At 38.6% G+C, this 72,089-nt stretch overlaps 3 protein-coding genes across 5 annotated transcripts in view; 2 read left to right on the top strand and 1 right to left on the bottom strand.

Moving 5' to 3' along the window:
- The window catches only part of LOC113510051 (uncharacterized), a 9,843-nt gene extending 7,262 nt beyond the window's left edge, over nt 1-2,581 (top strand). For both annotated transcript variants that reach the window (XM_052901314.1, XM_031910685.2), the window contains exons 7-9: nt 547-694; nt 1,103-1,292; nt 2,406-2,581. In XM_052901314.1, coding sequence (XP_052757274.1) covers nt 547-694; nt 1,103-1,292; nt 2,406-2,528 — 461 coding nt within the window. In that variant the 3' untranslated portion in view covers nt 2,529-2,581. The remainder of the gene's footprint in view (nt 1-546; nt 695-1,102; nt 1,293-2,405) is intronic.
- A 13,819-nt stretch (nt 2,582-16,400) lies between these two features.
- LOC113510052 (uncharacterized) lies at nt 16,401-31,053 on the bottom strand. Its single transcript, XM_052901313.1, has 10 exons — nt 30,564-31,053; nt 27,539-27,654; nt 25,311-25,429; nt 24,705-24,871; nt 22,966-23,173; nt 21,458-21,588; nt 20,343-20,507; nt 18,204-18,293; nt 17,341-17,520; nt 16,401-16,669 (listed from the first exon to the last, which is right to left on the bottom strand). Exons 1-10 carry the CDS (start codon nt 30,969-30,971, stop codon nt 16,559-16,561), a joined length of 1,695 nt encoding a protein of 564 aa, XP_052757273.1. The 5' UTR covers nt 30,972-31,053; the 3' UTR covers nt 16,401-16,558.
- Nucleotides 31,054-31,812: 759 nt separating this feature from the next.
- LOC113510103 (eukaryotic peptide chain release factor subunit 1) lies at nt 31,813-68,429 on the top strand. 2 transcript variants are annotated; one of them, XM_026893520.3, is made up of 9 exons: nt 31,813-32,266; nt 41,818-41,993; nt 42,263-42,501; nt 43,331-43,561; nt 45,468-45,623; nt 45,940-46,040; nt 47,673-47,766; nt 48,349-48,496; nt 62,910-68,429. In XM_026893520.3, the coding sequence occupies exons 1-9, from the start codon at nt 32,184-32,186 to the stop codon at nt 62,993-62,995; spliced, it is 1,314 nt and encodes a 437-aa protein (XP_026749321.1). In that variant the 5' UTR covers nt 31,813-32,183; the 3' UTR covers nt 62,996-68,429. The 2 variants fall into 2 exon arrangements, with proteins under 2 accessions (XP_026749321.1, XP_026749322.1); XM_026893521.3 differs by lacking the exon at nt 62,910-68,429 and adding an exon at nt 49,088-49,262.
- The last annotated feature ends 3,660 nt before the right edge of the window (nt 68,430-72,089 follow it).

The raw sequence follows: 72,089 nt of genomic DNA, 5'->3' as shown, positions 1-72,089 counted from the left end.
ATGGCGGGGCACCAGTGACGGATGTTAGGTTTTTTTATGCAACTTAGAATGGCAAGCAAGCTGACAGCCCACTTGATGACGGGGGGGAGAGGGATTGTTAGTAATGCGAACTACCAGTCCCATTGCTAGCAATATACCCCGTCAGGTCGACCTCCACGTGGTCCCCCTGGAAACCATCTTGCTGAATTCCAGGTGTATTTATCACGATGGGCTAACTGACCTGCTTTTTCATCCTCACCTATCATCCCTCAATGGTACTTCACCAGTAAATACCGTTAGCACAGGTGGGATTACCATTCCATTATCATCCATTAAAAAAAAGCCCATCTGATGAAAAGTGGTACCCGTCGCCTGTAGACATGAGCAGTACCAGTGAGGTGAGGATGAAAAGGTAGATCGCTTAGTCCACTGTGGTGAATATACCTGGAATTTAGTATGATGGTTTCCATGGACCACTTGGAGGTCGACTTGACAGGGTATATTGCTAGCAATGGGACTGATAGTCCGCATTACTAACAATTCTTTCCCCCCTTCTTACCTTGATAGGTGCATTCGCCTTCACCGGTTTCTACCACCGCCACTCGGAGGCAACATACGTAGGTCCACACGGCGAACAGTTCCAGGCGAAGGACCCCAGCCAAGGGCTGTATTGCCATTCTGATGATAACTGGAGCGACGCGCAGTGCATATACAAGTATATCAATTAATTTTATACAATCATATCAACCAGAGGGAGACTTTGTACAAAATATATATATATATATATATATATATATATATATATATATATATATATATATATATATATATATCCTTTCAGACCCAAGATTTTTTTTAATTAAATATAGTTTCGTGTTTTGGAGCCAAGCCATCTTGCCGGCACGCACGAGACTACTGCACCACCTAACCGCTAAAACGATTTCTTATTGGCCGGTTTAGAATCTCACTATCATGTTATTTCAGCTTCGTGCGTAAAAATGAATTGCGCGCGGTTTTAGAATTTTTTAAAGTTACAACTCACGCCCGTATCGTTCAGGTCTGAAAGGGATATATGTATTAACAAATATATGATCATGTAATATTATATATAATGTATTTGCAGAATTAACCCCCGCGAGGAGTTCCCCGAGTCGGTGGAGTACGAGCCGAAGGTGTCGTACTGGTGCGGGCCCTACCGCTACTTCATACCCGCCACCACCGACGTGCGCTGCATCTTCTCCATCTTCTCTATGAACTTCATATTCCGTTTCGGCTACGACGGCGTCACATACAAGAGCTCGGATTTGTCGTTTGTAAGTATCGTAAAACTGAAACTGCGTAGAGATTTTTTTTTATACAACTTAGAATGGCAAACAAGCTGACGGCCCACCTGATGGAAAGTGGTAACCGTCGCCTGTAGACATGAGCAGCACCATGGACATAACAGAGTATACTGTTTCGCCAATGATAACCCCCATGCGTTGCCATTCCTGAGGAGTCAGGTGTTATTTCTCTGTACCGTGTAAATTCACGCCATATCCCACCCTTCAAACCGAAACACAGCCATGCAAACAGCTGCTTCACGGTTGAAACACGAATGGGACAGAGATACCCAAGCAATCGACTTTTGTACAAAGTCTCCTGGTAGTTATGGTCTCCCTCTAGTAGATATGTTGCATCTCTGTGCATTTTCTACCGTATTTATCACGGGGAGTGCTCTGAGGAATTGTTCGGATTGATACCTGCTCTGCTGATTTTCACCGCCGTACAACCCGCCACAAGTTAAAGTTCCATCCCAACCATCTGGACGAGTGGCGGCCTTCCAGCGTGCGTTTTTCAAGGCACTTTCTTCCACGCACAACCACTCTTTGGAATCAACTTCCAGTATTGCAGGTGATCATTGGCGGCGGTAGTTACTTACCATCAGGTAAGTCGTATGCTTATTTGCCCGTGTTGTAAAAAAAATACTACAATAAAATTCCTATGGGGCCAAACTATATCAATGTATATCCTTTCAGATATATAATGCCTACTTCTTGGACTTATATAGTTACTCATTTTAAACTTAAAAATGTAAGCCGTTAAAAATTAAAACTCTGTCCCGTTCGTGTTTCTACCGTGAAGCAGTTGTTTGCATGGCTGTGTTTCTGTTTGAAGGGTGGGATACGGCAGTGAATTTACTGGGTACAGTGGAATAACACATGAGTCCTTAGGAATGGCAACGCATGGGGGGTATCATGGGCGAAACAGTATACTCTGTTATGTCCATGGTACCGCTCATGTCTATAGGCAACGGTTGCCACTTCCCATCAGGTGGTCCGTCGACTTGTTTGCCATTCAAAGTTATATAAAAAATAAATTAAAATTCGAATCCGCGCCGAGCCCATCATACATAAAAAATAAATTAAAATTGAATCTACGCCTAGATGTACCAGAACGGGCAGGTGTTCTACACGGACGAGCCGTGGGCGGGCATGTCCTGCTGGAACTGGGCGTGCAAATGGCGCCACAACCAGAACCAGCGCGGGAACGAGTTCGTCGTCAACTGATTTATTAATATATGTTATGTTATAATAAATAATATTGTGTATTTTTAATTTTATTAACATTTTACAATTTAGTTTTAGTGGATGATTATGGATATATATGGTAATTTATTTGCATTACTTACAGAACACAAATAACAACAGATATAGGGGGGAAAGGGACGGAATCCCATTGCTAGCAATATACTCAACCAGGTCGACCTCCTAGCGGTTCTCCCTGGAAACTATCATGGTTAATTCCTGATGAATTCATCATGATGGGCTAACTGGCCTGTTTTCATTCTCATCGATCACCCTTCACTGGTACTCCGCCAGCGTATCCCGTTAGCGCAGGCGGGGTTACCATACCATTTTCACCCATAAAAAAAAACAGATATAGACGCATACTAGAAAAAAGAAATTAAAGAATACATACAAAAAAAAAACAATAGGAAAATATATAAAAGAAGTAACATAATTGTTCATTTCGTGCGTGGTGCCACAGTAACACAAAATGGTCACAACTCAGTTAAAAGAGTCAGTTTTGCCCTTAAAAGAGCAGAACGCTGATATTTTGCTGTGGTCAAAAAACAGCCGCGAGATTCCTTGACAATAATAAATAGAAATAAATAAATAAAATCAATTGTGGTATAGAAATCCTGCCCGTGCCATATGGCATCGAGCTTGCCACTTGTACAAAGTTTTATTGTGCAATAAAAAAAAAATATTCGGGACGCTCCTTTATCGCTGTTTTGGTATCAGTTAATGCATACTATAGTATTTATTAATTTATTTATTTATTTAGGTTCACCAACAATTGTTTCCACAAAATAATGTAAATATATATACAATTATGGAGCTTAGAACTAAGTGTAACAATTGTTTATAGCTGCAAACACAGCATATATTGATACATGTATAACAATAAGTACGGAGAAATATATATATATATATATATATATATATATATATATATATATATATATATATATATATATATATAGCTTACAACTATAATTAAATGCTTAACAACTAAAACTAAAACCATCATATCCGTAAGCAGATCCAGCAGCACGACTCATTTTATAATATTTATAGATATTTCGTACAAAAACAATTGGAGTATCAAAATTAATATCGACCTGGTCACTGCAGCTGTTTTCAATTTGACAGAACCTTACTATTGGAGTATTACTACCCGGAACAGTTCTAAATGGAGGTATTAGCGGAGTTATAGGTCCACGAGGTAATCTAGAAGGGAGTCGCAATTTTATAAGGCTTAGTAACTGAGGACAATGTAATTTATATGTTATAAGTTTACACATAAATATGGCGTCAGAGACTTTCCTGCGTTTTTCTAATGAGATCATCTTAAAGCACTGCAGCCTGGCCTTGTAGGATTAAATTTTTTTGCCAATGCCAAAATTATAATAGATATGATAATAGAATAGATAGTATAATACTAAAGATATTAGGTGATTAAATTAAAACATAATATAATTTAAAATGTATTTATTAACAATATTAAAATTGCATGTACAATATTTTACAATATAACAACCTTATCTACAACTATGCTAAATGCATTATTAGTATTGCATTGCACAATTTTATATATACATATAAATAAACAATGTTATTTAACAATCTTATGAAATAAACATTTGCATTGAATATGTCTAGTTTGTAGGATTTTCTGGCACTTTTTTTTTTTTTTGGTTTATCCTTAAACTGTATGAGCATGATTCCTTTGCCTTATTGGCAAAGGTACTATTATAATACAGCCATGTGTAATATCTCTTTATCTTCTCCATAACATTTCAATATAACATGCAGAACATTAACAACCAATATTGTTACACAAAATCCATTCATAATATCTTCGTATTATCTTTGTGCGTGTATTTATAAATATAAAAATAAAAAAAGTCATATTTGTGTATTAAATCTCGATAACAACATATTAAGGTGAAATCGAAACCATTGGCGGTATGTAAAACTATCATCTATTTATCTATCCATTTATGCTACAGAGCATAAAACAATTTTTTTTTATACAACTTAGAATGGCAAACAAACTGACGGTCCACCTGATAGAAAGTGGTAACCGTCGCATATAGACATGGGCAGTACCATGGACATAACAGAGTATACTGTTTCGCCCACAATACCCCCCATGCGTTGCCATTCCTGAGGACTCAGGAATTTTGTAAATATTTTACGAATCAAAAATTCCAAAAATGACATTTCAAGTCTCCCATACTGCTGGAGTTACAGCAGCCGAACGCGCCGTGTTATTATTGGAAGCAGATTTCGATTTTTACCCAAACATTAAATACTTTTTCTCCGGAATTAAACAAAATCTTTCTAATCATATAACCAGTGATACCTATTGACTTCCGCAAGATGAAACCTATTTTAGTAAAAAAGTATATAGTTTGACATTTACCTTAAATAGGTATGGCAAATGTTTTTTTGGATATAGCTTAACCGCCTTTGTTACTCTCATGTTATATGGCGTCAAAGATTCAAAATCCTAGTTTGCTTGACCTTTTCCGTCAAAAAAGAGAGACAAAACACAAGCGACCGAACAATCTCATTACACATTTAAAAGTAAGGAGGTATATATGTGTTCTATAGATTAGTCTTAAACTATTGCAGGTAAATCTCTGGAAATTATTAACAATATGTTTTAATACTTTTCATGTTAAACTATTTTAACTACAGGTTTAACTTACATGTAATCAGATCATGGCCGAGGCGCGCAGTAAGGCTCGCGTCTCAGTTGCTCATGACTAAAGATCACGAATTGATCCTGAAACTAGACGAGTTCGCTCAATCTAATTACACTCGATCTAATTACACATATAATGTGTGCTTACAAAACTTGTAACAATAACGCTATTGTTTCTAAAATGTGATATGACAAGATGAACTAGCCCTCTAGACAAGTGGCAAGCGAATTAATCGATAGATTCGACAGATAGAATTTAGATAGCAACACCGGATGTCTCATTCCAACTCACGCACTCACTAGCGATGTCAATTCCATCGACGAATTCGCTTGCCAACTTGTCTAGAGGGCCTGATAAATCATTTTATAAATGAATAAACTTAGACAAATATCAAAAATATGCAGTTGATATTATTATAAATTATGTTGTGCCGTGTGTTTTTATGCTATTAGTGGTTACGCCGCTTCGATTGTACCTGGGTTCATCTATTTTATTATGCTCTGTGGGCAAGTGACGCACCAAAAACGCCACAGGGCAGGGTGCAATTATCCCGCTTGCCGAGCGAACCCGTCGCGCGCGCGCATCGCAGTGAAAAATATACTATACAGTTTTGTGTTGGACAAATCAAACTTAACAACTATTCCGTGCCATATTCTGCCCATCGAAGCCACCCAAAACAGCAAAGAAGACGAGGAGCTGTATTGCGGTGGTTAGGTCATCCACACCAGCGCTGTACTCGTGAGTTGCAGCTATCGAAGATACGCATAACTTCCGCCTTTCGCCTTGTCCAATTAGTAAACCGTCTATTTGATAAAAGTGGTAACTGTCGCATACATATGCATATGATATGATAGTTTCGGCACCGGCCGTGTGCTTCAACAGTGAAAAGATAACGGCTAATATATCAATAGTAATAATTGGTAATACCTATGATTGTTTCCATCACGTATGATATAGAGGTATTATGTTGAATATACTGTAGTAAAATACTTTAAACATTGAAGCTATTTCAATAGTTATACATATATAATAATGTAGTTGTTAAGCAAACCAAACAATATCCCCGGCCTTAAAATTTTAGCTTGCTTTTTCTTAAAAAACAAGAAAAGGATCAATATTTCTAATCTCAGTTTACAAAATATTTGGGTAATTTTTAATACCTACAGATATATTGTACAGAAATGTAATATTTTCGACAAATCGATACAATTGAAAGTGAATTTGTTAAAAGAGTCACTTGGCGCCAAAATGGCTTAATCAATCGTCATGAAATCTAGTGCACACTTCAAATTTAGATTGGAGAAAGACATAGGCGTATGGGAAGCTGAGGGTTCGATCTAGTTTAATATACTTCTGACAAAAATCCTACCAAACGACATAACAAAAATGTAGCCAGCATTATAATATTCATATACTTTTAGTAAATTGTTAAAACACTACCTCCACCATTAATGGTCAATACTCACTGTACATGGTTGAGTTCGAATAAGCGGATTATTGAAGCAAGAATTTACAATAACATGTTTATAATTTAACACATTTTGGTAACGAAACTATCTATATTATTGAAAAAAAAAAAAACTTTAATAGTTTTGTTATGTCAAAGGGAGGGAAACTCAACATGATCACCGCAGCCCATTAACTCTAGCAACACCAGCAATCATGGATGTTTGCCGACTTTAAAGCTCCCTTTTAGAAGGTATTATGAATGAAATTTTAGTGTAATAAAAAAAAATTGAATTGTTTTGCGTGCGTGTGTATGTGTGAAACAGAGACAAACGAGCTACGGCCCACATGATGGTAAGTGCTTGCGTAATGTGGTCCTAACGACGTCAAAAATTAATGAAACAAACCTATTCCATGTTAGTGAGTATTACCCTTATTTTTATTTATTTGAGCTAGTAATTTGACATGTATATTTTTTTGAAGCGATTAATATATTTTAAATTTAAGCCAGACAAACATTCTCTATACTTAAACATGGAATGTAGATTTATCTTCGAGATCCAGGGACCGGTAAGGTATGAAATTATAAAAACTATTATGATATAAATGCAACTATTATTGTGAATAACTCTGCTCGAACTACTTAATAAACTTAGCAACTGTAAAATTAACTCAGTAACAGATGAAGAAAATGAAAGTTGGGGTAAAAACTCAGTCGGAACGGGTGGAGGTAAAAACTCAGTCTGACCAGATGAGGTTAAAAATCAGTTTGAATATTTGGAAATACAATTTTCGACTGATAATATATAAATAGGTACAGCTTGTACAGAGAAATAAGAGGCAAAACAACACTCCTTCAAATATTACCAAAAATGATTTTTCTCAGAAAATACCTCGTATTCAAAATCACTAAACACCGTTACAAATGTCAAATTACTTACTTAAATAAAAATAACACGACTCATATCTGATATTTTGTGCTTGGACGAATTATGTACGTACGTATGCTTACTAGGGGTAGGTAATATACAGCAGTATCTATATATTTTGATTACAATATGTATATACTGATCCAATAACAAAGTCTACCAGGAATAGATCTCAGCTCTCCTTTATGGGACTCGATGTCTCGCGTGATGTCGTCGGCGAGTCTCTTCAACCTCGCCTCGAAGGTGGGGCATCGTGTCGACTGCCAGTCCCTACACAATCAACGTTTTTGCGCTTGTTTCATTTTTGTAGCAGCCGAAATCCACTTGTGGGTCCTGCGTACAGATCCCAGCTGGTCCGTAATGCTCATAGCATGTTTCATAGAGACTGACAGGTCCCCACCAAGTTGCTCGATGTCAGCCGAGATTGTGACTGCCATCGTGGGCGTATTGTTCTGCATCGGCCCTGAATATTACCCAGTCGATACGGCGGCGCGGGGGCTGCGGCGCCGGGTGTGTCGGGGTCTCCGGAATGTATGGTATACGAGCAGATGGTCGGAATGGATGTCCTCGAAGAGGACTTCCTGCGTCGGTTGGCTGTCTAGATCCCTGTATAGTGCGAAGTCTAGGATATCGGGTGTGATTGACGTCTGGTAGGGATATTGAGTTGGAACCTCTGGTCCGTGGACGGTGATATTCTGTCTTTCAGCTATCCCTAATAGCGATCTTCCTTGTTGAGAATTTGTGTTAGACTTCCATGCCGTATGCTTGCAGTTCCAGTTATATTACGACATATCATCATAGATAACATTTTTTGTGTAACTTAAAATGGCAAACAAGCTGACGATCCACCTGATGGAAAGTGGTAACCGTCGACTATAGACATCAGCTGTACAATGGACAGAGTATACTGTTTCGCCCACGATACCCCGCATGCGTTGCCATTCCTGAGGACTCAGGTGTTACTTCTCTGTACCCAGTAAATTCACGCCATATCCTACCCTTCAAACCGAAACACAGCCATGCAAACACAGCTGCTTCACGGTAAAAACACGAATGGGACAGAGGTGGCCAAGCAAACGACTTTTGTACAAAGTGTACATGACTTTAAAAGAAAAAAAAAATGGAAAATAATTTGAAATTTTCCGTTAAGAATTACAACTGGTTTTCAATTCAGAATAATGGTCTGAATTCACTGTTTCAGTTTTTGCCAACCTGTCCCTTACACGCTGTATAATAGAGGTATGATTTTTTTTTATAAATATGTATTCGAGACATTCGAGTTTTCCCAAAGAGGGTTGACGGCAAGCAGGCAGCCGGTCGTTTTGGGGGATGTGCTAATATACCGGCGCATCCCCCGAGTGGTAGGGTGAGCCATCCACCCTATCTTGAGAGTGGAGACCTGCTCTTACCATCAGGGGGCGGGTCGCTGCCGTCGTAGATGTGGTGAGTGCGAAAGCGAACCCATGTCTCCGACATATGGCACCTCGAGGGTATATCGTCTGGTTTTTGGTGGGTACACCCCCACTTTACGGGGGGATTCCCACAGTACCCATTCACCTCCCACAAGGTGTATGGGTCTGCATAAAGCATTTTCCAGACGTTAAAAAAAAAAAGGCAGCCGGTCGTAAAACTATAAGCCAAATCTTTTTGTAATATGGATAAAAACATATTACGCCGACCACAAATAATAATTGGGATAAGGGTAGGAAGATGATGATATGTATTCGAGACACTTCGATCGTAAGCACAAAATAACAAATATGAATTTGCAAGCATCTCATATTAAACCTTATATACATAATTGCATTGCGTAGTTACAAAACCTAATTTACTTATTCGATTTTCTAATTTAATCATCGATATAGATTCGAATGAAGCGTTGCCTGAAGTGGTACTTTTTTATAGTTAGGAAGACAAACGAGCAGACGGTCCACCTAATCGAAAGCGGCTACCGTCGCCCTTGAACACTTGCAACACGAGAGGAGTTGCTTGCGTTGCCGTCCTTTTAAATGTTTGTAGGCACGTATCTTTAAAGCCTCATATTGTGAGGTCTTTTATTTATTTTTTTATTTATTTATTCATTAGTACAAATATGTGTACATGGCGGACTTAATGCTAAAAACATTCTCTGCCAGTCAACCATAGGGAAGTGTCAGAATACTCGAATGCGGTACTACTAATTATTGATATACATACATACTAAAGTTACATATATAAACGAATAAATATATATGGATAACAAATATACTTACACATATATGATATATACTATATTATACACGAAATTAAGAATAATATAAAGTACTTACTGCTCGGATAAAGATAAAAAGTGCGCGTGAACGCTTTTCTATGCGGTGTGATCTCGGAATATAATAGGCCATTCTTTCCTTGTGGGTGCCATAAGAGGCGACTAAGGCAATTAATGGTTGAGATGTGGGCCAGCAGCGTACTTTAAACATAACCAAAGCCTAATTGCGGTTGCGAACCCGTTTGCCAAGATTAGCAACTACTGGAAAAACTCGCTATATAAGAGGAGTTTCAGCAGTGGACAGTTAACGGTTGATATGAAGGTGATGTTGGTATTGTAAGGGGAATGCTGAAGATGGAAGACGTAATCGAATATAGTAGACATAGGCGTATTTAAAGGGGATCGGGTGGGATGAGATTTTTTTAAAAATAATAAAAGAAAAAATATACTACACTTGTTCAACATGATGCTTGCAGGCTCTTGCTGCATCTATTCGAATTTATATCGATAGATTTAATATTGGTTAATAAAATTACTATTTAGTAATCATACCTACTAAATACTAATACAAGAATCATTAATATTAACGAAATATCTCCAAATATCTGGGGGACTACCATGATATGAAATTCCGAATTTTCTGGCTCAATTTTGTGTTTTTGTTCGTACCGAAATCGACCCTGTAAATGTAGCCTAACATTTCATTTGTTATAAATTCTACCATAAAAGTAAAAAGGAACGATACTTTAGCATTTTTTTAATTTTTAAACGGTACGTATCATGTAATTTTAACGTCATATTTTTGTTTCGTTTCGATCCGAAATTTCGGAAAACATTTCATGGTAGACCCTCTGATGGTATCCATATCTTTACGATGATGTGGTCTTAGACACTATTATATATAAAAAAAAAATATATATTTTCAATCTAGATTCGAAAAAAAAAATCATCCGGTTAATATTAACAATTCTATATTAATATAACATAGATTAGTAAAGGCATCAATTATCTATATAATTATATTGGTTTAAGTATAAATGTGAAAAAAAAAAAACATTGCATTGGTCGCTTGATAATATATGAAAATATTTATAATAGCTATATTTTGTGTCAAATTCAAACTAAGGATGGGTAATATAATATACAGCAGTATCTATATATCGTAGTTACAATATATATATATATATATATATATATATATATATATATATATATATATATATATATATATATATATATATATTCTTTATTGCACTTGTAAGTTACATATAAAATAATATAATTATAAATATTGTGAGCAAGGGTGAACTCATCTCTGACAGAGATCTCTTCCAGTCAACCCAGTACAGTAAGAAAGCATTTCGTTAGCGGGCAGCTGAAGTGCTACAACTATTAATACATAAACAAATATACAGATATATATATATATATATATATATATATATGTATATATATATATATATATATATATATATATATATATATATATATATATATATATATATATATATATATATCTATACATATATTGGCCCAATAACACATATATTGGATATCTATCAGTATCCAATATATAATATTTAAAATAAATATCGCCTGTGGAACTCACTACCTTCTTCTATTCGGTGCGCTCAATCTCTCGCTAGCTTCAAAACCTAAGTCCTACTATCTCTCCTTTTAAGTGCTATTTTCCCATGTTCTCTCTTCGTTTTCCAGTTTCTCGATCTCTCCTGTTGTATGTGTACTATTAGGTACGAGAGTAAATTGAAAAGTTCTCGGTCTGACATAGAAATGGCGTTCTGATCAGCAAAAAAATTTTTTTCTTGCCTAGGTGCATGTGTCGTTAGTTCGTATGACAAGTTTAAACTTGTTCTCTCAAACAGTTGACTTACACGAATTTTTGCAGTAAACGTCGTGCATGGTTTCCGTTAAAACAGACTTGCACATGAAGGTGCGTGGGCGATGGGAAAACTGCGGTATTTGGAATACGAAATGCTCGGCCATCCCCCCTTATCTCCTGATTTCTCATATCTGGTATGGTACTCCCATACTCTGGTATTTTGTCAGGTCGAGAACTTTTCACCTTACCCTGGTATGTGCATGTTTATATATATATTTGTATATATGTATGTATATATGTCTGTACATATTAGTATCTGTATAATAGTGCGCCACCTACCCTTTGCCTTTTTTTCAATGTCCTTTACCCAAAGGTTGCCTGGAAGAGATTCCTTAGCGATAAGGCCGCCTTTTGTATCATTTCTCATTAAAATTAACTGTATGTACTATTTTATAAATGGTGAAATAAAGTGTAAAATAAATAAATAAAAGAACCGCTCATAAAGAATATAGATATCCGACCGATATTGTCGATATCGCAATGGATAGTCAACAATATCTAGAACCCAATATATAGATATCGAACATTACCCATCACTAAATCGGACTTAAATAAAATAAAAACATATATCGATTAAAACGTTATAAGAGTAAGATCATTTTGTTGCATTGAATTTTTAATACCGAAGTTATAAGCAGTGAGGTATAATTTGTTTAATACGTCCAATTTAGTATATAAAATTAATATAATATTAAACACGAAAATCGATTTTCGTAGAAAATTTGTAGTCATCTTTCTTTTTAAGATGTATTATTTATGCGATTAATGAGCAAACGTTGGTGCTGCCTCTGGTGAGCGATTTAGGAACTATAATAGATATTAAAATGAAGGAAAGTTTGTTAGAGAAATGGCATTTAACACTTTTAGGCGTGATTAACATTACAGTGATGTCCTGGATCCGCTGTTAAAATATTATTACAGAAGATACAATGTGAGTACACTATAATGTAGTCCCGGGACAAAGGGACAAGGTCACCTTATGACCTTGTACATTTATGGTTCTTTAAAGGTGACCTTGAGATCAAATTAATTGGTGTCAATACTTTTTGTATGCAACTTAGAATGGCAAACAAACTGATAGCCCACCTGATGGAAAGTTCTAACCGTTGCCTTTAGACATGAACAGTACCATGGACATAACAGAGTATACTGTGCCGCCTATGGTACTCCACATGCGTTGCCATTCCTGAACACCATGGCGTTCTGTATTAACATTGCAATTAGGCAATCATTCTTTGTTTAAATTTATCTTATCCAAAAAGTAAGACTTAGTTATTAAAAAAAAAAACAGTAAAAATAATTCAAAATCGACATATTTGTCTTTGGTATATAGATATTACTAAATAAATAGATATTAGTACCATCGTTATAACCACGACACGTTAGACAGTAATCCTCTTAACCGAATCTATTCTAAAATTTAACCATCAGTTCTAAACGTACCTATAACGTCATTGGGGTCGATTCTGAGGCGCCAACTCTCTAAAGCTATCTCTTATTTCAAAATTTCAATTAGATTTAACAGCATAAGGTTATCTTGAAATGATTGCTCTCAATTATAGCCGTGTGGTCCCGGCATAGGGGTGGCCACCCCTTCCTTTCCCGTAGGTGTCGTAAGAGACGACTAAGGGAGGGCGAAAGATCCTCCCTCTTAAATATCTCTTAAGCCTGACTGCGGTTGCCAATCCGCCTGCCAAGTGTGGCAACTGATATGATGATACGATGACTGCATTTATGCAACTGTGCCGTTGTGTTTGTAAATTGTCTCGCTTATTCCCTATATTGTATAATGCAAATAAAGTACATTCATTCACTTATTCACTCAAAATTTATAGAATGATTTGCCATGTGTAGTCCTGGTACAGAATTGGCCACCCCTTCTTTTCTCGTGAGTGTCGTAAGTAGCGACTAAGGGAACTTAAGGGTTGAGGGATGAACAGTGGCGTCCCTTAAAACATCTCCAAGACCTAACTGCGTTGCCAACCCATCTGCAAAGCGTAGCAACTACTAGCAATCCCCCCCTCCCCCCAATAGAGGGTAGCCTATGCTCATTGGAGGGATTGCTAGTAATGGGGATTAGTAGCTCCATTGCTAGCAATATACCTTGTCAGGTAGACCTCCTCGTGGTTCCCCCCGGAAAACATTGTGATTGATTTATTGTTAGATTCGTCACGGTGGGCTAACTGACCTGCTTCATCCTCATCTATCATCCCTCACTGGTGCCCCGCCAGAGTATATTAAATAGAGTAGGCGGGGTACTATTCTATTATCACCCATTATAAAAAAAAAATATGATATGGTACTATATGATGGCCCATAAAACAATTGTTTCGTGAAATTATCAAATTGAAATTTTACATTAAGAGATAGAGGAATGGCGTCTCAGAATCCACCCTATGATTTCCCATCAATACAATACCCAATATTCATTATAAATATCTTTTATACCACACCTTAATAAGTGTGGTATAAAATAATTACCACCTTATTCGTAAAAAACAAAACCCATAAATCTATCAGAAACGATCCCCCTGTCTATTCAGGTGGGGATCGAGATACGACTATCTGAGCCGAGGTTCGAATTACCTCGTGGGCCCTCAGACTATTTGAGTCGCATTCGTTAGGTAGGAGACGGCTAAAGGCCGCTTCGTAAGTCTTTCCGCGTGTTCAGACTGCCATATGCACTCACTTCGTTTCTCTTCTGGTGAAGCTGTAAAGGCTTCCGGCTAACAGCATAGAGTAGTTAAAAAAAGAAATACTTCACTTTAACACTGTTACATTTTACTATTACACTGTGGGGGGAAAGGGATTGTTAGTAATAGAGACTGAGATCCCATTGCTAGCAATATACACAACCAGGTCGACCTCCTCGCGGTTCAACCCTGGAAACTATCATGGTTAATTCCTGATGAATTCATCATGATGGGCTGACTGGCCTGTTTTCATTCTCATCTATCACCCTTCACTGGTGCTCCGCCAGCGTATCCCGTTAGCACAGGCGGGGTTACCATACCATTTACACCCATTGACTATTACACTGTTTTGACACTTTCAAAATAGGTATTTGTCTCAAAAGAAAGAGACAAAACAGTTCAATAGCTAAAGTAGGTTTTTGAAACATTTTTACGAATAAAAGGGTCAGTCTACTTCCTTCCAACAAAAAAAAAAAAAGACAATAACTGATCAAATTGTAAATAAATCAATTCGTATTGAACGAGTTGTAAGTCATATTTCTGTTATAAAATTGGCGTACAGTCGTTCCGTATTTTTTAACCACATTACATCACTTTGATGACATGTTACGCCATCTATTATCTATTCTCGGTAACATAGTGGACGTAATGCTATTTGATCGATAAATGTACTTTATATCAAATGTACTATGACCTGTTTTTCTACACTAGACACGAAGTTATGTAAAAAAAAACCTAGTTGACTATATGTAGAACACATTACTTGCGATATAAATAATTGGATGTAAATAAGTGACGTAACTGCAAGTACCTATCCCGTCAATTTTCGACCCTAAACTAAGTGCAATAGAGTACAATTTACTTCGGCTCAATATCGATTTAGTTCTCTTTATATAAAATTTACATAGCAAGTTTAGGGAATTGACTAAAACAGTATTACAGATAGGAAATACATTTATAGTCTCTTTCAATAGTTCTTAATAGTAAGGTAACCAAGTTTTAAAGATTACATCGCAGGAACACTAAATTAAAACGATAACAAATCGAATCGAAACATTCGATCGATTAATCGGATTTTTAATCGTACTGCTTTTTATTGGACATCAGCAGATAGTTTTATCCCCCCCCCCCCTTCCCTGGCTATCGAAAGAGGCGACTAAAGGAACTTAATCGAGGGATAGGCATCAGCGTCCCTTTTAAAACACCACCAACGCGAAACTGCGGTTGTCAACCCGTCTGCCAAGCGTAGCAACTACTCGCAAAGCCCCCAATAGAGGAAGACCTTTGTTCATCAATTAACTGCTGATATGATGATGAGAGACATCTTATTCTCGGGTCGGTTACTTTATTAACACTTTAACGTCTATTGAAAGACACTATAATCGCTTATTTAATATGGCTGTACCAACTTATGGTGATTTTACGTGAAGATCCAGGCGTTTATAAACACCATTGTACGCGAATCATAATAGGGTTATAACCCGCCGATGTGGGGCAGAAAGGGATTGTTAGTAATGGAGACTGAGAATCCCATTGCTAGCAATATACCCAACCTAATCGACCTCCTCGCGGTTCCCCCTGGAAACTATCATGGTTAATTCCTGATGAATTCATCATGATGGGCTAACTGGCCTGTTTTCATTCTCATCTATCACCCTTCACTGGTGCTCCGCCAGCGTATGCCGTTAGCGCAGGCGGGGTTACCATACCATCTTCACCCATCAAAAAAAACCCGCCGATGTGAATCTACTGACCTGTTTATATTTTTTTTATGGATGAAAATGGAATGGTAACCCCGCCTGCGCTAACGGGATACACCGGCGAACCACCAGTGGAAGATAATAGATGAAAATAAAAACAGGCTAGTTATACCATCATGATGAATTCATCAGGAATTAACCATGATAGTTTCCAGGGGGAACCGCGAGGAGGTTGACCTGGTTGGGTATATTGGTAGCAATGGGATTTTTAGCCTCCATTACTAACAATCCCTTTCCCCCCGGCCTGTTTATATTACAACCTCACCGCGAGAGGCGTACTAAACTTTGCGGGTTATAAATAGCAAACCCTATTATGATCCGCGTGAGGTCATTTCGAACCAACTCATACAAAATAGTAGAACGGATATAGATACCGCCACCAGCTACTGTTGCTGTTGTTGCTGCTGCTGCTGTCTTCTTCTTGTTTATCGGTGTCGCCCTCTTGCGGTGATGCCTGTTCAACAAGAGTTATATAATTTTAAAATTTATATCTATTTTTTAATACGATGTCTACATATATATATATATATATATATATATATTAATATACATATATATATATATATATATATATATATTATTGGTCTATACAATAGGGACTTTTTTTGTGTGAGACTTGTGTTATTGGAACTGAGTTCACAGGTGTTTGCGTTACGATCAGGTAACACAGTATGAAGTTAGCTGTACAACAAGAGAAATACAATTTGAATATGATTTATATATATATATATATATATATATATATATATATATATAAGGGGAAAATACAATATGTAACTGATCGGTTATTTTATAGCATTTTATATGTGATTCTTTAATTTGACATAACTTTTTTATTTATGAACCGATTGACATGAAACAAACACTAAAAGTTAAGTGGAGTAACGCGCAACGAATTAGTGATAACCGCATTCTTCTTATATATCTTCTATGTTCAGACAACGATCAGTTACAATTTTATTATATATATTGAATGATTTTTTTTTTACAACACAGGAGACAAACGAGCATGCGTCTCACCTGATGGTAAGTGACTACCGCCGTCCATGATCACCCACAACACCAGCGGCATTGCAGGTGTGCTGCAGGCCTTTTATTCATGGCAGATCTAAATAATAAACTCACGTTCGCTGTCACTCCCGATTTGGCATCAGGTTTCGGCAAGGACGTGTTCTGAGCCGTCACCCGAACCTGCCTACTGTGAAGGCGCGGGGATGGACGGGCACTTCGCTGATCCTCCGTCTGGGTGCCCTGGTCACGGGTGGAATCTTCACAGTTCTCGAGTTCAGGACCTTGTCGGGATGACTGTAATAATAGTAATATAAGCTTAGGCTTTATTTTTTTTATACAACTTAGAATGGCAAACAAGCTGACGGCCCACCTGATGGAAAGTGGTAACCGTCGCCTATACACATGAGCAGTACCATGCACATAACAGAGTATACCGTTTCGCCCATGATACCTCCTATGCGTTGCCATTACTGAGGATTTAGATGTTATTCCTCTGTACCCTGTAAATTCACGCCATATCCCACCGTTCAAACCGAAACAGAGCCATGCAAAAACTGCTTTACGGTAGAAACACGAATGGGACAGAGGTACCCAAGCAAACGACTTTTGTACAAAGCCTCCCTCTGGTAATTGGCAAATAATCGATTTTTAAATTATTCTAAGTAAACACAATCGATTTCTAATCGATTATCAGGCAAAACTAGTTACAGGGGGAAAAGGAATTGTTAGTAATGGAGACTGAGAATCCCATTGCTAGCAATATACCCAACCAGGTCGACCTCCTTGCGGTTCCCCCTGGAAACTCATGGTTAATTCCTGATGAATTCATCATGATGGGCTAACTGGCCTGTTTTCATTCTTATCTATCACCCTTCACTGGTGCTCTGCCAGCGTATACCGTTAGCGCAGGCGGAGTTACCATAACATTTTTAGCCATTCAAAAAAAAAAGCTAGTTATACAAGAAATAAGACCTCACCTCCATATCTTCCTCTTTAATTCTCGTGGTGGACTTCTCCCCTTCCCCTGCCGTGTTCGATGGACGAAACGGTATGTAATCGGGGAGGTCCTGAAATGGTCAATGCACATTAAGTTTTTTCTTTCCTTCTCTCTCTTTCTTCTAGAGCTGGCCAGATTTTCAGATTATTTTCCCGCCGGAAATGCCCCACAGCCGTATGTACGTATTTGAAATTGTATGATCCACACGACGCGCGATATCTACAGCTGCTTCCGCGCGTCGTGGTAGAATTTCAATACGTATATTACATTGCCATTTTTAGGTATTTCATAGTATTTCACTAAAAAAATATTATATCTTTATACGATGACATAAGATCATAGATTACATGACTTTAAATGAAAAAAAAAAAAAAAAAAAAAAACATGGGCCTTCCACTGGTTTTCAGTTCAGTATAATAATCGCATTAAGATTTGGATATCAAGCAGACTTATTTAATGGGTAAAAATGTACGCTTAAGGTCGACCTGCACGTGGTCCCCCTGGAAACCATCGTAGTTAATTCTCGCCGAATTCGTCGCGCCAACTGACTTGCATTTTTCCTGACCTATCATACCTTTTTTTTTTATACAACTTAAAATGGCAAACAAGCTGACGGCCCACCTGATGTAAAGTGGTAACCGTCGCCTATAGACATGAGCAGTACCATAGACATAACAGTACCCACACATACTGTTTCGCCCATGATACCCCCCATGCGTTGCCATTCCTGAGAACTCAGGTGTTATACCTTTGTACCCGGTAAATTCACGCCATATCCCACCCTTCAAACCGAAACACAGCCATGCAAACACAACTGCTTCACGGTTGAAACACGAATGGGACAGAGGTACCCAAGCAATCGACTTTTGTACAAAGTCTCCCTCTGGTACCTCATTAGCGTTTACTAATGGTAAATGACTAAATGAGGATAATCCGATAATTCATCACTAATGGCACTATTTATCGGATAAACATGTATTTAACTCTTTTTAAATGGATGATTATGGAAAGATAACCCCTGCCTGGTATAGGTTGGGCAACATTGTTCAACATTCACCAGAGGGAGACTTTGTACAAAAGTCGATTGCTTGGGTACCTCTGTCCTATTCGTGTTTCAACCGTGAAGCAGTTGTGTTTGCATGACTGTGTTTCGGTTTGAAGGGTGGTATATGGCGTAAGTTTACTGGGTACAGAGGAATAACATCTGAGTCCTTAGGAATAGCAACGCATGGGGGTATCATGGGCAAAACAGTATACTCTGTTATGTCCAGAGTACTGCTCTTGTCTATAGGCGACGGTTACCACTTTCCATCAAGTGGGCCGTCAGCTTGTTTGCCATTCTAAGTTGTATAAAAAAAAAATAGGTTCGCAAAGCAACAGCAAGGGATGACTGGTGAAAATAAAAACAGGCCCGTTGTGACGAATTCGACAAGAATTAACCACGACGGTTTCCAGGGGGAACCGCGTGGAGGTCGACCTGACAGGACGTATTACGGCTGAGATGTCAAACTTGATTTTGCAGAGGGCCATATATTAAATTTTGAATTCGTAGGTGGGCCAGATTGGAAATAAAAAAAAAAAAACTGAATTATTATAACGTTTTATTTATTAGAGGAATGGAATGAAGTCTAAAAGCTCTAAAAACATGATTCTTTATGTGACACATTGCGATCGCGGGCCTTATTCATACGGCCCTAGGGCCGGAAGCGGCCCGCGGGCCGTATCTTTGACATTTTTTTTTACAACACAGGGGGCAAACGGGCATGCGTCTCACCTGATGGCAAGTGACTACCGCTGCCCATGATCACTTACAACATCAGCGGCATTGCAGGTGTGCTGCCGGCCTTTTAAAAAGGAATATACTCTTTTCTTGAAGGTTATGTTGTCGTATCGGTTCGGAAATACTGCTGCTGGAAGTTGATTCCAAAGAATGGTTGTGCGTGGGAGAAAGTGCCTTGAAAAACGCACGATGGAAGACCGCCACTCGTCCAGATGGTTGGGATGAAACTTTAGTTTGTGGCGGGTTGTACGGTGGTGGAAATCAGTGACTGTATTACAGCAATGGGACTATCCGTTTCTCTGCAGAAAGGTTAAGTGAAGAACACTGCGAACCACCGACCTGATCGGCGCGACCGGCGCGCCAGGCGGCGTAGTCGGCGGCGGCGCGCCGCATCCGCAGCAGGTAGGCCGGCGCGGCGCGGCCCGTCGCCCAGGTTGCCACGCCGCTCGGCAGTCCACCCACCGCCGGTTCGTCGTAATACGTTAGCACGAACTCCATGCCCGGCTGGTGACAAGCCGAGTAAAATGTACAAGATGTTTTTTTTTTATTTGACCTATTTAATGAACAATTATTGAATGAATAATTAATTTTTTTTTATTATTTCCTTCAAAGAATGTTAACGATTACAAAGTAAAGTGTTACCAGTGGGAGACTTTATACAAAAGTCGATTGCTTAGGTACCTCTGTCCCATTCGTGTTTTAACCGTGAAGCAGTTGTGTGTTTCGGTTTGAAGGGTGGGATATGGCGTGAATTTACAGGGTACAGAGGAATAACACCCGAGTCCTCAGGAATGGCAACGCATGGGGGGTATCATGGGCGAAACAGTATACTCTGTTATGTCCACGGTACTGCTCATGTGTATAGGTAACGGTTACCACTTTCCATCAGGTGGGCCGTCAGCTCGTTTGCCATTCTAAGTTGTATAAAAAAAAAAACAAACAAAAAAAAACAGAATTATGTTAAATCTAATATATAAAATTCTCGTGTCCCGGTGTTTGTTACCAAACTCCTCCAAAACGAGTTTACCGATTTTTATAAAATTTTGTGTGCATATTGGGTAGGTCTGAGAATCGGCCAACATCTATTTTTCATACCCCTCAATGGTAAGAGTAATCCGCCCCTAAATATTTTTTATTTGTATTTTTTTTTACAATTTTTTTTTTATTTTTATTTTATTATGATTTAGCATTGAAAAATACATACAATTTCAAATTTACACTCTTTTACCATCAACCCCTGTTTTTTAATCGCGTTTTTTATATGCCTCAATAAGGTTGCAAGATGACAATCGAATATAATGGTTGTAGTACGATATATTTTCATTTATAGTTCTAGAAATAATGTATATGGTAAAACAACGTTTGCCGAGTCAACTAGTATGTATATAAAAAAATAATAATTAACATAATAACAAAAATTGCCGTGTGGTCCCGGCATAGAACAGTACCCGTACCTTATCGTCGCCGTTCAAGGTCTTCACCACCATATGGCTCCAGTACTCCGAGACGCGGATGGCGTGCTTCGTCTCCGGCACGTCAGCGTGCTCGCACGACCGGGACACTATCACGAATACTTTGTTTGCACCTAAAAAAAAAAACGCCGGTCAAGTACGAGTGGGACTCGCGCACAGGGGTTCCGCACAAAATTATCAAGTCTAAATTTTTTTGTGAAATAACTACCAATTTACGGTTGGATTGGTTGGAGTCCTCAGGAATGGCAACGCATGGGGGTATCATGGGCGAAACAGTATACTCTGTTATGTCCATGGTACTGCTCATGTCTATAGGCGACGGTTACCACTTTCCATCAGGTGGGCCGTCAGCTTGTTTGCCATTCTAAGTTGCATAACTCACTGGTGGCCCTCCAGCGTATACTGGTAGCGGAGTCGGTTTTTTTTTTTAATAGATGATAATGGAATAGTAACCCCGCCTGCGCTGTCGGTATACACCGGCGGGGCACCAGTGAGGGATGATAGATGAGGACGAAGCAGGTCAGTTAGCCCACCGTGACGAATGTAACAATTAATCAATCACGATGGTTTCCAGGGGGAAACACGAGGAGGTCGGCCTGACAGGGTATATTGTTAGCAATGGAGCTACCAATCCCCATTACTAACAATCCCTTCTCCCCCCTGCGGAGTCGGGGTTGTCATTCCATTATTAAAAAAAAATGGCCGCCGATGTCAGAGAAGAATAGGAAATACAGTATTTACGAGGTATGGAGAGTTTTTAAATATTGCCAATTTTTTTATACGAGCAGCCTATGGGTTAACTATACACCCATAGAACGGGCATACAGCGCTCTGCGTGTTCAATACAATAATGTTTTCATGGTGTTGTTACGGTTGCCACGTTTTTGTACTGCATCCACAATGTTTGCAGCGGCATGGACAGGTGACTTCTATGCCATCAGACGCAAACGGATCGCATCTCTTTTATACCGATTGCGTGGCAGCAGTGACAGCGTTCTGTGGGTATTGTGTAATAAATACGATAGCCCGATCCTCTCATTGTGGGTCAAAATTATTATAGGGGCCATAAAATGAATTTTGTATTTTTTTTTCTACTAACATAGTTTAAGGTCAATTGTTACTAACAAGAATGGATCTTTGTAATCTATACATAAAGAAATATTATTATTATAATATTATTATTAAATCTTATTTCATTTATTTATTTTGTGATAAAAACAATAGAGAATAGAAGAGGCAAAATGCTGGGCCACAAATGATGGTAAACCGTAACGCATTAGTGAAAATCGCATTCAAATCTGCTAAGCCGTTTCTGAGATTAGCGTGCACAAACGTACAAACAAACAAATAAATAAACAAAAAATCTAAAAAAACAATTGTTTTGGGTTCATAAAGCCTCCCTATAATAGTTTCTCTTATACACCTTCCATGTACAGACAGAAACCAGTTACGATTTTATTATATGTATTGATTGATTGATTACTACATACATTTGTTGTCCTTTTCCCTCTCGTAGTTCTCCATGGCTATCCGTTTCGCTTTCGAGTGCACGCTGGGCCGCTGCGTGTCGACTTGTGTTCGTGGTACAGGGCTGGGGGGCGGGTCGAACATGGACTGCATGTGTGAACTAGATCTGGACGTGGTTTCGAACTCTTTGTGCCTCCTTATATACACGTAATCTCTGTTCGCAAATAATCTCTGAAAAACAATAAAAAGATACAAGATTAATTTATAAGGCAGTGAATTTACAGGGTACAGAGGAATAACACCTCAGTCCTGGGGGGGAGGGATTGTTAATAATGGAGACTAAGGACCCCATTACTAGCAATATACGCAAAACCGTCCTGTAAACCTTTGTGCTGAATTCCAAGTGTATTCATCACGATGGGGTAACTCACCTATCATCCCTCACTGGTGCCCCGCTGGCCTATACCGATAGCGCAGGCGGGGTTACCATTCTATTATCATCCATTCGAAGAAAAATATATGTACAATGAAGGTACTGTCAATATATTGTATTGTTTGATATATTTATGGCTGTCAGTATTTTTTTAAATTTTAAACATGGCTCTTACGCACCTTTTTTGAGTTTAAAATACAAATAAAAGTTATTTATTTTTATACAAGTTAGAATGGCAAACAAGCTGACGGCCCATCTGATGTAAGACATAACATCTCCCAGTACTGACGAACTCAACTCACCGGCTACAACACCTCCCTGTATTAATAAACTCAACTCACCGACCACACCTGCCAGTACTGACGAACTCAACTCACCGACCACACCACCTCCCTGTATTAATAAACTCAACTCACCGACCACACCACCTCCCTGTATTAATAAACTCAACTCACCGACCACACCTGCTAGTACTGACGAACTCAACTCACCGTCCACACCTGCCAGTACTGACGAACTCAACTCACCGACCACAACACCTCCCTGTATTAATAAACTCAACTCACCGACCACACCACCTCCCTGTATTAATAAACTCAACTCACCGACCACACCTGCTAGTACTGACGAACTCAACTCACCGTCCACACCTGCCAGTACTGACGAACTCAACTCACCGTCCACATCTGCCAGTACTGACGAACTCAACTCACTGGCCACACTTCCCAGTTCTGACGAACTTAACTCATCGTAACACTTCCCAGTACTGACGAACTCAACTCACCGGCTACAACACCTCCCTGTATTAATAAACTCAACTCACCGACCACACCTGCCAGTACTGACGAACTCAACTCACCGACCACACCTGCCAGTACTGACGAACTCAACTCACCGACCACACCTGCCAGTACTGACGAACTCAACTCACCGACCACACCTGCCAGTACTGACGAACTCAACTCACCGTCCACACCTGCCAGTACTGACGAACTCAACTCACCGACCACACCTGCCAGTACTGACGAACTCAACTCACCGTCCACACCTGCCAGTACTGACGAACTCAACTCACCGACCACACCTGCCAGTACTGACGAACTCAACTCACTGGCTACATTTCCCAGTTCTGACGAACTCAACTCACTGGCCACACTTCCCAGTTCTGACGAACTTAACTCATCGTCACACTTCCCAGTACTGACGAACTCAACTCACCGGCTACAACACCTCCCTGTATTAATAAACTCAACTCACCGACCACATCTGCCAGTACTGACGAACTCAACTTACCGACCACACCTGCCAGTACTAACGAACTCAACTCACCGGCCACAACACCTCCCAGTGCAGCACGGCCTGGTCCCGGAGCCCGTTGGCGCGGCGCTCCACCACGCTGAGCGCCGCCACCGCCGTGTCCCACACGCGCCGGTACGCGCCGTCCACTTGCACTGCTGCGAAGTCCTCAGCCCGAACCTCTTTGTACCGTCCGTACACTGGTGAAGACAATACCTCTGTCTATTTACTGTATATCTGCTATTAAAATATTAAGAATTTACAGGGTAAAGAGGAATAACACCTGAGTCCTCAGGAATGGCAACGCATGGGGGGTATCATGGACGAAACAGTATACTCTGTTATGTGCATGGTACTGCTCATGTCTATAGGCGACGGTTACCACTTTCCATCAAGTGGGCCGTCAGCTTATTTGCCATTCTAAGTTGTATAAAAAAAATTGTTTCATAATATGTGAACTATAAGTTCTTCTTTCTTTCTTCTTCTTCTTCAAAAGGGGGTAAAAAGGTTTCTTCAGGGTTGGCGTTCGCGTAATACCTCTGGTATTGCAGGCGTTCATAGGCTACAGTAACCGCTTACCATCAGGTGGTATAAAAAACAAAAAAAAAAGCGGATACACTTAATAAAACATTGTACTACCTTTGTACGCGTACAATCCTTGGCCCGGCTTGTACTCTTTCCGCCATATAACGACGTCCTCCGCTTCCATATACGGTACCCAGCCGTCCGACTCGTCTTTTCGGGGTACATCTTTGCACCTACAATAATGTATTACTATGAACTAGTGCCGACTAGGGTTTTTTTTTAATGGGTGATATTGGAATGGTGACCCCATCCGTGCTATGGGTATACACCGGCGAGGCACCAGTGAGGATGAAGCCGGTCAGTTATCCTATCGTGACGAATTCAACAAGAATTGTTCACGATGGTTTCCAGGGGGAACCACGTGGAGGTCGACCTAATATGGCATATTGCTAGCAATAGGGCTGTCAAACTCCATTGCTAACAATCCCTTTCCCCCCCACGGAAAGGGATTGTTAGTAATGAGTAGAGGTTAGTCCTCATTACTATCCATATGCTCTATCAGGTCGACCTCCACGCGGTTGCACCTGGAAACCATCGTAACTAATTTATCGTTGAAGACATGTTTTCTCCCACGAACACTCAGGTTATGGAATGAGCTCCCTGCCGAGGTTTTCCCAAGAGACTACAGCATGGGGTTCTTCAAAAGGGGGGTAAAGAGGTTTCTTCAGGGTCGGTAACGCGCGCGTAATACCCCTGGTATCGCAGGCGTTCATAGGCTACGGTAATCACTTACTATCAGGTGGGCCGTATGCTTGATTGCCACCTGTGGTATAAAAAAAACAATTTGATACGATGGGCTGACAGACCTGCCTTTTCAGAGGGGAATGGATTGATAGTAATGTGGACTACCAGTCCCATTGCTAGCAATATACCCTGTCAGGTCGACCTCAACGTGGTCCCCTCCGAAAACCATCGTGCTGAATTCCAGGTGTATTCATCCCGATGGGTTAACTGACCTGCCTTTTTATCCTCACCAATAACCCTTTACTGGTGCCCCGCCAATGTATACCGATAGCGCGAGCGGGGTTATTCCTCTGTACCCAGTAAATTCACGCCATATTCCACCCTTCAAACCGAAACATAGCCATGCAAACACTACTGCTTCAAGGTAGAAACACGAATGGGACAGTGGTACCCAAGCAAACGACTTTTGTACAAAGTCTCCCTCTGGTGACTTATTAATCTGGTTTTAATATAGTAAAAGCCCATTATTCACCCTTCCTTTATTCACCATTTGCGGATTAAAAAAATGCGACCCAATTCCTAGATTCGCGGCTAAATATTTCTGAATTCGCGGATCTAATCATTGTATATTAGAGGGAAAAGGATTGTTAGTAATGGAGACTGATAATCCCATTGCTAGCAATATACCCAACCACGTCGACCTGCTCGCGGTTCCCCCTGAAAACTATCATGGTTAATTCCTGATGAATTCATCATGATGGGCTAACTGGCCTGTTTTCATTCTCATCTATCACTCTTCACTGGTGCTCCGCCAGCGTATCCCGTTAGCGCAGACGGGGCTACCATATTATTTTCCCCCATTAAAAAAAAATCGTTGTATATTAATAAAAAGGAATCGGTATCCTTTGTAAACGTGTCGGCAAATGGCCTAATAAAAAAATAAAACAGACCTTATAACAACTATATTTAAAGTATATTGTCAAATGCCATTGCCGCTGTATAAGTGGTTCGGCTTTCTGTATTCGCGGTATATTTACAGAACTTATACCCCGCGAATAAAGGGGGGAAGGGATTGTTAGTAATGGGGAGTGTAGTCCCCATTGCTATCAATATACCCTGTCGGGTCGACCTCCACGCGGGTCCCCCTGGAAACTATCGTGACCATTTTACATTGAATTCGTCACGATGGGCTAACTGACCTGCTTTTTCATCCTCACCTATCACCGCTTACTGGTACCCCGCTAGTGTACACCGATAGCGCAGGAGGGGTAAACATGCCATTTTCAAGCATAAAAAAAACCCCCGCGAATAAAGAACTTTTACTGTACTTTTTTTTTAATGGATGATAATGGAATGGTAACCCCGCCTGCGCCATCGATATACGCTGGCGGAGCACCAGTGAGGGATGATGGATGATGAAAGCAGGTCAGTTAGCCCCTCGTGAGCAATTCTGCTAGAATTAACCATTATGGTTTCCAGGGGGAACCGTTTGGAGGTCGACCTGATATGGGTGTATTGCTGGCAATGGGCCAGTTAGACACCATTACTAATAATCCCTTTCCCCCCGACTTTTACTGTACTTTTGTTTATATACTCACACACAATAACGTATGCCTGGTTGTTTTTTGTCGACGACAAGTCTTTTGCCGCAGCTCGTGCAGAACAGAGTGGACTTGGATAGTTCCTCGACGCTGTCCAGCTCCGTCAAGAGAGCCTGAAATAAATTATGAACATAATTTATTAGTAGGGCAAAACTGACTGAAAAACCTGATCAGTGAAGCATGGTGTTAAATGTAACATTATTGTTACTTGGCAGTGAACAATGGATTTTTTGGAAAACAGTTAAAAAGATAGATACTCTTTTATTCTTCCCTCAATAAGATTACAATAGTAAACTTATTATAGATACAAACAATTACAAGTATTCATTAATTTATTTTTGTATTGACCACATTACAAAAAATTATTAGTAAGTGCTTTATATTATTCTCAATTTCGTGTATAATATAGTATATGTCATATATGTGTAAGTATATTTGTTATTCATATATATTTATTCGTTTATATATGTAACTTTAGTATGTATGTATATCAATAATTACTAGTACCGCATTCGAGTATTCTGACACTTCCCTATGGTTGACTGGCAGAGAATGCTTTTAGCATTAAGTCCGCCATGTACACATATTTGTACTAATGAATAAATAAATAAATAAAAAAAAACAATATGTGGACTTAATACTATATCAATAGATATAATAAAATCGTAAATGGCCGCTGTCTATACATGAAAGATATATATAAAAAAACTATTGTAGGGGGGCTTTATGAAGGCAATAGAACCCAAATCAATCATTTTTTAGAATTTTCGTCTGTAGTTCGTGCGGCCTAATTTCAGAAACGGCTTAATCGATGTGAATGCAGTTTTCACTAATGCATTGCAGTTTACTTCACTTAACATTTATTGTTTTATTTCAATCGGTTCATAAATAAAAAAAATTATATCAACCTACAAAAATCACATATAATGCTATAAACAAACTGATCAGTTGAAATACAGCTATTATTTTTTTTTTATATTGTATTGTCTAAATGACATATGTAAAAACCTTTAAATAATAAAAAAAAAATTAATTAAAAATTTTATTATTGTTTTCTTTTACTTTGAAATCCGTTATCTGGATTTTCGATTATACAGAATACCCCCTGGTGTTATTTGATTCAGATAATAGAAATTTTACTATAATTCTACCAAAATAGGAAACTGACAAATCTATATATATAAGAATTAATGTCACTTTTCGTTGTAATTTTATAACTCAAGAAGGGGACTCACCTATCTAAACCAAATGTTTAGGCTTTGTTGGCACTATTTAGTAGATGGTTTATGTGAAGTTTGCACAAAATCGATCCAGCAGTTCTTCATTTATCACATTTTTTGTAACAAATGAATTCAATAAATGGCGGATCATTTTGTTAATGGGGATTTTTGTGTCAAATTCAAACTTTTTTTTAAGATGGGCATTGTGCTGTCAAATTTAAACTTTTTTTAGTGTTGTGACAATTAAAATAGCTAGCAATTAATAAAATAATTTTTTATTTGAATAAATGAATTTGATGTAAAAATTTTTTTTATTCTTATTTCACTTTATATGTAGCGAAGCACGTACTGGGCCGCTAGTTTATTATAAAATACACTTAATATTAGAAAGTTATTACACTTTGCTTTTGTCTTGAGTGTTTTTTTTAAATAAAGGATTCACATTAAGTACTTTTTGTATATATAGTTTGCGCTAAATATCAGAGGACAATAAATAATAGGAATCCAGTGATGTTTTTAGTAGCAAGACAATTTTATTAAGGTGACAATTCTGTAACAGACAGGTACAATAAAAAAACTAACTACCAAGAAGTATTTACACTACAACAGTACTCGACATCTTTAAATATTAAATTGAAATCCAAGTGGGGGACCCAAGAAAATACTTAACAATCTACTTGTTATTTCACAGAGCGGAGCCCTCTCCTGGGAACTTTCCTTAAACACAATCAGCAATCATGGTTATATAAATGATTATATGATGAAACATAAAAAAAATTCTATATCAGTTGTTTATATAACTGGCACTTTATTAGCTATTTATTAGAATAAATAATAGCCTTTATAATAGAATTAAACAGTTAAAAAACAATGTCGATAGCAAATTTTATGACAATTGATTAAGCACATTGATTTTTCACAAAAGTCATTTGCTTGGGCACCTCTGTCTCATTCATATTTCAACATTGAAGCATCTGTGATTGCATGACTGTGTTTCAGTTTGAAGGGTGGGATATGGCAGTGAATTTACAGGGTACAGAGGAATAATACCTAAGTCCTCAGGAATGGCAACATATGGGGGGGGTATTATGAATGAAATAATATACTCGGTTATGTCCATAGTACTGCTCATGCCTATAGGTGAGGGTTACCACTTTCTACAGATGGGCAGTCAGCTTGTTTGCTATTCTAAGTTGCATAAAAAAAAGCAATTAGAACAACAAGTAATAATAGATTCATATCCACATTATTTTATAACTGTATCCTGTGGCTTCACCCATTGTCATATTGGGATGTTAAATAGCTTATAAACTTTCTCGTTTTTCAAATCTGATTGCCAGTTAAAGAGTTTATCACATTTCAACAAACAAACCATTTTACTTTATATATTTTAGTATAGTAAAGACTTTTTTCAAAAAGAGTAAATTAAGGTTTCTTCAGGGAGAGCAATGTGCATATGACACCCCCTAGTGTTGCAGGCATCCATAGGTTACAGTAACCATTTACCATCAGATGGGCTGTATGCTTGTTTGACACCTTTGTGGTATGTAAAAAAAAAAAAATATTTTAATGTAATATTGTACAATAATGACAGGGTTTATATAACAATATCTCTAGTAAAAATGTATTACTATTTCATTAAAATCTAAATTTGTATAATCTTGAAACAAATAAACTTTTATCAGTCGTATAATAAAAATCAATACTATTGTTTATGATATCTTATCTTTACTATAAATATGTGTAGAGTAAAATTTAAAAATGGAAATAAGGAATAAAAAAGTTTTTTTTTTTTAACAAACCTCTAGTTCTTCATCTGTGATACTTTCGGCGCAGCTAGGCGTCGGTTCGTTGTCTTCTGCATGATTATTATACGCAGCGGTAGCCGACAATAGTAAAGTTCGTCTTGGTCGCAGAATTGCGTGCCTGAATGCCTGTATCATTTCGCGCACGCTCACATCCTTCCTACATCTTTTCACCACCGCACTAACAAAACAATTGCGTCTCCAAACATTCCACAGCCTCGTAACACGCAAATCTTTTAGAGTAAGACGAAAATACGACATTCTCCGTTCGCCTCTGGATATTGTCAATAAACTATCCAACAGTACGCATCGCTTCGATAAACGTGATGATAGCAGATAATATTGCACTTTATCATTTAACATGGACCTATTAAAGAATATTTGTTTGAATTTCCTACATAACATTTCGGACTTCAATAGGAAAGCCGTGATTGCGAAATTTATAACCTTAAAAATAATTGACTTTCATTGACATTTAACTTGACATTTCTAGTTAGAATTGCTTTTTATAAATATTAAGAAGCAGTGGTAATATTTGGTGCCCCTCTAAATATTATACAGACGACAAAGAAATACAACGTCAATCACTGCAAATGAACTTCAAAATAAATTTGTACCAAATATAATATTTATATTTCAAAGATTTCATTTACTTTAATATAATTACGTAAGTATTCACATATCATTTGCCGTAGAAATTTTAAAAATAAATGTTATCACAAATAGTGATGTACGTTTGAATAGTAATGTACTATATTAAAAAAAATCTTGGTTAAATCGATATCAAAAACGAATTTTATTATGGTTTAATAGGATAAAAATGTATTTCTATATTGATTTCCAGTAAATTCGTCATATTAGATCAATAAGTCAGACTTCATCATTGTATCATTATGTGGTACCCTGGCAGTACGTATGTATTAATAGCATAGGTGAGGTTATCACTGTGTCTTTATTACATTCATAAGCAGCTTGTTAACAGGAGAAGAGGAGTATAAAGATATTTTTTACTATTCTCATCAATACAGAAAAACTTAATACAAATTACAATAAGTTTTAAATTAATAGATACAATAAAATTTCGTTTGCCAATAATAACAAAATTTTTATATATTCATGTACAGGTAATGTTGGTATATAATTTTGAAACGTTATTTATTAACGAGTTAATTGATTAACACTCCATTGTTATAAATCGATTTTAGTTTGGTCTACTTTATGTGCACATCACTATAATTTTTTTTCTTTCATTTTCCCGACGGGCGACGAGGCGTTCGTTCGATCGTTTGGTCACGTCATCTTTTTATCCGTGTAATGTCTTATTTCTGTGTCCCACATGCTTAGGGGTAACCGAATTAAGAAGAAATCCAAGAATCCCCGCACCAGAAGAAAAGTACGAGCGATAGCGGACGTAAATGTGAATTAGAAAGTGTGTGAACTAAGTCGCGAGGTGTCTTGTCCGTCCGGTTCGATCTGGTTTTTAGCAGTTCAAACCGCGAGTAGGGCTCCCTTTCCCTAGTTTACCTTTATTTAGAAGTTAATTGTGTGTTATATTTCTTTTATTTTCGTTATAATTAGTGTTTTCTGTGGTGTATTAGTTAATTAAAACCTAACAAAATGTCTGAGGAATCGTCAGCAGATCGGAATGTCGAAATATGGAAGATCAAGAAGCTCATAAAAAGCTTGGAGATGGCTAGAGGGTAAGTTCTATTCGTCTTTTTGTGACGTGGTCGGCTTGAGGAAGCAAAGTCATGCCAGTGCCAGCACGGCTGTCTTTGTCTACACATGCGCCGCCTTGCATGCGCGTATAACCTTTGCAACACGCGACACACGTACCAAGCAATGCGCATTGCACAAGTTGGTTACGGAATTATTAAAAAAATATATATATATATTTGCATTCCTTAGCCAAACAAACAGATCGATAATTTTTGCAAAACCAACTTCAGTTTGCTGTCGACCTTTGTTGGACATTAAACAAACAATGGATCTAATTATAATAATCACGCAGTTATCGACCTTCTGGTCTTTGTAGATCACTTTTCCGTGTACTCACTAGTTAATTATGAACAAACAAATTTGGCAAACACTATTAATAAAAAATTTCACTTTTTTAATTATTGTCTATGTTCCATTTTTGAAAATGTCGTTTAGGTGAATAGCTTTTAAATGTTCATTTTTCTTTTAAATAAATCATTATAAAAACATAATGGTTGCAAAGCAAACAATACAAATGTTTACCCTTACAGTAGCTAATCCTGAATAGCTAATTGAATCACCACTAGGTTGCTTCATTTAGTTGATACTTGTCAGCACTTACACTGTAGAAATAAAAAAAAAATACTCTTGTTTTATCTATTATTCTTCTTCAAAACTATATTTACAATGACTTTATTGTTTAACCCTGATAGTTGGAGGGGAAAGGGATTGTTAGTAATGGAGACTGAGAATCCCATTGCTAGCAATATACCCAACTAGATCGACCTCACGGTTCTCCCTGGAAACTATCATGGTTAATTCCTGATGAATTGATCATGATGGGCTGACTGGCCTGTTTTCATTCTCATCTATCACCCTTTACTGGTGCTCCGCCAGCATATCCCGTTAGTGCAGGCGGGTTTACCATACCATTTTCACCCATCAAAAAAAAAAAACCCTGATAGTTGGAAACAAATACCAAAACTCAAAAGTAATATGTTGCATAAAAATATATGTATATATTCTATGAAACCTTATTAAACAAAGTAAAAAAATATCCACAGAAAAATAATAGAAGGAACAAGATAAAGTGGCTAACAACAATAGTCAATATTTAAAATTATTTGCCAATAGATTTTTTTTTTTTTTCACAATGCTAATCATAGGTTAAGGAAATATGTATAAGGCTATCTGTTGATGGAATATTACTTATGTTTGTCACACAATTTTGAATGTGTCTCATGTTGAGTCATGCTTCCCATACATACAAATAAAAATTAACTTCATTCATTCAAAGAGTATATTCACTATATATACTTCACAAATTATATAATGTTATTAAAATTGTTTAGTGGAATTTATCTGAATTTTTTTTTTCTCAATTCTTAATTAATTACTTCTTTATTACCATCAAAGTTTATTAATTTATTTAGACAAAATTGACACTTTTTAAATAGACAATTTTTTTAAAAGTGGAAATAGATGGTTATTAAAACAAATGCTTGCTTTATTGGTATTTATTGGCAGGGTACTAGTGAAAGATGATAGGTGAGGATAAAAACAGGTCAGATAATCTGTCATGATGAATTCATTAGGAATTAATTAAAAGGTTTCTAGGGGGGAACATATGGAAGTGGCCTGATAGAGTATCTTGCTAGCAGTGGGAGCCAGTATCTGTGTTACTAATAGTTCTCCTGATAGGGCATGCATACCTGTAAAATGGCATGCATACCTGTAAAATGGCATGCATAATATCTGTGTGAGAAGAGCAAGATCCGATTAGGTTAGGTAGAAAGAAGTTAATTTATACTTATAATAAATCTGTAGAGAGGTTAATATTGTACATAAAATATATTTCCAAAATAACTATCAGGGGGTGATTAGTGATCGATATTGATGCCAAAAATGCAATCAGTAAAATTTTTGTCTGTCTGTATGTTCTTTAGGGAAACAAAAACTACTCGACGGATTTTAACGAAACTTGGTACAATTATTGTTCATACTCCTGGGCAGGTTATAGTATACTTTTCATCATGCTATAATCAATAGGAACAGAGCAGTGAAGGGAAATGTTAAAAATGTCCACCCGTGCGACGCCGGGACGGGCTGCTAGTAATTTATAAAAATCTCATGTCACAGTGTTTAAGTCAATTCATTTATCTGACCATGGGTATAAAATTAAATTATAATATACATCCCAAACATCTCTCCTCCCATTTCTGGCATATAAATTTATAAATTTGTATGTACTTAGTCAATTCATAATTGTACGGTGTGGACTGCCGTACGGTGAGCGTGGACTGTAGGGGCGTTGGTTCAGGCTGGAGTGAAACGCAGCGATTACTATTCTGAAGCCTCCGGTACCGTCTGAAGAGAGTATTTTTCTTCTTGTCCTATTTCTTCTCGAGTGTAGTGCGTCGCTGCTCGTAAGCGAATGCCGCTCGAGAGAGAGAAGGGTTCATCCGCAACCCTTTACAGGGTTGCAGGTGCGGGCCTCGGGTGTGCACCCTTTACCCGGGCGGTCTGCACAGGCTGCCGCCTGTGCGTCATTAATTTTCGACCCGTGGGGTCGAGCCGACGCTATTGTAAATAGCGTCGGCTGAGGGAATAAAGTGTGGGGGAAGAAAGAGCATTATATACTGTGTCGTCGACCGTGCAGGGCCGGTTTAACCGTCGCCCTGCTTTGTGCCTGCTGTGCGCAGGAGATCTCGCGGCAATGCGCGTGTCGCGTCCGGTGGGCGCGCGTGGAGCGGGGCTAGGTCCCTCAAGTGCGGGTGGTGGCTGGCGTCCGCCCGGCTGAACATTGTACGTGCCAGCCGGCGGACGAACTCTTCCACCGAGGGGACCGCGAGATCTCGGGCAATTACGTCGTTACGTACGTAACGACCCGCGTCTGCGCACATGCGCAGAACGCAGTTCTGTTGCGCCTGCATGCGCCGCCTCTGTGCGTCGGAGCACAGCGCGTACCATGCGGGGGAGGCATACGTCAGCTGCGAACGAATATAAGTCTTGTATATGCCTATTTTCGTTCGCAGCGAGAGATTGGACTGTAGGACCGGTCGCAGCATGGCCCGCGCGGTCCTGGTCTGTGTGACCGCGCGGTTAACCTGTGCTGTCATGTGCAGCGACCGGTCGATCTCTACCCCTAGGTAACGCACTGTGCGCTCCCATGAGATGGGTGACCCACGGAGTTGGAGAGGCGGCGGATGATGTGAGCGGCTTCGAGTCAGTAGCGCTACCGTTTTCCCCACATTAACGGAGGTGCGCCACTTATCGAGCCACTCAGGCAGGCGGTTCAACAGACGCTGCATTCTGCGTGCAGCGTAGTTGGCATTGGTCGACGACATGAAGTATGCACTGTCGTCGGCAAATAGAGCTAGGACGACATCGCTCTCTCCCTCGAGGAGCTCATCCCTCAAGGTGGGAATGTCGTCCGTGTACGTCGCGTATAGCGCTGGGGAAATGCAGCTGCCCTGCGGCACTCCGGCGGCGATTGGGTGGACGGCTGAGTCCACGCCCTCTACCGAAACATAAAAGTTCCGGCCTCGTAAGAAGTTGTCGATTACCCGCACGTAGGCTTGCGGCGTGCTAGTGTGCATCAACAGTTTGTACACTAGGCCGTCGTGCCACACGCGGTCGAACGCTTTCTCTATATCGAGAAAAACACCGACTACGCGTCGACCGCGGTTATGCTCGACGGCCATATGATGCAGCACGCGCGCAAGTTGGAGCGTGGTTGAATGGCCGCCCCTAAAACCGAACTGCTCGTCCCGTGGAGTGACGTACGGGTACAGCCGGCGGAGCAGCGCGCGCTCAAAGGTCTTCGCTACGTGCGGGAGGAGTGTTATCGGCCGGTAACTGGCCGGGAAGCGTTTGTCTTTCCCGGCTTTCGGGAGGGCGATGACTCGGCCGAGTTTCCAATTTGATGGAAAGTGGCCGGTCCGGAGTATACCGTTGTAGAGCTTAGTAATAAATACTAAAGCTCTACGGGGCAGCTGGGCGAGTGCAGGCGTGGGTATTTTGTCCGCTCCGGGCGCTTTGCGCCTAGGTAGGCGCTCGATGATGCGCCTTACCTCGCCGGGCGAAACGAATTTAATCTCCGTTAAGTCCGGCGTCGGAGCGGTGTGAAACTCGCCCACGCGACGTACAACGCGCTCATGGTGCTCGACGACAGTGCTGGGTGCGTCGGCGGCTACCGGATTGGCAGTGAACTGCCCCTCCAGGTGGTTGGCCAGGATTTCTGCCCGGTCAATGGCTGCGTAACGACGTCTGCCCGTTTCATCGAACAACGGACAGACGGGGGTCGTGCCTTAGTGAGCTGTCGGTTAAGGGCGTACAGGGTGAACTGGTGTTCACCCGCGTGGGAGATGACACCCTCCCACGAGGAGCCACGCCAGTCGCGGACTCCTTCCGACAGCTCCGCAGCGAGACAGTTAAGCTCACGCTTGACCCGTGGACAACGGGTGCGGGCCCATAGGCGGCGGAGTGCTCTTTTGCGCGACAACTTATCACTCAAGTGTGCCGGCAATTCGACTCGGCGGCGAGCTGCCGAGTGTATGGTAGTTGTGGCCGCCTCTAGGGCGCTTTGAATGCGCTCCTGTATATCGATAGAGGCGGCCTCTATTCCCTCAGGCGTGGAAAAGTCGCCGTCGAGAGGAATGTGCTGGAGGCTTGAGCGATAAGCCGTCCAGTTAGTACTCCGCCGCTCAGACCTGTGCGATGCGGTGACGACCGCACCTAGGTCAAGCGTGGCTAAAACTGGGAGGTGTTGTGTGTCCAAGTCGTACAACACCTCCATATTGACCGGGCAGGGCACTCTATGCACGAGTGCTATGTCCAGAACGTCTGGATAGTGTCTACGATTCGTGGGAATGTGTGTTGGGTGTGCGGGTCCCAACACTTCGTAGCCGTGACTGTCTGCGTCACGGAGGAGTCTAGTACCCACAGGCGATGTCACCCGGCTTCCCCAAGTCGGGTGTTTGGCGTTAAGATCGCCCATGAGTAATGTGGGACTCCTACCGTCCAGTACGTTCCGGACATCGGAGGGGCAGAATTCTCTGACCGGGGGCGATAGGCGGCATATACTCTCAGTTCCGCGCCGTCGATGTTAATGCTCACTCCTATGGAGCGCATGACGCGGAACTCGGGGAGCGCCAACTGCATGTGTACGATGTCGCGGCGGACCAGTACGGCGGTGCCACGGTATGCCGCACCGGCCGGGGACCGCTCGTCCCGTCTGTACACAAAGTAGTTGGGCACCCGCAACGTCTCCTTGGGAGCCAACTTGGTCTCCCCCAGGAGTATGATATGCACATCCTGGGTTTGAGCAAGGAGACGGAGGCCTTGTACCTTATCCTTTATCCCCCGGGGTTCCAGTACAGGACGCGGAGAGAATTACTCCGCGACTCTGTACTGGCTAATTTTGGCCAATCCGGCGAGAGCCGCCGACTTTATGTCCTCACCGGCCGCTAGGGCCGTAAGGAGATCTGTGAGGAGCCCTATTATTAATGTTAGGGCTCCATTGTCTGTTATCGTAGGTAAATCGCGCGTCTGTTGTGAACGTAGTGAACGTAGTGGTTGGGAGGCCGTCTGGGCCGACCGCCACGGCGGTTTACTCGAGTAGCGTGGGGCGGCACTCAAAGACGGCCACGCCTCCTGTCGCTCGTTCACTACGTTTTGCGCCATCTGGCGGCGAGCGGACGAAACCGGTACAGAAGCGACTGTCGGTAATGCAGTCCCTCGCCGCGCAGATGTTTGGAACGGTTGAGTTGGGGGGGGAATAAGTCCCCGTTGTTCGAACGCGGCGCGGCCGCGGGTTTGCGTCGGCGGGGCGACCTCCTCGAACGGCGTCGATGTAACCGCGTTTTGCTCGCGGTTACGACGCCTCCTGCCGGCCCTGTTGCGCCTTCTGCGCTTGGGCGCCTCACCACGATTAGTGGGTGGGTTTGCCGGGGCCATGAGTGTGCCCCGGGACGACATCGTCGGTGGGACGACTGTCACCGGCACCGGTGCCAGCGGTCGGAAAGTTCGCTGCGGCACCGGTGCGCGTGTGGGAAGTTGCGCCTGAGTCGGCGCCGACTGTGCGGGCGCTCTTGCGCGTCTGTCGGCGCCGGGGGCGCGCGTCGGAGCAGCGGGGGCGGCAGGGCGGGTTTGGATCCCCCGGCGGCGCGCCTCTCTCTTGTAAACCGCACACCGTCTATCGTTGGCGGTGTGCGGCTTGGCGCAGTTTGCACAGGTAGGCTTGTGGTCGCGCGGCCGGTCGCAATCAGCGGCCGCGTGTTCACCGGCGCATCGGACACATTTGATGAGCCGGTGACAGTTGGCCGATGAATGGCCGAATCCCTGGCACCTGTGGCATTGTGCCAGGGAGGAAGTTGAGGGCCGCCAGCCCTCGATTGTGACGCCACGCATGAATAAAAGTTCATGCGTGGCATAAAGACGATCCAGCTCGTCCTTGCTCAAGGGATCGAGCTGGGCGTGGAATACGCAGCCTGGGCGGCCGCGGCGGGCCGGTATACCCCGCACTAGGCGGACGGGGTACCCAATTTTTTCGAGGGCGTCCGCTACCGCGTCCGAAGTGGTGTCGGACGGGAGACCCCTTATTGCCACCTTTGTGGGGAGCTCGGAGGCCAGGCTGTAGCAATACCAGCTGATTGCTGGGTCAGCTGCGCCGGCCTCGGTTAGGTATCTTTGTACAAGACGGAACTCCTTGTCCGTCTTGCACAGGAATCGGACGCCCTTGCCGTAGGGGCGGGCGTTGGGCGGCTCACCCAGTGCGCGGGTGAGTGCGGCGAAGTGATCTGTCCACCGCGGCAGACATTCCACAATAATGGGCGGGTATTTGCCCTGCCCAGGCTGCTTATGGTCGATTGCCTCCTTTGTGGTAGCGGGAGGCGTCGGTGGGCGCGGAGCGGGAGCGGCCGCGGCCGCGTCCGCGAAAGATTTGGTGGGGGACAATGTCCCCACGGAGCGGACCTGTACGTCGACACTCTCCAGTGCGACGTACGAGGTCTCGTCATCCTTATTGGGATGGCCCAGGGCGCCTAAGGCGTCGAAATCCATAACTCGCTCGTCCTCGCTGTCGATAGAGGGGGCAGGCGAGGGCGAGCGGGGGGGTGTGGCGCGCCGTGTGTGCGGGCGCGCCTCGCACGGCGCGTTCACCGAGCGAGACGGTCGGTCAGTGTAGCGCGGTGCGGGAGCGAGACGGGGCGACGGCGGTGAGTCGCCTGCGTCTAGCCGCTTCTCTGAAGGTGTTCCCGAGAGAGCGGGCGATGGTGGTGTGCGGCGTTTGGCGGCCGTAGACGGCGTGGCGCCAGACAAGTCGCCGCTCGGCTCGGCGCGTTCCCCTTCCGCAGCGGTTACGTTGCGGTTAGCGAGTGCTAACCTAGCCTCACGGCGGGTGTGAAACGGTCCCAGATCTGTCTCTGGGACCGGTCGGCTACTGCCTGCCTGCCTCGGCACGGCTTGCCGCTGTGGCAGTGGCGCCGGCGCCCTAGGCGCCGACGCGGAAGGAGTGCGGGTCGGCCGTTTGGCCGACTCAAAAGGTTTGCGGGGGGGTTTCCCCTCGCGCTCAGACATTATTGTCGGTGATGGTGATGGTGATGGTGATGGTGTCCCTACGGTCCCTAACTTAGTAGCCCACGAAGGGCGAAGGGGTCGCTGGACCAACACCGCCCAAGTGGGGACTCAGGCGGTGCCCTCAGTCTCGCCGTGGGTGCACTTGTTCTCCCTGTGAGACGACACCCTACGGTTTGAAAGAGGGGAATGTGGGGGTTGGAACCCCACGAACGATCCCTACTGCTGGAGGAGGGGGGGGGGGTGGAGTCGACACGGCCGGGAAGACCGTGCTCTCGACCGTTACCGTGAGTGCACTTGTCCTCCCCGTGAGGCGACACTCTCCGGAACGGCCGAGAGGGGTGCGGGGGGACAGAACCCCCGCGACGACCTACGGTCCCTAACCCTACGACTCGACCGTGCCCTGGCGTGTAGCACACAGGTGCCTACACTGGTGCACCCAGGTGCACGGACTATCTCCCCGTCGGCTTGTAGCCCTCAGAAGGGCTGACGGCCTCGAGTTCGTCCTGAAAAGGACGTCCTACTCGGCGGCGGCACGAAGACACGGAGCACGAAGCTCGCGGGCACGTGTAGGAGGAATCCGACTGTACAATCTTACGATTGCACAGTTGATTCCTCGGCGGTGAGCTGTAGCGGCGGCTGTGGCGTCCCACGGCGCTCGGCGGCAGCTCTGGAGGGCTCTCGAAGGCGCAGGAGTCACGACGTGCTGGGGAAGACGCTACTCGGAGTCTCGACGGTCGCCCGGAGTACTCACGAGAAGGATCACGCACGAACACGACGGTCTCACTGCAGGCACGGGAGCTCTCTGCCGCTCGACGGGAGGCGGCCTATCTTTATACCCGCCCGCTCGCACGATAACATTTCTAACTCGCGTTAGCGAATCTGTGCGAGCGGGACGGGGCGAGAGTGAACGAGACGCGTGTCTCTTCAGATCGGTACCCTATAGCGTCTATTTATTTATCACAATTTACAATTTCTTATTTGTTTTTACAATTTCTATTTCTATTCGCAGGTAATAATAACGACACGTAAAGAATGCTTTATTTGACTTACACTATGGGTATCTTAAATCTATGTAAAATCTATATAAAATAACAGTATACAAAAACGATTAAACTAGGGACTTAACAACTAACTATAAACATTGCTATAAATATCGCTATAATTACACATGTACAATAATGTCGCGAACAATAATTTTTATATATCAAGTGAAACAAATATTAAATGTTACAACAATAAATATTATATATATTCTTTATTGCACAAAAACATACAGTAACAACAATAAGTTAATAACAATGTTAGCAAAGGCGAACTTATCTCTAAAAGAGATCTCTTCCAGTCAACCTAACGCAGTGGCATAGGAAGTAGTGCTAATATTGCACTGCAAAAAAAAAATGCACACCCATGCTAAACTCTAAAACTGCTCTCAATTTGAAATTAAAAATGTAAATGTGTATTCTTTTTTAATGATGGAATTTAAAGTTACTCCATCTGTCCTCATTTCATCCTTACCTATCATCATTCACTGATACTTTATCTCAGGATAGGTTGCTTTTCTATTTTTTTTTGTTTATACTACTTAGAATAGCAAACAAGCTAACGGTCCACCTAATGGAAAGTGGTAACCGTCGCCTATAGACATGAGCAGTACTATGGACATAAGATTATACTGTTTCACCCATGATACCCCCCCATGCGTTGTTACTCAGGTGTTATTATTCTGTACTCAGTAAATTCACGCCATATCCCACCCTTCAAACCGAAACACAGCCATGCAAACACACCTGCTTTACAGTTGAAACATGAATGAGACAGAGGTACCCAAGCAATCAAGTTTAAAAGTTTCATCCCATCAATTCCAGTCCATCCAAGTACTGGGTCAACTAGTTAGAAATATGAAATTGGCAGTCATAGTCATATTCCTCAAAGAATGTTGTATGTTCTTATCTAATATCTCATTCTCACATTTCAGGAATGGTACATCAATGATATCCCTCATAATTCCGCCAAAGGATCAGATCTCTCGGGTGTCGAAAATGTTGGCGGACGAGTTCGGAACTGCGTCGAATATAAAGTCACGCGTGAACCGGCTATCCGTGCTCGGCGCCATCACATCTGTGCAGCACCGGCTGAAGCTATACACTAAAGGTTTGTTGTTGTTTTAAAATTCGGCAAAAATGGACAAGCAAAGATCATGGCCCATACAGCCTAATCATAAGTTAACACAGCCAAAGCTTCGTTATTGACAGTATTGACAGCTGCAATTTATTACTTTCACAGACTAATACAAATGAACATCATAGAGACACTTTTAATTTTTGTACACTGCAAGTATTTTATTGGGGACAAAGATTGTTAGAACGCTTTGGACGCCAGTCTGTATTTGTTATCTAATAAATACTTTTATCTATTTCCAGTGCCTCCTAATGGCCTGGTCATCTACTGTGGCACGATCGTCACCGAAGAAGGCAAAGAGAAGAAGGTGAACATAGACTTTGAGCCGTTCAAACCCATCAACACATCACTCTATCTGTGCGACAACAAATTCCACACTGAAGCCCTGACAGCGCTCCTGGCTGATGATAACAAGTTTGGTTTCATCGTGATGGATGGTAACGGAGCATTGTTTGGTACGCTGCAAGGGAACACCAGAGAGGTTAGTTTAATTTAGTTATAATTTATAAATCAGTAGCAAAAAATGTTGGGCCACCTTATATGACATGATGATTTTATAAAGAACATTCCAGAAGGAAGTATAGAGGGATAAAGAGGAAGGAGATGAAAGAGAAGCAACTACATGGGATAGAAAAAAAATGGCTAGGTGTCATGTCATATATCCCTATATAACATAAGTGAAGGATGGAAAGAATGGAATGAAGAGGCATGGGATAGAACTGATTGGAGGTATAGGCATGAATTAATTGCACTCACGAAAGGAAACTCTTAAATAAAAAGAGCAAAAACCCAGGATTCAGCTCCTTATAAAAGTTAAAAAAACCTTATAAAATACAAAAACTGAAATTTGGTTTCTGTTTAAGTGAAATAGCAATCTATTACTTGCCTAATAGTGCATTGTTTTAGTTGAAATGTGTCGCAACTTCAATCTACACCAGTATTTCCCTACCTTTTTTGTGCCATACCCCACTTGAACATTTCTAAAATTTTTATGTCTCCATACGTAATTTTTCCCGACAAAGTTTACTTGACGACTCTAATCGCCCAGTTGATATTTTGGTAACGTCAATCGAAATTATGCCTAACTTTACAGTATTTTTTTATTAACTTTTTTTTTTGTTAAATTTAGCACCCATGTTTATTTCTAGCATTGCATTTAAATGGCCAGGAGCAAGAGGGTTAAAATCGCTTCCAGTCCATTCTTTAATTGCCTCCCTGTGGAGCGTGGGCCCCACGTTCGGAAACACCGATCTAGAGTCTAGACTGAATACCTCAGGGAGAGAAACTATATTACTATTATCCTATTCCAGGTACTGCACAAGTTCACAGTGGATCTGCCGAAGAAGCACGGCCGCGGTGGTCAATCAGCGCTGCGTTTCGCACGTCTCCGCATGGAAAAGCGGCACAACTACGTCCGCAAGGTGGCGGAGGTGGCGACACAGCTGTTCATCAGCGCAGACCGGCCGAACGTGGCGGGGCTTATCCTGGCCGGTTCGGCAGACTTCAAGACCGAGCTGTCCCAGTCTGATATGTTTGATCCGGTAAGTTAATTTCATGCAACTGAAGATGAAAAGCATGCATAGATAATATGGATACCGATCCAATAATTTTTTTTTAAACAAATTTGAACGTGAAATTTCGGTGAGCGTGGACTGTAGGGGCGCTGGTTCAGGCTGGAGAGAAACACACTGATTCCTTTTCTGAAGCTCCCGGTACCGTCTGAAGAGTTTTTCTTTTGTCCTATTTCTTCTCGGTTGGGAGTGCAGTGCGTGAATGCGTGCCGCTCGACGGTAGGCGGCTTATCTTTATACCCGCCCGATCGCACGATAACATGTACTAACTCGCGTTAGCGAGTCTGTGCGAGCGGGACGGGGCGAGTGTGAAAGAGACGCGTATCTCTTCAGAGCGGCACCATATGGCATCTATTTATTTATTACAATTGTCTTATTTCTATTTACTTTTACAATTTCTTTTTCTTATTCTATTTATGGGTAATAATAACAAGACACAATCAAATGTTTTATTCAACTTACGCTATAGATACATCTTAAAATCTATGTAAAAGTAACAATATAAAAATGATTAAACTAATGACAAAAAACAACTATAAATTATCGCTATAACTATAAAATGATTGTAATGTCGCGAACAAAATTTTTGTTGAGGCTTTAGTACACTGGAGTGACAGCTTCATAGGGATTGTCTGAAAGTCAGTCTGTCAGTCCGTCAGGGACACCTTTACCCACAGATATAGCAGTCTTGCATTGCGACTGCCGGCTTGACCTAGTATTAAATTGACATTACCGTTATATAATGGTATATCGCTCAAAATACGCTGTTTCAGATGTAAGTAATATAAATTGGACTTTATTTTCTGCATCATGGCTATTGCTATGGCATGGCTAGTACAGCCAGCCCAGCTCCGCTCAGAGAGCACAGAAGCTTCCTGAGATCTTCACTGGCCTCATGAAGTGACTTCACTGTTACAGGGATTTCTGTCTTACCGATCGGATACCTACATATATTTTGGTTTTTCTGGATATTGATGGCGGAAAAATGGTCATCACCAATTTCGATATGGCCCATATGGGTTGGATATCTATTTTCGAATATCTGCTATCCAATATAATTTTTGGAATAACAGACTTTTAACATATTCGTTACTGAACCAGTATGTAGATATTGTAACTTTACCAAAGGGAGACTGTACAAAAGTCGTTTGCTTGGGTACCTCTGTCCCATACGTGTTTCAACTATGAAACAGTTGTGTTTGCATGGCTGTGTTTCGGTTTGAAGGGTGGGATATGGCGTGAATGTACTGGGTACAGAGGAATAACACCTGAGTCCTGTGGAACGGCAAAACATGGGGGGTATCATGGGCAAAATAGTATTCTCTGTATTCCATGGTACTGCTCATATCTATAGGCGACGGTTACGACTTTGCATCAGGTGGGCCGTCAGCTTGTTTGCCATTGAAAGTTATATAAAAAAAAAAAACTAAAATATATGGGTATTGCTATATGTTACCTACCCCTAAAGCAAATACAATAGTGGTTTACGTTCGTCATCGGTAGACTTAAAATTATGCCATCCCAACTGACCTGTACAATTTGGTACCCTAGTTCACAATTATATTAATTATTTTTGTTTATATTATTGTATGGTCCCGGCATAGAATGGGCATCCCTCCTTTCCCGTGGTTTTCGTAAGAGGCGATTAAAGGATATTTCTTAAAATATTACCAAAATTTAACTGGTTGCCAATCTTCCTGTCAAGCATAGAAAACTTTCCTTATGAGAGAGGCCTATGTTTAGCAGTGGACAGTTAACGACTGATGATGATGATGATGATAGAATAATAATAGCAATTAGAAATACGCCAAAATAAATTTATCTCTAAAAGAGATCTAAACGTGTCGGATTCTATATATATTTTTTATTGCTACAGCGTCTGCAAGCTAAAATCATCAAGCTGGTGGACGTATCGTACGGCGGCGAGAACGGATTCAACCAGGCCATCGAGCTGGCGGCAGAGTCGTTGCAGAACGTCAAGTTCATACAGGAGAAGAAACTGATTGGCCGGTACTTCGATGAAATTTCACAGGTGACCAATTTTAACGCTTCACGATAGAAACACGAATAGGACAGAGGCGGTCAAACAAATGACAGGGTACAGAGGAATAACATCTGAGACCTTAGGAATGACAACGCATGGGGATATCATGGGCGAAACAGTATACTCTGTTATGTCTGTGGTACTGCTCATGTCTATAGACGACGGTTATCACTTTCCATCAGGTTTTTTGCAATTCTAAGTTGCATAAAAATAAGTTCGCCTCTGTACGTTTTCATTATAACCTAATATCTACAAAGTGAATGTATAAAAGCATATAAATAAATAAATAAACATAATTGTACAGGACACAGGCAAATACTGCTTCGGTGTGGACGACACGTTGCGCGCGCTCGAGCTGGGCGCCGTCGAGACGCTGATCTGCTGGGAGAACCTCGACATACAGAGGTATATACATACACATCTGTCACGCCTGTCTCCCATTAGGGTAGGCAGAAACAATGGAACACCAAATGATTTTTTTTTTTCAAACAAACCTCTTACTTCCTCCACATTCGGTACATATCACACACGTACAGTACGGTTCACACAGACGGTAGGGAAAAAAATAAAATTATAATGTAAAAATTTGACGTTCATAAGCGGCTAAAATGTCCTACATGAATAAATGATTTTTGAATTTTGAATTTTGAATTCATCAATCTTTCCATACACGCTCACCAGTTACGGGTACTTTTAATTTGGCCCTTCTTCGGCACGGTCGCCTATTTGGTCGACATACGCCCTATCTCTATGGCGGCCCCTACCGACATCTCCGTTCATTCTTGCTCGATAAATGTCTCGTAATTCTTTCATCCATCCTCTCCAAATGGCCAAACCATCGCAACATTCCTTTTTCGATTTTTGTCACTACATCGTCTTTCAGTCCACACTTCTTTATATATTTATCGTTCTGTCATAGGTAGACTAGACAATGTTTGAACAGTCTGTCCCATCCAGCCGTCGGCTTGCTTGCCATTCTAAGTTGCAATAAAAAATCATGGGAGATATGTATTTAAGTAGGGACACTGGTTTCTAAAAAACCTCGTAGGCGTTCATGCGCTTTAGATAATTAGGTACATCACTATTATTTCAGTTGAAATATGGACACTGCTTGCTGGAAAAAGGAATAACATATAATGACATGAGAAATATTTTAGTTATTATTGCTGTGTGTTACTGGCATAAAATGGGCTTCTTCTTTTCCCATAGGTGTTGTAAGAAGTGACTAAAGGTGGGCGAGGGATGGGCAGCAGCGGCCCTCTTAAAACATTATCAAAGTCTAATTGCGTTCGCCAATTCTCCTGCCAAGCATAGCAACTACTGGTAAAACCCCCAAGGGGGAGACTTATGTTCAGCAGTGACCATTAAGGGCTGATATGATATGACGATGATTAAATTGAAAATTACATATTTTTAAGTTTTGATAAAGAAAGGGAAGATTTTGGTATATATGGGGGGTGTAAAGTCGGAGCTAGTAGCTAATGTTATAAATACTAATATTATAAATAGAAAATGTTTGTTTGTCTTATTGTTTGTAATGGATGAACTAATTACGTAATTCGCAGTTGAATGACTTTAAAATACCAAAATTTACTTAATACAATTTATTAAAATATTATATTAAAGGATAAAATATAATATAATTATGACAAAGAAGTGGCGGAGCACCAGTGAAGGGTGATAGATGAGAATGAAAACAGGCCAGTTAGCCCATCATGATGAATTCATCAGGAATTAACCATGATAGTTTCCAGGGGGAACCGCAAGGAGGTTGGTCAACCCGGTTGAGTATATTGCTAGCAATGGGATTCTCAGTCTCCATTACTAACAATCCTTTTCCCCCCGCTAATGCAAGTTAAGCAAACCCAGTTCCAACTAGGAAGGGTGACCACTGTCAGCACTATATGAGTTGGAGGCTACTTATTATGGCTGTCAGTGATTATGTCTCGCGGACGAAGTCGCGGGCGAAAGCTAGTCTTTTTTTATAAAGATAATTTGAATTTGTATTATTGTTAAATATCCTGCCATCTGTTTCAGATATGTGCTGAAGTCGCACGCCACCAACCAGGAGACCATTCTGCACCTCACGCCCGAGCAAGAGAAGGACAAGTCACACTTCACGGACAAAGAGGTGGGTACAAATTGGAGATTAGCAGTGTGGTGGGCAGGGTCTTGATGGGTGAAGATGGAATGGTAATCCCGCCTGCGCTATCGGTATACACCGGCGGGGCACCAGTGAAAGATGATAGATGAGGGTGAAGGCAGGTCAGTTATCACATCGTGATGAATTCAACAAGAATTGTTCACGATGGTTACACTTGGAATACAGTACAATGGTTTCCAGGAAGGACCGCGTGGAGGTCGACCTGATAGGGGGTATATTGCTAGCAATGGGGCTACCTTGCCAGTAGTTGCCACGCTTGGCAAGCGAATCGGCAACCGCAGTCAGGCTTTTAGAGATGTTTTAAGAGGGATGCTGCTACCTATCCCTTGCCGTCCCTTAGTCGTCTCTTATGATACCCACAGGATAGGCAGGGGTGCTCTATTCTATGCCGGGACCACAGGGCCAAATGTTTTGTCTATAAAAATTCAAGGTAATGTAATGTAAGAAAGACTCTGTTTTCCGCACTTAGCCTCTCATTTGGGCCGTTGTGCGTGTGAGTCGTGGCTAGTACAGCCAAAAAAAATTCAAGGTAATTACTCCATATTCCAGAGCGGGGTAGAACTGGAGCTGGTGGAATGCCAGCCGCTGCTGGAGTGGCTCGCGAACAACTACAAATCATTCGGAGCCACCCTCGAGATCATCACCGACAAGAGCCAGGAGGGCAGCCAGTTCGTGCGGGGCTTCGGTGGCATAGGCGGTAAGTGGCTCATTCATGTACCCGTCTACGAATTACCTGTGATCTATGACCGTTTTGATTTTAAGGAACCTCCAGAAGCAGTGAAATTACAGGGTACAGAGGTGTAACACCATAGCACTCAGATATGACAGTGCATGAGACTTGTCATAGACATGTAGTGGTAAGTGGTAACCATCACACCGTCATAGGTTAGTTGGTTAGTTACCACTTACCATCACGACCGAGATGTTTGCAGAATTCTTTTATGGAAATAATACTAGAATAGTAAAGAAATTTGAATCGAAATACTACAAAAATAATTTGTCAACTATATCCAAATAACTAAATTTACCTTTTACCCTAAATTTTTTGACTGTTTTAAGATCTATGTTTTTTTTTTTTTTTTTGGAGAAAATGTTCTGAAATTGGACGTCTCGTTGAATATTTGCTTTAACGATTCTAATGTTTTACTTTTAACCTGTGTATGTATATATTTGATTATTTATATAAATGCTTATACTAAAACGTCTAATTTGTATATTCTCTTCTTTTCTTGCTGCTTGGACAACGCTGGATGCACAATAAACGATATAACTTTATACAAAACAATAGGCATACTACGATACAAAGTGGATTTCCAATCTCTACAGCTCGACGAACCTCTCGACGACGTGGACCTCGACGACTATTAAAAAAGAAAAGAAAAAAAAAATTAAAAAAAAAAAAGATGAAACTTAGGGAACTCGAAACACGAAATTTTTAGGACGCGCCATTAATAAATAGAAAACATACGAAAAACGATTCGATAGTGTTAAGAGAGGATGCTTGCATGGTTTTTTAGACTGATCTCTTCGTCCGGTCGCGGCACACGGGCGTTTCGGACGCGGCGGTTGAAACGCTATAAAAACGATGCTAAAATCTTGCACTACTATCGGGAGTCAAAAAAAAAAAAAAAAAAACTTGTATACTTTAAATTCAACTAATTTCATATCAGGGTAATTACTAAATATTACTAATTTAATCTATAATCACGATTCTCATTTAGGTAAAAATGTTAATTTAATTGAAAAATATAGGAGTTAAGCCCCATTAGTTTAATTAATAGCATGAACCATATATTCTGTATAACTGAAAACAAATTTAATGTATTTTCAACCGACTTCAAGAAGGAAGCGTTCTTAATTTGATTGTAGTTTTTTGTTTGTCCCTTCTAAACTCCGTCATTTGTAAACCGATTTAGAAATTTATTTTTTTATCTCAAAAGGATATACTTACAATATGGTTCCATTAAAATTTTATCAAAATCGCTTCAGTTGTTTAGTTTCTAAATGAAAATAACTAATTGAAGTCGTTTTTTTTTTTTTGAGAACACAATCTTAAATTATGGTTCAGAAAATTTTATTAGGAAACGTAGAAGAGTTTAAATTCGACAGTAGATTTACTTATTAATATTAAACAATAGGCTTAGGTGTTCTTAATAACACATCTAAAAGCTAATACCTCCTGCAAACCTATTTTAACTATTAGTGTGTTTTATCACTTTCTTTTGAATTAGAATGTAGCACGACAGAAAGAGACAGAAGTAGTCGATAGGTTTATTAGGATTTTGACATTAATATGACGGCAGTGAAATAAAAAATCACACCTGTGATTATTTGCAACAGTTATTGTTGTGGTGAATGTAACGAATACATAGTCATTATTTGCCGAACATATTAGAATTATATTCTTATATTATTCTTTCTGTCTGCCCAAATGGGGGACAGGCGTGATGGATAAACATGGAGAAGAGACATTAATTACTTAATAATAAAAATATTATTATTGTTTGTTACGTACAAGTCTAAAACCGGTTTGTTGTAACCGTTATTTATTAATAACGGTTAATTAGTTTTATTAAACTAGCTTTTTAAAATAACCGCTATTCACCAGCCCGTTTGCCGCGACCACGTTATTAATTCCCTGCCTATTTATTTTACAGTTTTTAGCTGTCTAGATGTTCACAAGTTATATTTTATATCTGAACCCTTCGCGCTTGACTGTCCCTAATGCAAAGGCTGTATAATTTTTTAACGACGCCTCACGTTTGACGTGGGCACTATGCTTTGAATAAAAAAAAAACACATTTTTTATACAACTGGTAACGAGAAACAAAACTAACAAGTCATTCGGTAAAAATAATAATAGTGATTGATAACTAGTTGTAATAACTAGTTAATTAACATAATAATTTCAAGTTATTCATAACCAAAATGGATTCTCTAAGTTGTCGTAAAAATACCTGACTCGTTGCAGCTTGTAACAAAATACCTTTACACAAATTCCATGTGATATTATCATAATTTATTGATACATGTCCACTTAATGATCTTAGATCATGTACCTAAAGATGGAGCATCGACCAAAATACTGTCAGCCAACAGTGACTTTTGGCTGACACAAATAAAAATTAAATGCTTAATTGTTTCACTGTTGCAATTGGTCTAAAAATTCCACACTTTATTTTTTTTTTTTTTTTTTAATAAATATGTATATATAACTATTTTTTCTTATGCAATAAACATACATATTGCATATAAATTAATTCTAAATTGCATCCACTTTCAATGATTCTGACAACGAATACATATATCAAGTTTACACTCATACTCACGAGATTACAAAAATAATCGCTGATAGTAAGTATCATAACGAAATATGATGCTGTGTCTACCCCGTTTTTTAAATGTAAACGTGAAGTTTTGTAGTTTTATTTCATTTCAGTTGTGTTTGCATGGCTGTGTTTCGGTTTGAAGGGTGGGATATGGTGTGAATTTACAGGGTACAGAGAAATAACATCTGAGTCCTCAGGAATGGCAACGCATGGGGGGTATCATGGGCGAAACAGTATACTCTGTTATATCCATGATACTGCTCATGTCTATAGACGACGGTTAGCACTTTCCATCAGGTGGACCGTCAGCTTGTTTGCCATTTTAAGTTGTATAAAAAAAAAACCTTACAGTATGCATTTTTCCTATTGAGTAATAACTATACAATCTATTATCCCTATTCACTCACACAAGAGTAAAAAACGGCCTGTTTTTAGCAAAGCGTTTTTGTTAAGTGACTCCATCTAAAAGTATGTGATCTAAGCTAGTATGTTTATATCAAATTTCAAACGATATTAAAAATATCAAATGACAAGTAACTGATACACGCTTAATGCCCACGTCGTTCCAATGTCCCGTAACTACCAATAAATGCCTTCAGCAATAGTATACGCCTTATGACCTAGTATATATAAACATATAGAACACATTTGAATAGACACGCTGAACACCATTATACGTAATGACCGGCCCAGAAATATCTGATTACGATGAATCTCGAGCAATCGCGGATTGCCAACTGTATATAACTTTATATTGTACGGTTCTGAGTGCAGAAATGAAAAAAAAAAGTTGTAAGTACATTTTGGCGGTCGTTTTGAAATTGGAACGGTTATTTTTTTAAATAACATTTCAAATGATAGAGTCGTACCGAACGGAAGTGTTTTAAACTTATTGCTTTTTAAATAGTTTGTGATCGGTTTAGGAAATGGTTGCTTTGTATAAAAGTTGTTTGCTTGGGCACCTTTGTCCCATTCGTGTACCGTGAAGCAGTTATGTTTGCGTCGCTGTTTCGCTTTGAAGGGTGGGATTATGGCAGTGAATTCACGGTTACCACTTTCCATCAGGTGAGCCGTCAGCTTGTTTGCCATTCTAAGTTGCATTAAAAAATACTTATATTAAATAGAGATGTTCATAATTATTGCATATTTTAGTAACTAAAATACTAAAATAAAAAAATGTTATTTTTTTTACATTTTTCACTTTTTTTGAAAGAAAAAGGACGCATTATTTTTGCGGGAAATTAATAGATCTTTCTTTAAATGTTTTTAAATATTTAATTATACAATAATAAATTATTTGAGATAATGAAATTAATTTCCTTATAGTTGGAAATGGTTTATCCGAAGCTTACATAGTCTATGAAAAGGTTCCAATAACAAATTATCGAAAAAGAAACTCCTTGGACCATTCTAAGCGGTTAAAAAACATCATTAAGTATAGCTGTATAGGCATGATGCCATTGCCTTTTCAGTTAGTTTAAAAAAAATAAAAAGCTCATCTACATTGTATTGTAAATCAGATCATAAACATCTAGATGAGGCGTCCAACGTAAAAAAAAAAATCATCTCGGAAAGAATCTGTCAAATGTATATTGTATATATATATATATATATATATATATATATATATATATATATATGTATATATATATATATATATATGTATAAATTGAATTTAATGATATTATTAAAAAAAAATACAGTTTGCATGATAAAAATCACTAATCGCAAAATTAATACAATTTTATATGTTCCGAAAAGATAAAAAAATTGCAGTTTGTTTACAAAGTTCATCAATTAAGTATAAGTTTAATTAAATTTAAAAAGTTCCGAAAAGTGCGTCATTGTAAAAAAAAAAAAACTTTCTTCGACATTCAACTCTCTAAATGTTATCTGTAAAGACTTAAACAGTAGGTGTGGGTAAATCTGAATATGACACAATATATATCTATACGTATATATTGGTACAATAACGAATATGTTAAAAGCCTGTTATTTAAAAAAAAGAATATTTGATAACAGACTTTTAACATATTCGAAAATAGATACCCGACCGATATGGGCGATATCGAAATGGCTAATGAGGTATTTTTCCGCCATCAATATCCAGAACCCAATATATAGATATCTGTACGGTATTCATATTACCCATGCTCAATAAACAGTTCCTAGGACCCGAGAATGTACTGTGAAGCACCTCGTATATTTCTGGGCCGGTATATAATATACACACGGTCGGCCATAACCATTATATACACCTGTAATGGAGAAGCATACATTACGGTGGCTGTCTGATTGGCTCGCACGAGTACGCCTGCTGACTTTGCATTGGACACTGCACATTCGATTTCGACCCGTATACATATCGTAAAAGTTTTTTTTTTTGTTATTTTTTTCTTTGTATATTTAATATGTAAGTTTTTAAGGTGAATTTAATGAATTATGTTTTGTATTAATATTTAATGTTAAAAGTTGTTGTTTACGGTATGTATATTGGTGGGAAATGATGGTATTGTTTTTTTTTTTTTTTTAAGAAGGCTAACGTTTGTCAGTTGTATTTGAAAGTGTAGAGCAGCAAGCAAACAAAAACGTAGTGTAGGTAGTAGCAATAAATTAGTAGCCAACGTGGCCAACACTAACTACTCGATTTTGTGAAATTTAACTGTTGGGTTCTTGTGACTTTGTCACGTGTTCTTAACGGTTACATGTAATTTTTGCGTAGGTAGTAACAATAAATTAGTAGCCAACGTGGCCAATACTAACTACTCGATTTTGTGAAATTTAACAGTTGGGTTCTTGTGACTTTGTCACGTGTTCTTAACGTTACATGTAATTTTTGCTACCAAGTGTGTGGTACCGTTAGACTGGTCTCAATTTTGGAAATATTATAGACTGATATTAGGGCTGCTGCTGATTTTATAAAATATATATTTCAGCCATAGATTATAAAATTTTAGTGAAATTTAACAGTTGGGTTTTTGTGACTTGGACACGTCAGCCTCACGTACCCAAACAGTGTAAGCTGTTCGAAACTATTAAACACATTAAATATTGACGCTGTCTTAACTGCATATCAAATAATAGTGGCTCCATTATTATGATATGGAATCATGTATTGAGGGCATTCAACTTTAATAGAATCGACATTTGAAGCTTAAAAATAGTGTGTCGAGAGCAATGTGTATTCTGAAAATGCGAGACAGTTGTGTTTCCGCTTATAAAACATTGAAAATCCTTACAGTACCTTCGTTTTATATGGGGCCTACTAATTTTTCCACTTCTGGCTTGCTCACTACTGTTTGAATTTCGAATTATATAAATTGATGGGGAAAAAGTTCACAATATTTTTATCACGTAATTAAGTTCATCGATTGAAGTAAAAATAAAAGGAAAACGATTCTAGAGCAATGATTTTCCATAGATTAAGAAGATTTTGAATAAAAATAATTAGTTTAGCTTCCGTTAAAGTCTTATTTTTTGTCGAAAAAATATCATTTATTTATATTTATTTAATCAACTAGAAGGGCTTCACTGGTTTTCAATATGCATATCCAGGAAAATATCCGTAGAAGAATAATTACTGTAATTCTTATAAATAATACAACATAAAGCAATATAAAGTGATAGATATAATAATATATATATTTTTTGTATATATGCATGTAACAATATATAATAAAACTGTATTTTTAACTAGCTTTATATATAAAAATTATATGGTTACCAGACGAAATCCCATCTAGTTTCGACATAAATATGTCCTAGTTCTGGCATGCTTGCTTGGACTATTAAAGGGGAAGATCGTAGAGATGGTGCAGTAAAATACTCGTAATATGAAATTGGTATAATGGATTATGCAATTTTATAAATACACTAAGCGATCGTTTTGTATGGACACCGTCATAATCAGTTCGCTTTTACACTGCCAATAGATGGCGATACTTGTCAAGTTAAAAAAATTTACGATACATTCGATGAAAATTTTGTTGCCAGCAACAAGACATCACTGTTCCTCTTAATGACACATCACACAAGTGCCATTGTAATGCTCGTAGATACTTGTCGGGCGCTCCTATAGATAAATCACAAATTATTGTCAAAATATCGCCGATGTTTATCAGTGGGTTTTTGTGACTTTGTCACATTTTCGATAACATTCAATGCGGTTTTGTCACATGTAGTATGTGATTTTGTATTACTGTTTCAACAATGGATTATTGTGGCTTTGTCACATCTCGTTAACATTGAATGCGGTTTTGTCACATGTAATATGTGATTTTGTATCGTGTCAATAATGGGTTTTTGTGACTTTGTCACATCTTGTTAACATCGAATCCGGTTTTGTCACATTAAATATATGTTTTTTTATGAACCCTTAACATTGCGAGAGCTTTAAAAAAAAGTACTTTCTAAAAATAAGTACTTAAAACCCATACCAGTCGCTTGGTCGCCAAGCTGTTACGAAGTACCAGGCGATGAAGCCTGCAGCCAACAATCCTCAACACGCCATATACGAAAAATATTTTTTTAAATATAATTGCAAAAATAAACACGAGCAAAAGTTTTTTATATTTTTCCTGTAGCATATTTATTAATAATATTTAATTACAGTATTGAATTGGCTAGAAGAGAGATCTCTTTCATAGATAAGTCCACCCTTGCTTGCAATATTAATAAATGTCTTATCTATATAGTGCAATAAGAAATACCATCATTTAAATATGTCGTATGCAAAGTCAGCGGGCGTCTGTATTTATAATTTTCTTTTTTTTTTTTGTTGCCATACGTATTAATAATTTCGTTAATTGTTCGTAACACGAAACGTACTTATTTTATGTGCATGGAAAATTGAAGACGAAAAAATGTATTTTTTTTTTTTTTGGTAATAGAAAAAAAAAATATTTATGTGTAAAACAACTGGTTTAAAAATGGAGAGTTTTTTAGACTGTAGTAATTATATTTTTAACGAATCAATTCTAAATACCTAATAAGTTGAAGATATAATTTTAAGATCGTATAAGGGTTTGTAAGGAGGAAATGTATGCTTTTCTGATATATATATATATATGATAAAAAAAAAATGTTTGCAAACACACCATGTTATTATTTACAATTCCATTATTGCAGTGAAATTGCTAAAAAAAACTTCCCAACTAAAATAGACGAGGGACAGTTTTCCTTTATCTGTGCCTTGCCTGTGCCAAGAACCATGAACTTACACTTCATGGGGTTAAGCACTAAGCGTATGGGGTTACATACTAAATATTTAAAAAAAGGGGATAATAAATTATTACATGAGAAAAAATCGCAGTATGGTCCCGGCATAGAATAGAATAGAATAGAAATCATTTATTCAAATAAACTTACATTGAAGCACTTTTGAAAAGTCATTACATTTTTTTTAATTTACCGCTCGTTCGGAAAGCTGTCTCATCACAAGAAGAACGAGCAAGAAACTTGCGTGATGCTCTTTTAAATAATTTTATTATTATTTTACATTTTTAAGTTTAATTGTGTGAATACAAACCACCAATTAGCACTAATTCAATTAAATACTCAAAAAGAAAAAAAAAAATTGAATACATAACCAACTGGTTAAACAATTAATAAGAGGAAATCAGTCATAGTGATTAGAGCAGACCAGTCCCTACAAGCAGCACCCGTTCACGAGTATGACGGATGAGCCAGCCATCACTGCGCTCGACCATATTTTAGGGAGCCCAATGACCCGGCCCACCACGCCGCCACAAGTCTGGACATTTTAGTGAGCATGACTACTCAAAACACTAGACCACGTCAAAGCTACTCACAATTGCCATCTGATAGTTATAGTATTCACATTTTACATAAGAATGCATGCGGCAATTAATACAAAAAACCGCTACGCTTTCATATTTCTAAAATTAATCAATTAAATCAAGAAAGCAATGAGAAAATAAAATTATAACGTTGTATGCTAATAAACTAATTATTTACTTGATATGTTGTCATCTATGAATTCGTCTATCCTGTAATAGGCTTTCTTACATAAAAATTGTTTAATATAAGATTTGAATTGCCTCTCTGTCAGATTTAATGCAGATTCCGGCAGTTTATTATAAAATCTTATGCAATTACCATAGAATGAATTACTGATTTTGTGCAGACGGCATTTAGGTAAAATAAGCTTATTTATATTGCGTAAGTTTCTACTTGTACAGTCTTTGAGTTTTTTAAAACTCGCTAAGTTCTTCCGTGTATACATAATATTTTCATAAATGTATTGTGAAGTAACTGTGAGGATATTTGAGTCTTTAAAGCACTGACGTAATGACTCTCTTGAACCCATACCATAAATAGAACGTATGGCTCTCTTTTGTAAAACAAATATAGTATTTATATCGGCTGCTTTACCCCACAGCAGTATGCCATAAGACATTATGCTATGGAAATAACTAAAATATACAAGTTTAGCCGTCGCCACGTCTGTTAATTGCCTAATTCTTCTAATTGCATATGCAGCAGAACTGAGTCTACTGGCCAATTTTGAAATATGGGGCCCCCATTGTAATTTCGAGTCCACTGTTATACCTAAAAAAACTGTATCATTAACAAAATTTACTATTTCGTCATTAAGCAATAACTGTGTATTTATTAGTCTTACATTAGGAAGTGTAAATTTTATACACTTTGTTTTGCTGGAATTTAATAATAGGTTATTACATGTAAACCAATTTAATATTGCAGACATAGCACAATTTACATCGTCTAATTGATTACTTTGACGTCCAATTTTAAACACTAACGAAGTATCATCCGCAAACAGCACTATATCTGCAATTTTCTCTACCATAAAGGGAAGGTCATTTATGTAGATTAAAAAGAGAAAGGGAGCATAGAATGGACCATCTCTTCCTGTCTCGTGGTTGTCGTAAAAGGCGACTAAGGGGGCTTAATAGTTAAGGGGAAAGGGTAGCAGCGTCCTTTTTAAAACATCACCAAAGCCTAACTGCGGTTGTCAACCCGCCTGCCAAACGTGGCAACTACTGGCAAAACAGTTAACGGCTGATATAATGAAGGTGATCCGTACACTTATTTGTGATAACCATGTTTCGTTATTGATCTCCAAGCGTATGCTGTACCTTTATTCTGTGACCAGGTGTATAACATATGAGGCAAATCCATAAATCTTTAAAAAATATACCACACTCAGCCATTTTGACATAAGTGACTGTGAATAGAGGCTAATTTTACCAGAACGAGACTTTGTACAAAGTCAATTGCTTGGGTACCTCTGTCCCATTCGTGTTTCAACCGTAAAGCAGTTGTGTTTGCATGGCTGTGTCTCCGTTTGAAGGATGGGATATGGCGTGAATTTACTGGGTACGGAGGAATAACCTGAGTCCTCAGGAATGGCAACGCATGGGTGATATCATGGTTGAAACAGTATACTCTGTTATGTCCATGGTACTGCTCATGTGTATAGGCGACGGTTACCACTTTCCATCAGGTGGGCCGGCAGCTTGTTTGCTATTCTAAGTTGTATAAATCTAATAGACCAGGTTCAATATGGCTTACAAGTGTCGAACCTTTAAGTCTTAGAGAGATTTTACCTTGTTCGTTTGTTCTACCGCTTGTACAACGGGTTGTGCTCAGAGGAATTGTTCAATATGATGCCCACGGCCACTTTCTACCATCATACAACTCCCTATCGACAGGGAGTTCATCCCGATATCCTGTATACGCACAATTAAAGTTTTTTTTTTTAATTAGCAAGAATTCAAACTAATTATTAAATATTTATAAAAATAAATTGGTATAAAAAAATGGCTCATTCAACATATATTTTACTATTTTTGTTTTATTTACAATTATTTCATAATACATCATTTCGTTAAACAGTTTTGACTGAAATGCACATACGATATTGTTGCATTGTCGAAAGAATTAAATTTTATATATATATATATATATATATATATATATATATATATAATAAAAAAAATATTATAAATAATAATTAATTTATATAAAATAAATTAAACAATTATACATGGAAAATTATACATATAAAATTGATACGAAATATATTATAGTGAGTATTTTATATTAATAAAACCAGATGGCTTAACGACGTGAGTAATTGTGTGCGGTTTTATGTATGTATCATGCTGCCAAGTTCATTTATACTTCACTCTCATGTCAGTATTTAAGACCGTTCAGTGTTTAGTGAAACAAATACATCAATGTCCATAAAAAATATATATTTCTCAAACATGCTTGGAAATGTGAGCATTATTTTGACAATCTTCTTCGAGATAAATCAAAATTGCCGTACTGGCCAGATACATGCGAGCAGCGGCCGGCAAAAGTTGTATGAAAATCCATATCTGTCGTGTTTTGCGGCCAGATAAATTACTATGTAAACTCATATCTGTCCTGTAATTTAAAAATGGAATGACCTTTTACTTTGAAATATGGCTACCAAGGAGGTAACTAATAAAAGGTTTTATTTAAATTTCGAACTGGCTTGCAAATAGAATGCTGTTTATTGAAAAAAAAAAAAAAAACAAAGGAACAATATGGCGCGTGAAACATTATTATTGTACGTAATTCGTCATTGAACTTAAAAAAGTAAAATTGTGTTTTTGATTTCCGCGCATTGTTTGAGAAAAGTACTATACAAGCCTTGGCCACAACTAGGCATTGATGCACCTCACGTATGTGTGCCTCGTCTGCGCCTCGGCCCACATTTGTACGTTCGTCCATCAATGCTTCAGTTGCTGGCCGCTGCAGTAATGTACTATTAACACACTACTTTAAAATTGGATTTTTTAATGTATTGATTCTATAGTCTAATTTCAACAGAACTTTAATTAGAATATATGCAAATATATAGCGGCGGTATAGAATTGGCCACCCGTTCCTTTCCCGTGGGTGTCGTAAGAGCAGACTAAGGAGGGCAAGGGATGGGCAGCAGCGTTCCTCTTAAAACATCTATAAAACCTGACTGCGGTTGCCAATCTGCTCGCCAAGCGTGGCAATTACTGGCCAAATTCTTTCCAAGGGGAGGATTATGTCCAGCAGTGGACAGAATATGATGATAATTAATAAAAATGTAAAGAAATCATTAACAGATCTGATCGTAAGACAGTATGCTGGTATCCAATAATAGTCTAGAAAAAAATCGATTAATTGATCTAGTGTTTTCATTTATTAGTATAATAACATTAAGAGAGCGTGTCTGTGATAATTATTAAAAAAAAATGTTTTTTTTTTCCATTTAAGTTCTGTTGAAAGAGACTAAGTTCATTTTACATCCACGTACATCTGAGTTGTGGAATGTGTTCCCTTTCTCACTTTCCCTCTTACGTTAATCACGTTTTTTGAAGTCTTTATCTTAATGATATGAGACTTCAAAAAACGTGTTTACAAACATTTAAAAGACCTGCGACGCGCAAGCGACTCCTCTCGTGTTGCAGGTGTTTATGAATGACGGTAGCCGCTTTCCATCAGGTGGACCGTCTGCTCGTTTGCCTCCCTAACGATAAAATAGAAAAACATTAAAAATGTAATGTATTCAAAACCTCTAACTTGGTTTATCTCTCATTATTTTTGTTAAAAGATTATATTTATTCACAGTCGTCGGCTATTAAGAAACATCGTGGGTGCTCATGCTTTTTTAATAATTAAATAAATAAATAGAAACATTTATTGCCAGTAAACATACAATTACAATATAAAATATAAATAACATATACAAAAAGTGTCCCATACTAGGCAAAAGGAACCGGCTCAGCTGTTGCTGCGAGTGTCCCAGCGCAATGTGAACAGCTGCACAGCGCTGGTTTTCAGCCAGTTCCTCTCTTAACAAAACAACCAAAGTGCAGGGTGCCACTGTAAATTAGGTACATCACCACTATTTTAGCTAAAGGACATTGCTTGCTGGACAAGTAAACGCGACTTGAATAACATATAATGAGGATTATTCTAGTTATAGTGGAATCTCGATTGTCCGGATATCGAGATGTGTACAAAAGTCGTTTGCTTGGCTACCTCTGTCCCATTCGTGTTTCAACTGTGAAGCAGTTGTGTTTGCATGGCTGTGTTTCGATTTCACGGGTGGGATATGGCGTGAATTTACTGGGTACAGAGGAATAACACCTGAATCCTCAGGAATGGCAACGCATGGGAGGTATCATGGGCGAAACAGTATACTCTGTTATGTCCGTGGTACTGCTCATGTCTATAGGCGACGGTTACCACTTTCCATCAGGTGGGCCGTCAGCTTGTTTGCCATTCTAAGTTGTATAAAATAAATACTGATTCAGAATTGGTATTATGTTGTATTGTTGTATTGGGTAAATAGGTATTATATTTATAGCTTCTAGTTTTTTTATATCTTATTGTCGTAAGTGACGTATGTAAAAAAAAAAACATTTAAATTTAATTACATATTGTTCGATTTGTCTTTGAAATCGATTATCCGGATTTCCGATTATACGGAATAATGGAGATTCTATTGTATATTACATCTAGCGTCATGGTTCCCCGAGCACCCACCGAGTCGTACTCTTCCCCTCCCTTGTACTTAGGAATCTTAGATTATATAGATAGTGTATCCATAGAAATGTTTCGAGAAAAACTGGTCAACTTTTTTATACAATTTTGCGTGATAAATATGTAGTTTTGCTTTTAAGCAAAACTATCACTGAGCTGTAGCTTATTTGAGTCACTGCGACACACTTGGTGAAAACATATCTCCACCCTTCATCTTTTGTTTTATATTTGAAAAAATGTAAATAATCTGATTGTATAAAGTCATTTGTTAATTTACGTGTGTCATAAATGGCTCGAATAAAGTGTTTATCAATCTTTATCTATTTAATTATGAGTGATTCTTTTATAACTTCTATATTTGTCTTTTTTTTATTCTTTATTCTTTATTGTACACAAAACATACTGTTAATCACAATTCATTATAAACATAATGTACAAAGGCGAGCTTATCTCTAATAAGAGATTTCTTCCAGCAGATGTCTTGTAAATTCTGCATCTTTTTAATGTGTAAACACTCATTTTATTTATTGAATAATAACGCCAAGATACATTTTATGCGTAAATATATATAACATTGATAAAAAAAATGAGTTTGCTATTTGACAAAAAGTTGACCTGTTTTTGAGGTTCGATGCTCTATCTATATAATCCTAGTTAGGAATATATATACCAAGGGAGTAACAGATAACATTGCCAACTTGTTGCAACTTACATAATCATTACATTATCATTCTCTTACATTCTATACATTTCAGTATTTGCTAACCTGTTTTTGTATTTTTATGCGTGCTCTGGATTGAGGTAACGTTTGATATTGAAGTGAGATAATTTAATATTATATGACAGGCATCTTGTAAGATACCACTCTTGTCTATTTCTTCTAAACAAGCATTGCATGGTTTTTTTTTCTTTTAAGAAACTCCATTAGTCTTGGGCAATCCTGTTAAATTAATTTTTTTCGAATATTCCAAATTGATCGATATTCCTTTTTTAAATACTAATAACACCCGTCAAAATTTAACTGTCTAACAAGTTTTTATAGTTTTTTTTTTTTTTTTATTTTGTCCCTATAGTCATTACATTTATACATAATCTTTTCGATATTCGATGTTCGAAGATTAAATTCAAATTTGTAAGATGTTCTTTAAAATTTGTCATGCGGCAACAAATTCATGGAAATGTTGCTATTTTAATAAAGAAAAAAAGGTGCAGTTCTTTATCTAATACTATTGTCTCTTACAGGTCTTCTCCGCTACAAGGTAGACTTCCAATCCATGCAGTTGGACGACGAAGAGATCGACAACCTGTACGACGTAGACGACTATTAAACGGTGCACGTTCGCCGAGGCGCGTCTCATCGGGCCTAGTCTCGTGAGATATGTGCCTCGTGAGAACTGAGCCTCGTCGGGAATGGCCTCGTTTTATACCGTGTAAGACAGCTTTAAGAAACATTGAATATTTAAGTCATTTTTGATATCAAATGTTTGTGTAACAAGGTTAACGTTATGTGGTTTGCAGGGGTATTGTTGTAAGATTTCTAAATAATATTATAAATGTGAGTTGAGTTTGTTTGTTTGGTGCCTCTTAACGCCTTTACGACTCGAGTAATTTGTAAAAAAGAGAAGGATATAGACAATTTTTTATTCTGGCCAATGAATATAGTGCAGTCACGCGGAGTTATTTGTATTAGGAGGATTGTTTTTCTCACTTGTCTATGGGTATTATATGGGTGTTTTAGTGACCCATAGTAAAATTATTGTAGATTACTGAAGCAATACAATAATATATTTTATTACAATTTTCAAAAATACACTTGAAAATATTTTAAATGCATAATTCTTAATTTGGGAATCTTAAACTGTTAATACAGGTGGCAAGATATGGGTTTTGATACCCATAAACTAGAGTTGTCGAGGGGTAAATTTATAATAGAAATAAAAAAAACTGTATATAAATCTCATTACCTTTAAATGCTCAATTATGTAATGCAGTAATATTATTATGAATTCTGAATGTAATTTGGTATGAATCTAAAATATGTACCCGTATTAATAAAAAAGCTTACAAAGCTGTCCAATGTAATAATCGATTATTGATCAATCGATAGTGTTGCCCGGATTAATCTGAGAATCGATTGGGCATTCGATTTTTTCTTTTTTTTTTTTCCTTTAAAGGCTAACTAAAATTTAAAACTTGAAGTTTGTGAGATTGCTAGAATTTTGATGATTGCCAAATGTGGCAGTGATAAAATTAAACAACTTTGACAAGCAATAATCCGTAAACTATAAGGTAATAATAGGTATTAATATTATTCTCAACTAGCGGCCCGTCCCGGCGTCGCACGGGTGGACATTTTTAACATTACCCTTCACTGCTCTGCTCCTATTGATCGTAGCGTGATAAAAGTGTACTATAACCTGCCCAGGAGTATGAACAATAATTGTACCAAGTTTCGTTAAAATCCGTCGAGTAGTTTTTATTTCTATAACGAACATACAGACAGACAGACAAAAATTTTACTGATTGCATTTTTGTAATCAGTATCAATCACTAATCACCCGCTGATAGTTATTTTGGAAATATATTTCATGTACAGAATTGACCTCTACAAATTATAAGTGTAGATTACATTCGATTATAACATTTGTCTATAAACGATTATATGCATATCGATTGCCCAATCGATTGTTCGTTATTTTTATTCGGGACCCGAATCGGACTCGATTAATAATCGATCACCAACGATATCCTGCAACGCAAAGTTCAAAACAAACACGGTATAAAACAACGCCAGAATATTGGCCGCATTCAGAACTGTGTCGCAATGTTGTGAACGAATTTTGAATAAGTGTTTTTATTAATTCGAAACGAGCCGAATGCGTTTATGAGTGATCAAGTAACGTGTCACTACGAGGATGATCCATTTGCCAGAAGTCAATTCTGAAATTAGAATTCAAAATGAGATTGTGTATTATATGTATATTTGTTGCAGTCAAAACTCTTAACCAGTCAAAAGTGGTTTTGACTGAAAATTATTGGTTACTAGCGGCCACTGCTCTGCTCCTATTGATCGTAGCGTGATGAAAAGTATACTATAACCTGCCCAGGAGTATGAACAATAATTGTACCAAGTTTCATTAAAATCTGTCGAGTAGTTTTTGTTTCTATAACGAACATACAGACAGACAGACAGACAAAAATTTTACTGATTGCATTTTTGGCATCAATATCGATCACTAATCACCCGCTGATAGTTATTTTGGAAATATATTTCATGTACAGAATTGACCTCTCTACAGATTTATTATAAGTATAGATATAGATCGCGAGGAGGTCGACCTGGTTGGGTATATTGCTAGCCATGAGATTCTCAGTCTCCATCACTAACAATCCCTTTCCCCCCGGTTAGGTTAGGTTAGGTACCTTTAACTGTTAGTCAAAAGTACTATTGATCAAAGCATACGGTTAAAAATACATTTGACTGATTTTGCTAGTCAATAAGTACTTTTTTTTTATTCAACTTAGAATGGCAAACAAGCTGACGGCCCACCTGATGGAAAGTGGTAACCGTCGCCTATAGACATGAGCAGTACCGTGGACATAACAGAGTATACTGTTTCGCCCATGATACCTCCCATGCGTTACCATTCTTGAGGACTCAGGTGTTATGCCTCTGTACCCAGTAAATTCACGCCATATCCCACCCTTCAAACCGAAACACAGCCATGCAAACACAACTGCTTCACGGTTGAAACACGAATGGGACAGAGGTACCCAAGCAATCGACTTGGACAGTCTCCCTCTGGTTTTGACTGGTTAGAGTTTTGACTGCAACATATTAAATTTGAATAGTCCACATAACTGTTATAGATTCAGATTTTAATGTGTTATTATAGAATCTGTCTCAGAATTCAGAATTATTATTGTTGAGAATGTGATTATTTGTGCGTAGTTTTATCATTTGTCACTCTGACAAATCGGCTCCATTGAATTGTTACGTGACAGATTTCTGCGTGCGGCCTTAGTATGTTTTTTTTAACACAAAGCAAACAATTATTACGTATTTAGTGTCGAGTTAAACCGCTGTATTTATATAATGATAAAAAAAAGATATTTCACGGCCATTTTTATGGTTCCGTAGCGAATGGCAAAGAAATAAATCTTTCGTGTATTAAAATGTGATATATTTTACAATAGATTTAATTTAAAGAAATTTATGTTAAATTAAATTATTCAAGTGTCCTATAATAAGTAAATGGAACTGATTTTTTTTTTGTTTATAATATTGTTGAATATTTTTTTTTAAATTAAATTACAAAAATGTATTTGTGTACCATCATCAGCATATTAGCCCTTAACTGTCCACTGCTGGACATCGGCCTCCCCCATGAAGAGAGGGTTGTAATGTGCCAATAGTTGCCACGTATGTATGTCTTTGTATATTAATAATATATAAGAATAATTCATCCCATTTGCCGTAAGCTACGGATCCTTAAATTGTCCATGTGGTAATGGCCGATTTTTAACGTATTTATTATTTCAATTGAGGGTAAGTCGATTACGGTTCGTTTAATTTTGTTGTACATTAAATACACTGATATACTTCAATAAAAAAAAAAAAACAACCCATTACCCATTCTTTGTCATTTTTAATTTATTATACTTCTGTGTATTGTGTCTTATCGACTTACCCTTTTTGCGATTAACAATTATTTATTTTGAATTCAATATTAATAATTATAAAGTTAATTTTCGAATAATCGGTTCGCATTTTTTTCTTTTCTACCGTCATGCATTCCTAGACAAACCAAGGAACTGATATCTGTTAAGCCTTATGTATTGCGAATAAGTCACAAAATTGAACGCAACGTGCCTTATGTGGGTGTGCGTCTTCCAATACGATTTTACGTTCATTGTGCCTTGTTTGGTTATTATACCTTGTAAATTAGTAAATTTATAGCATATTACGATCGCTGTTGCCACTTTAGTGACTTTCTGGCCAAATCTGGCAACTTTGGAAGTTGTCAGCCCCGAAATTTTTTAATATCAGTAGATAAATTTGTCACATACTATCAATTTGTCCAACTACTTGTAAACGTAGTAACGTTTTTAATCACTATTGCAAATATTTAAATGTACCAATCTAGATACTTTCGGGTGCTATTTAGCTAGAAAGTTCGTAACAGAACTGGCAACATTGATTATGAGCTACTTAGAAAGAGACGGCCAAGTTGCACTGTAGTTGTTAGAGATAGCATACATAAGCGATTTTTCGTCTCTATTCCACTTTAGCTATTCATAAATTTTAAATTAACGGTGATCACTCACAACGTGAGCGCTTATTTACATCACCATAAACTTGTCATAGTGACAAATTGTCACTCTAATAGTGCATTCTTTGTAGACATTAGCAAGTGACAAGTATTAGCAAAATTGGCAACAGTGACAATTGTCGTCCGTATATTTACTCTCTAATGCAATATGCGGTCCATACGTGTATCTTTGTCGCTTTAAAACACCATAATATAAAAATTAATAACAAAATTGTCATATTGACAAATTGTCTTACTGATACCGTGTCACGATGACAAATTCTCACAACGATCTGAAATAACAAATAATAATGGAACCTATGATTTACACGAACGTAATATGTCACGAAATTAGAGGAATTGTTAAATTGTCACTGAATTATGTTCAATAAATTGAAAATACAAACGATTTAGGGTTTTATTGGTCCCGATATAAGGTTCAATTTTAATTACGAACATGAAGAGAAGCAATATGAAAATTTGCTTCTAACTTAATTTTGACATCACTCTTTATTCGGTTATTGGAATAGCTTTTAAATATATCAGCGGGTCTACCATGAAATGAAATTCCGAATTTTGGGACTCAATATCGTGTTTTTGTTTACGCCAAAATCGGACCAATAAATGGAGTTTAACATTTCGTTCGTCATACATGCTATCATAAAAGTCCAAAGGAACGATATTTTAACATTTTTAATATTTCCAAACGGCATTATTATGTAATTTTAACATCAAATTTCTGTTTCATTTGACTCCGAAATTTTGGAAAACATTTCATGGTAGGCCCTCAGGCCAACTTTCGAAACGAAGTTGGCTAAAAAATTGGATGAGGAATAATTGAGATGTACTTGTTAATTTTTTTTTTTTAATTATTCCGATTTCATATTAATTGAATAATAAATTCTAGTATGAGCTTTGAATTTGTATAATCTAGGCATTAATAGATAGAAAAACAGCGCGCTATAATGGTTCCTTTGTAACTTTTCAAGCACAGAACCCTAAAAATAATGCGCATACGCACTTAAAATTGACGAGTGCATAATTTAGTTAGCGCTTTATTTTCAGTGCAGTTTTTAAGTTTTTTTTTTTTTATAAATCAATGAAAGTAGGTAAATAAAAACTGATGTCATTTTTTTTTATCTAATTATTATTTTTTTGTTTCAGCCATTTAATTTATACTTAATATAGGCTCCTCTATTCTGCCGTTATATATTTGGCGTCTGTGAAAACTGTTGTAAACAATAATTTAGCATATTTTTCACAAATTTCCCTACGACTAGACGTCTTTTCTTAATGTTGTATTTTTTTTTTTTTTTATTTTGATCGGGGCGACGACGTCGGCGAGGAAGGTTTTAGCTAAATGTTACTGATTAGTATAATTACCATGCAATGTTAACATTAGACGACTCTCTGGACTGTACGCGATAAATAATAAAATGCTGTAGATAAATGGAGTTCGTTTTATTTATTAACCAGCGGGTGTATCATGAAATTCCGAAATTTCGGACTCAATTTCGTGTTTTTGTTTATACCAAAATCGGACCAATAAATGGAGTTTAACATTTCGCTCGTCATACATGCTATCATAAAAGTCCAAAGGAACAATATTTTAACATTTTTAATATTTCCAAACGCCATGTATTATGTAATTTTAACATCAAATTTGTGGTTCGTTTGACTCCGAAATTTCGAAAAACATTTCATGGTAGGCCCCCAGGATACATGCCTCGGCAATGAGTCTGTTAGAACCCATTACTAACAATTCCTTTTCCCTCAATACCATTTAATTTTCACCCATTAAAAGAAAAAACTTATGGGAAAGGCCTGTTCAGCAGTGGTCAGTTAATCGTTGATGGTTAACAATGATCTTTATATAGTGTAGATGAAAATATGAGCGGAATTTTGAAATTTTAAGATTTTGACTCACGGTTCAAAACAAAGTTCGCAAAAAATAGATACTACACGCGAGCAGTCGCAGGCAGAAACTAGTCGCGGCATATGTGAGTGCAAGTAGTTGTGGAATAGAATGTGGTATTGCAGGTGTTCATAGGCTACGGTAACCACTTACCATCAGGTGGGCCGTATGCTTGTTTGCCACCTCAGTGGTATAAAAAAAAAGTACATTTTGTTTAAATATATACAAAAAAAAAAATCACAGACTGCAATCTTGGAAAAAGTAATTATTTTAATTAAAAAATTAAATTACTGAACCGATATTGATGAAATTTCTATGGGACCAATTTCAATTCAAGTGTATCCCTTCACATAAGAATGTTTCAAACCTATAAAAATATATAATTCAGACGTCGTTCAATTTTAGGTCAGTTCTAAAACTAAAAATCTTTTTTTTTTGTGGGTGTCTAAAGAAAAAAAAGTTGAAAGATTCCTAGAATTCAGCTGAAAAAATTAAAATAAATTTGTGTGTGTGTGGGTCAACTCTGGACCCGCCTTAATGGTAAGGGGAGACGAAATAGGGGCATCGGGACAAATTCCATTGCCCCGCCATCTCCGAAGCCACTGCCTCCCGAGTCACTGGGTTTTAAGCAGACACACTGGTGTATAATAAATTTTATATGGGAATCGCTACTTCCAATTACTTTTAACAGATGGCGTTATACGTGATACGCCATACTCGGGTCATCGAGTCTATTTATAAATAATGACGGAATACGGAGGAAACGAACATAAAAAATACAAGCAAACTGAGGACTTCCTCGCCTTTCTTGAAATCGATTGTAAAACAGAAATTTACTTATACAAAACTTGCTTTTGCTAGAATTTGATATATCCGTCGCATGTCGAGTTATTATTAATACCTATAATAAAATTGAAACTAGACAATGGTCGATTCTGGGTGACCATTTCTCTAAATTTTTTTTTTAAACTTTATTGACCAATAAAACGTAGTACAAAAGGCGTACTTAATACTATAGGCATTCTCTGCCAGTCAACCTTTACTGTACTAGCAATAAAACTGGTAGTCCGCTTAGCGATAAAGGGATTATTAGCAGGCAGGTATTCCTGGCAGGTTGATCACCACGAGCCCCCCTGGCAACCATCGTACTGAATTGCAGATGTGTTCATCACGATGGGCTAATTGACTTGCTTTCTTCGTCACTTATCATACCTAACCACAACCCCCACTTCTGGGCGAAAGGGATTATTAGTAATGGAGACCGAGAATCCCATTGCTAGCAATGTACCCAACCAGGTCGACCTCCTCGCGGTACCCCCTGGAAACTATCATGGTTAATTCCTGATGAATTCATCATGATGGGCTAACTGGCCTGTTTTCATTCTCATCTATCTCCTTTCACTGGTGCCCCGCCAGCGTATACCGTTAACCCAGACGGCAGCCATTCCATTATCACCCATAAAAAAAAAACGAATAAACTGGTGCATGTTTCACCTCGATACGCCATCTAGTGGTATGCTTAATTAGTATTTCCTACTTCTGAAATTCACGTACGAAGCAGCGGGCGAAAGCTAGTAAAATGTAAAATTAATCATTACTCGCGACTTTTTATTTATTTATTTATTTAATACTTTATTGTACTGATAATATATAAAAATAGGACAGAGGTTATCAAATGAACAAAGGCGAGTTTAAAAGAGTTCTCTTCCAGCAACACTCAAAGTGGAAAGAAGCATCAACGCCAGCGGGTAGAGATTTTTAATGAGTGAAAAAGAAATATGTAGATTACCTGCGTGAATTGTGATAAAAGTACCCTTTTTTACAACACAGGTGGCAAACGAGCATGCGACTCACCTGATGGTAAGTGACTACCGCCGCCCATGATCACCCACAACACCAAAGGCATTGCAGGTGTGCTGCCGGCCTTTTATAAAGGAATATGCTCTATGACTAGAGGATCTTAATGATCAAGGGATGAACAGTAGCGTCTTTCTTGAAACATCAGTAAAGCCTAGCTGCGGATACCAATACTTTGCCAAGCGTGGCAACGACTGGCATAATCTTCCTTACTCTCCTATAAGGAAGGCCTATGTTCAGCAGTGGACACGTAATGGCTGAATAATAAAATGTGCAAATTTACTAAACGACCCATTTTTGTACCAAATATTATTTCAATATATTTAACTGTTAAAATATGATTGCAAGCAAGTTGGATTGTTCTTACATTGGTCACTGTTGTGGTACCTCAAATTACCAAGGTACCTCTTTTAGCGATGACCAAATTTGTTTAAAAAAACAAGATTTTTATTTATTTGTTTTATTACAAAACAAAATTGGGTCATTGTAGCATGCAATAATAAAGATTATTAACAAACATGTAAACATTAAGCCATCTTTATCAAACTTCCGTATTTCTTCTAAGACATATAAATATTATATTAGACAGATAATATTTAAATTTAGAACGCGCCATCGATAAACATTTTTCTGCGCCGCAAGGAAACGACAATAAAAAAAAAAAACAATATTTATATAAATGGATTAGATTAAAAAAAAAATTAGAATACGCAATCTTATATCTATAAATATATTTTGATTAGCAACAAACGATTGTCTGACAAAAAATGGCAATTTTATACATTGCAAAATTAGTATGGACTGAAAACTATTTATTGCATAACAATATTATCAAAATGACGTAACACAGCCACAAAATTACAGATCAACCTGAGTATAACATTGTGGAAACCATTTAAAAATATACCTTAATCTAATTTAAATAAAAAAAAAATTAATAAAATATATATTTTGCTGAAATATTGGGCTTAGATATTTACTTATCATATTTCCTTAATTTAAATAGTTTAAGGAAAATAAAATTTATAATAAGTAACTCTATCTGCCAAGATAATATTTTCCGTTATCTTGGTCGAATCAAAAACGAAACAAAAGTAAGCCCTTCTCGGTCACGCAAGTGGCGCAGGCATCGCCGTCGAACAGCCAAAAATTTTCCATTGCGGCCTCCTCACTGTACGGAAAAAAACTTAAAAAGGTCGACGTACAAAAACTATGATGATGCAACGGTTTCGATTCGAAAGTATATTTTTTACTCGGCTCGTGTTTCAGGGCCGTGCCTTTTTGTTTGATTAGTTGCTTCAAATGTAACTACTCGAAAATCGTTTATCAATATTGGTG

The sequence above is a fragment of the Galleria mellonella genome, unplaced genomic scaffold, assembly GCF_026898425.1.
Source record: "Galleria mellonella isolate WM207_F2 unplaced genomic scaffold, CSIRO_AGI_GalMel_v1 utg778, whole genome shotgun sequence".
Classification (NCBI taxonomy): Eukaryota; Metazoa; Arthropoda; class Insecta; order Lepidoptera; family Pyralidae; genus Galleria; species Galleria mellonella.
Note: the sequence above shows the minus strand (reverse complement) of the source record. Positions and strands in the feature narration are given on the sequence as shown.

What these genes read in the sequence shown, in the direction of transcription:
- LOC113510052 (XM_052901313.1), bottom strand. Translation starts at nt 30,971, where the DNA reads ATGTTATGTAGGAAATTCAAACAAATATTCTTTAATAGGTCCATGTTA. An exon ending in AGGATTGTACGCGTACAAAG is followed by an intron (nt 24,872 to 25,310) that starts GTAGTACAATGT and finishes TGTCTTCACCAG; the next exon opens with TGTACGGACGGTACAAAGAG. An exon ending in TTAAAGAGGAAGATATGGAG is followed by an intron (nt 17,521 to 18,203) that starts GTGAGGTCTTAT and finishes CTATTATTACAG; the next exon opens with TCATCCCGACAAGGTCCTGA.
- LOC113510103 (XM_026893520.3), top strand. Translation starts at nt 32,184, where the DNA reads ATGTCTGAGGAATCGTCAGCAGATCGGAATGTCGAAATATGGAAGATC. An exon ending in ACTTCGATGAAATTTCACAG is followed by an intron (nt 45,624 to 45,939) that starts GTGACCAATTTT and finishes ATAATTGTACAG; the next exon opens with GACACAGGCAAATACTGCTT. An exon ending in GGGCTTCGGTGGCATAGGCG is followed by an intron (nt 48,497 to 62,909) that starts GTAAGTGGCTCA and finishes TGTCTCTTACAG; the next exon opens with GTCTTCTCCGCTACAAGGTA.